The 71,684-nt window shown below is 41.2% G+C and overlaps 4 protein-coding genes across 6 annotated transcripts; 1 reads left to right on the top strand and 3 right to left on the bottom strand.

Annotated features, from left to right (window-relative positions):
- Positions 1-29,465: 29,465 nt before the first annotated feature.
- Positions 29,466-33,212, bottom strand: c7h3orf38 (chromosome 7 C3orf38 homolog). The gene is made up of 4 exons (XM_050048126.1): positions 33,012-33,212; positions 32,231-32,406; positions 30,618-30,829; positions 29,466-30,346 (listed from the first exon to the last, which is right to left on the bottom strand). Exons 1-4 carry the CDS (start codon positions 33,136-33,138, stop codon positions 29,983-29,985), a joined length of 879 nt encoding a protein of 292 aa, XP_049904083.1. The 5' UTR covers positions 33,139-33,212; the 3' UTR covers positions 29,466-29,982.
- On the top strand, positions 32,183-46,896 carry zgc:152951 (uncharacterized protein LOC569013 homolog). Of its 3 annotated transcripts, XM_050048123.1 has the most exons (12): positions 33,520-33,593; positions 33,675-33,744; positions 35,325-35,564; positions 35,717-35,834; positions 37,093-37,245; positions 37,379-37,564; positions 38,761-38,834; positions 39,110-39,307; positions 40,222-40,359; positions 40,472-40,561; positions 40,680-40,823; positions 44,112-46,896. In XM_050048123.1, the coding sequence occupies exons 3-12, from the start codon at positions 35,325-35,327 to the stop codon at positions 44,238-44,240; spliced, it is 1,470 nt and encodes a 489-aa protein (XP_049904080.1). In that variant the 5' UTR covers positions 33,520-33,593; positions 33,675-33,744; the 3' UTR covers positions 44,241-46,896. The 3 variants fall into 3 exon arrangements, with proteins under 3 accessions (XP_049904082.1, XP_049904081.1, XP_049904080.1); XM_050048125.1 differs by lacking the exons at positions 33,520-33,593; positions 33,675-33,744 and adding an exon at positions 32,183-32,317; XM_050048124.1 differs by lacking the exons at positions 33,520-33,593; positions 33,675-33,744 and adding an exon at positions 32,292-32,431.
- On the bottom strand, positions 45,881-61,606 carry LOC126392635 (zinc finger protein 654-like). Its single transcript, XM_050048122.1, has 12 exons — positions 61,472-61,606; positions 59,456-59,601; positions 58,900-58,981; positions 58,008-58,143; positions 57,152-57,354; positions 55,673-55,809; positions 55,271-55,412; positions 54,680-54,964; positions 53,446-54,573; positions 51,263-52,050; positions 49,048-50,117; positions 45,881-48,940 (listed from the first exon to the last, which is right to left on the bottom strand). Exons 1-12 carry the CDS (start codon positions 61,595-61,597, stop codon positions 48,936-48,938), a joined length of 4,248 nt encoding a protein of 1,415 aa, XP_049904079.1. The 5' UTR covers positions 61,598-61,606; the 3' UTR covers positions 45,881-48,935.
- A 2,002-nt stretch (positions 61,607-63,608) lies between these two features.
- htr1fa (5-hydroxytryptamine (serotonin) receptor 1Fa) lies at positions 63,609-66,558 on the bottom strand. The gene has a single exon (XM_050048925.1). The coding sequence runs from the start codon at positions 66,556-66,558 to the stop codon at positions 65,365-65,367; it is 1,194 nt and encodes a 397-aa protein (XP_049904882.1). The 3' UTR covers positions 63,609-65,364.
- Between the last annotated feature and the right edge of the window lie 5,126 nt (positions 66,559-71,684).

Here is a 71,684-nt window from a genome sequence, read left to right as displayed (position 1 = left end):
CATGCATCATCAACTTTCGGAAATGTTTATGTTTTCAAGTCGCCTCATGATCTGAATGGGTTGATTAGGTCAGTCGTATGAGGATTTAACCTCCCTAATGAAAACTGAGCAGGGGGTTGGTAAATGTTAGCTCACTGATCTGCTTAGAAAGCTCAAAAAATTACTCTCTGATGTATTCTGAAAGGAAAACTAATTTTGTACTGCAAAAAAACAGCATTTCTGCAACAGTAACTGAAATCCATTTAATCTAATTCAAAGAAACAAATTGCATTATACTGTACAACAGTTGTTCTGTAGCAGTGGTGTACGCCTCCACCAGTCAAGTTGCACTTACAGTTTACATCCATGTCTGTGAAAACATGGAGGCATCACACACATCTTCCCCCCGGCAGCACAGAAGATCTATACAGTCAGCACAGTTTCAAGGTGGGCACCAAGATTAGAGTCAGCAGTTTAGTATCTGACCAAATGTTTCCCCTTCTGTTCCTGAGATATGATGTTAAATAATGGCCAAAAAAGAGTTTTTGAAGAACATTATGATGTCACAGTGAAGTTGACCTTTGTCTTTTTGAGTATAAAATGTCATTACTTCATCATTTTATCCGATTAGATATTTGTGTGAAATTTTGTCATGATTAGCATATGAATTCTTGTGTTATGGCCAAAACATGTTTTGTGTTGTCACAGTGACCTTGACCTTTGACCACCAAATTCTAATCAGTTCAGGTCTAAGTGAACGTTTGTGCCAAATCTGAAGAAATCCCCTAAAGATATTCTTGAGATATCATGTTCAGGAGAATGAGACAAATGCAAGGTCAAAGTGACCTTGACCTTTGAACTATGACCACCAAAACCTATTCAGTTTGTCGCTGAATCCAACTGGACGTTTGTGCCAATTTGAAACAATTCCTTTAAAATGCTGGAGTTGTCGTGTTCATGAGAATGGTACGGATGGATGGACGGACAGACAACCCAAAAACATAATGCCTCCAGCCACAGCTATCCCTGGCTGGCAGCGTGTTGAAGATAAATAATGCTGTTCAACAAGCAAACTGGCTAGATCCAAAGTATATGCACGTCTCTGTCCAAAATCCAATATAACTCTTTAAATCTAAATGGCATCTGGAATAAATTTGCCATGGTTTCACAACTTTCACTGTTCATTTTGCACAAATCAAGGCCTAAAGCCACCTTTTGCATTGGTACCATATGTCTTGGCACCTGTCATGTTGTTTTGATGCGCCACAGGACAACATCAGTTTGACATGCTGCCTGTAACAATGTAATATATGTAGTGGGAGGGAGGGGCGGTGCATGGAGCCAACAAACCCCGGACTTTCACCCAGGAGGCCGATTTTTGCGTCACATACAAATGTACAGCCACACCATGTGCTTTTGTTGGCGTCCCGGCATTGGGAGCGATGTCCTGGAATGTTAACAAGAGACGCAGGAGGATACCTAGTATGCAATATGTAGACATGAAAATCCACTGACAAAGCAACTTGGAATGAGAACGTGTTGGCTACACAGTGCTATATGTGCAGCTAACTTAACCTATAGCAGACAAAGCTGGCCAGTACTGTTGAAACAACATCCAATTTAGCATCACAGCAGTAATGAAAAAGAGTGATAAGGGGAATAAATGAATGTGATAGGCAAAGGAACATAATATGAAGGAATAAATTCAGTATTTTTAAAGACACAGTTTACCCTAAAATTAAAAATATACATTTTCCTCTTACCTGTAGTATTATTTATTGTTTAATTGTGAGTTGACAAGTGCTGGAGATAACAGCTGTGGAGATGTCTGCCTTCTCTCCAATATAATGGAACTGGATGGCACTCGGCTTGTGGTGCTCAAAGCCTCTCATTCATTGAGTAGATCACGCTTCTTTCTGCATGGTGATACAGTTGGCGAGTGGAGTAGTCATAATTTCTGGAGTTTTTCAAATGCATTTTTTGCACTTTGGGCACCACAAGCCCAGTGCTATCTGGTTCCATTATACTCAAGAGAAGGCAGACATCTCTATGTACGTGAGTATGTCTAACACCAAAACAGTCTAAGCTGTTAAGTAGCACCACAGGTAAGAGAAAAATGTGTTAATTTGGTTTGGGGTGAACTGTCCACTAGAGCAAGCTTCTGAAGAGCAAAACACAGCTGCTAGCGGGCTGCTAACATTCCTACCTAACTACTTGGAATATACACAACAACCTACAACCCCATTCATATATTTAAGTGACTCAAGTATTACTTTTGTACAGAGATACATCAATATGTTAAAGGTCCAGTTTGTAGGATTTAGTGGCATCCAGTGGTGAGGTTGTAGAACTTAAACTTCTCCTATGTTCCAAATGTTTAGGATAGCTATGGTGGCCAGAGTGAAAACGCGAATGGCCTTATCTAGAGTCAGTGTTTGGTTTGTCCATTCAGGGCTACTGTAGAACAATATGGCAGCCCTCATGGAAGAGGATCCACTCTGTATGTGGATATAAATGGCTCATTCTAAGATAATGAAAACACAGTGGTTCTTAGTTTCTTTGAATATTACATACCATTCCTGCCAATAGACCTTTACACAGTCTTAAACATGTAAAAGGTCAACAATACGCTCTTTTGCATGCCCAAAATGAAGTCATTTGTGAGCTTGAAGTTAGTTTGTGGGGAACAAATTAGTTTTCCTCTCCGTGACACCAAGCTGCCTCTCCATACTATTATACAGGTATAAACACCCTTTATTTGATCATCAACCTTCTCCTACCTGACACCTGAGAGTACCATCTGTGCTTGCAGCCCCCATCTGTAGTGCTTAGTCAGCCCCAAACCATATGTTTGGTCATTGCTCTGTGTCTTTTTACCATCATCTGTGTCCACTCCACTGCTTGTCTACTGGTGTATGTCTGATGTAAAAAGGCCAAAAGGCACAAAACCTTATTTTTTTGGGGGAAGTTTTACAGAGAGCCAGGTGCTCTTTTGCAGGCGTGTCCTGTTTACACTGATACAGCACAGGATTACAAGCAGATGAGGCTTTCCTACGTCTGTATTCTCCAGTTAAGTGAAACCTATCAGTATGAATATGAGTGTGTCTTTCTGTCCCTTCTATATTAAATAGCACATCACTGAGTAATTCATCAAAGACTCTGGAGGAAAGTAGTGTGAAGAAATTACATTCCTGATGTGTATAAGTATACATATCAGCTGTATATGCAACTCTTAATATGTGCAATCTTCTGCAGAAGGACTTAAAGTTGCACTCTTTGGTTCCTTTCGGCCATTTCAAAGCAATGTTGCAGGATTTTTGTACACAGTCTTCTATATGCCAACGTCATGGTGTGTCACAGCTGGTCCTTGTAATCATGTGTAGTTGTTGTTTTTTGCATTTTAATGGTTCATTTCTGGTATATATTAACATACCTTTTGGCTTTTCTTTGTAGTGTTCTTATTTTGTGTTTTATTGTGCTTGTTTTAGAGCTTTACAGTTTTATTATGTGTTTTTGCTCTCTGTTGTCTGTAACTTATGTTGCTGCCTGTTTTGGCCAGGACACTCAAAGCCCCTTTTTATACTGTCAGATTTTTGGCGAATGTTGGGCCGTTTTGCCGGCAAGCTGCAAGTATTTAGACACACAGATCCGGATTGACGAGTTGATCCGCCTTGTAGGGTAGTCGTATTGGCGGAGCCCTTTATTTTAAACAGACCGAGGCGCCCTTCTACCATGGGAGGGGCTGTGACTTGTGGGAGGAGCTGTTGATTTTACTGCACTCCCCCGATTTTGTTTTTATACTGCCAATGCTGAATGAGGACTGATTGGGCTTTCCTGCAAATTTGCACAATTCCTAAGGTGTTGTCAGTGTGAACACACTTTTAGGTTTCATTTCAAAGTACAATTTGGAGCATATTTTTTCCCTTGTACAAAGCACAAAACAAAGTAATCCTTTTCCAGATGGATGCAGTCACAAATCTGAGTTTACAGGGAGTTTCAATTAAAGTAATATTATTAGTTTATTGTTTATGTGGATCCCCAGTAGATGTTAACTTTGGCAACAACTGCTTGTCCCGGATAGCTAATGAGTAGGTGATGAGTACCAAGCTTTTGTCTTATTAATATGACCACTGCTTTGCTGCGGTCAGAATCATAAATCAAAAGGCTTTTGTCCACGGTCACATTAATGAGCATAATTCAAACCAGGTCTTATCATTTGCCCCAGTCCAAGCCCAAAGTCTTGTGGGATACGCTGGGGTTATTACCGCAGCTGTGGTGTGTTTTGAAAAGTTTGTCACAGGGTGGATAAGAAGAGCAATGACTCACTGTGTGATATGATTAGGTTTGTGATGTTTATGATACTAATGAATTTAAAATGCACTCATCCCTTTGGGGAGACCTCCCTTTGTCCTTCCCTGCTACATGTCAGCACTGCAGCAGTTGGTGGGGATTTAGTATAAATCACCCTCTGCATGCAAACATTTAACTACTTTAGTTGGTTTACAAGTCATTAAGTCAGACCCCCTGTATTGAGTGAGTCACTTAAAAAGCCCCTGATTTCTAGTTTCCAATTATTTCAAAGCACCAAATCTGAAAAATAACAGGAAGTGTTTTTATGTAAAATGAAAAATAAGAACAAACAGTTGATTTTGATGTAAAATAAACACTGTTTATGTTACTATAAAAAGCCCTTGGTTTTGTCATTCTAAGATTTAGTTTATTTGCAAATTAAACAGAAAGGATATATATAACAAAGATAGACTTGGGAAAATCTGCATCCATTAATATTCATGCATTACAATTCATTAGAATTTACATAATACAGTGATTAGACTCATCAGGCTTCAGGACCAAAAGCTTCAAACTCAGTTGATTCCGCTGACAGCAGACACCATGCACCAACATGACCCATGCATACAAACGCACACACGCACTGGGACGTATGAACACATGCTCACATTGTGTCATCTGCTCTCAGCAGTAATTTAGCAGTCTGTGATGAGATCTGGCAGGCCGACGTGACAGGATAATGACTAGGCTGACAAGTATGAGCAGTACAAGAAACAGAAATGAGAAAAAAAATAAAGAAGAGGATCTTGGCTCTTTGTGCTTGCATGTGTGTGTCTATGTGTGTGTGTGTTTGTACAGGCGGACAGAGGAGGCGGTTAATTACTGTGACAGAGAGACTGAGAAGGTTTGTCGCGTTGGCCCCCAGGTGGCATTGACAATAGCAGGTGATTTACATGATGGATATGATGGAAGGATATGGAGGGCTCATCAGGTAGAACGAGATGATTATGCCCTGAAAAGTTTTGTGTGTGTGTCATTTATACGCACACATTGTCTGTTATTGTCCCTTGATGTTAACCTGTCTTTGTAGCACTTCATTATGAAAACCAAGGACTAAAACTGCCTGCATTTTAATTTGAAATGTTATCAAGCAAAACCATGAAACAAAATTAAAATGTACAGAGAGAGCCGGACCAAGTTCTGAAGAATTCAAATGAGATGAGTATTTCAAACGTTATTTAGTGGAAGTTTTTAAGGTCTGACTGAAAATCTCTATATCGGAAAAAAAAATGGAGATAACACTGAATAAATAATTGGTCCGTAAAAACATTCAAAGCAGTTTCTGTCTGGTTGTAATCTGCATGTCTTTGGGTTTATCTCAGCCCACTGAAAATGATTCCTTTTGTGACTTGTTACCAAAGACGCAGGAGAGGTAATGAAGAGAAAGAATTGATGTAAGAGGAAACACAAGACAAATCAGACAAGACAGATATTATGGGAGAGGAGACAATACAAGATAGAAATAACTAAGATGAGACATTTAGAAAATGATGTGAAATGAGCTGACAACATCAGAAAAAACATGATTGGAATAGATTAAATACGTAACAGAGAGGAAGAATGTAAATAAGACAAAGGAATATATGCTGACAGAAATGAGACGAGCAGATGAGATGAGACGGGATAACATGATAGGCAACATGAATTAAGGTGACATAAGAAGAGATGATGATATGAAACAAGGCAAAATGTGTAGAGATCAGATTACATGAGATGCAATGAAGTGACGAAACAAGAATCAAGATGATATACAATTACAACATGTAGCAAAACAAGATGGGATGACGTGATGAGGTATTTGGAAGTAAGATGATACAAGAACAAATTAAATGTGGAGTCAGCAATTCTAGAGAAAGACTGATAATATTTGAGCTCAGTGCCAAAACAAATAAACCCCTCCCATCAGTACTCCGACAGAGGATCTTTTTAACCGTCACACTTACTCCCACTGCCTATTGCTTAATACATTTATAGCCCATTCCCCTGTCCTGTGCACAAGCACGAATGAATAGTGTTGTCTTGTGGCCTGGCCAGAGCCCCCTAAGCCCATTTTCCACCGCAGGATCTTTTATCATTTACCTGGGATTTTGAAAAACCGTGGCCCGTTTCCACGGAAATTACCCAGGGAAAAATACTTTCCTTCAACCCTAAACTTTCCCTGAAAAAAGTACCTAGTAAGGGGGTAGGACTTTGACTGTGTGCTGAAGAACGCTGATTGGTGGAACACACCCTTGCAGCTTTTCGCACTTCCGTGCCGGTGTGGCTGCAAACTTTATTTCATTACTACAAGCTTCATTACTACAAGATCATTTGGAAAATGGAGCAAAAGAAGAGAAGCTACGAGAAGTGGATGAACGATGAAGTCCAGACTCTTTTGAGCGTATTTGCCGAGGAAGAAATTCAGCAGGACTTCAAGTCTTTGACTAAAAACGACAGAGTCTACGGAAGAATAGCCGACAAGCTGGCGGATCTAAATATAGGGCACACGCCAAAAAAAAATTGTGAAAAGTTGAAGAAACTTAAGCAAGATTATAATATACGTCATCAGTCTGATTTGAATTTTTTTTTTTGAGGTGCGGTGGAAACACAAACCACACAGATTACCAGGAACTCTTTTACCCTGGTAAATAAATTCCTGGAAATAAAAGTTCCTGGAAATTTTGGTGGAGAAGGAGCTTTTGTTTCCCATCTACAGAGCCAGTGCAGTGAACACCAGATTGTTTTTTCCAGCACACACACAGAATGGTCAGCCACAGGACCATGACTAAATATTTGAAATTTGACAAAAAGTGTATTGTATTAGAATTGTTGACTGCACCTTTAAAAAGAGACCAGGCAAAACATGGGGGAGCTAGATGACATGGCATGAGATGGGGCTTCAGGAAGCAAGGTGGGACCAGGAGGAATTCAATGTGAAACAAGGTGAAATGTGTGAGAATGCAATACCATATTACAAGTAGAAGTTAAATAAGATCAGATGACATGACATGAGGCAATAAAGATTGAGTTGAGGCATAAAGTGGTGAGTCAGGCAACATGCAACTAGATCAGAGATGACAGTGAGAAATGTTCAGGCAAGACCATCCATCCATCCATTACCTGTAACCTCTTAACCTTTACAGGGTTAAGGGGGGAGGAGCTTATCCCAGCTGATGTTAGGCAAGAGGCAGGTTACACCCTGGATCAGTCACCAGGTAGTCATAGGGCTGAGGCACAGAGACAGACAGACAGACAACCAGTCACGCTCACATTCACACCTAATGGAAAATTTAGAGTCAGCAGTTAACCTACCTGAATGTCATTGTACATTTCTGCAAACTACAAATACATAGTATATAAGCTGACTTTGTCATCTAGAGGTGGAGAGGACGGTAGATGGTGAGTGTGGTCTAAATCCAAAGTCATCGAAATCCAGCACTTGGGCAGTGACTAGCGGCGTCAGAAACCAACTGTTGTAGTTTAACGGCGCTCAGCAGCATCAGGGGGAAATGCAGTGGGACAGGGATGAAAGATAGGGCAGCAAAAGTCTGAGTGGGGTTGGTGGGAGGGGTGGTGGATGGGTCCAACAAACACTCACTTTCACCCTTTAGAGCGATGTTCGCGTCCCGTAAGATTCTAAAGCCAAACCTTGTTCTTTTTTCCTAAATCCAACCACCTGCTTTTGTTGCCTAAACCAACCATGTGTTTGTTGTTGAAGGAAAATAAAACGTCTATTTGCGGTGTTGAAAAGGCAGAACTTGACACAGTGTCCTAGAACGTCAACAACCAACGTACCCAGGGTACCTTGAACGTCATACGTTGATGTGGAAAGTCCATGACCAAAATGTCAATATGTGACAAGGTCAGAGTGAGAATGTGTTGGGATGGTGGGCACCTAAAGGGGAGCTGCCAAGCTGCAGACCACTGTTCAAGACCAAAAGATGGTTGGGATTTTGCAAGTTTTGCTATGTTACCGGCGGCCTTTTAAGCACCAAACTTGGGTGTCTTGTAGGACCCGTCTCTTTTCTTCCAGCACTTCTTTAGGCCTTAGCTGCTTTTCTGGCCCGAATTGTGGCATGAAAAGGGCACTGCTGAAAACTAGAATTTTAATGTGTCTGCTATATGATAACGAACAAATGTAATGTATCTGTGATTTGCAGAAACATACAATGCCAACCTTTTTTAGTGGTAATTGGGTTGCAGTAAGATATGACACAGGAAACAAATGCCAAACCTGACACAAAAAGATTCCATTAAAAGAAAGGGGGTTAAAATGAGAACAAATGGGATTAGAGGATGGGTGTCTTGGTGGTTTGGTTAGCTAAAGTGCACCTTTAGTGGAACCTTTTTTTTTTTTTTTGGATTAAATTTGAGGAAAAAACTGAAACATGATGAAACAGCAAAAAGACAACTTGTCTATTAGTATGCAGCACTGGTCTTTGTTTTCCTCTGACACTGTATGACTGAAACAAAATTTGAGGACGCAAGGGGTCAAAAAACAAATTAAAGTCAACACAAAAAGAGACAAGATGAAAGGAGACAACTCAAGACCAGATGAAACAGCAGAAGGACATCTGTTAATATGCAGACTCTTGCAAGTTCGCTGATCCTTTAATAAATAAGATGAGACCAGACAAACCAGTGAGACAAAATGAAAAATGACAAAAAATGAAACAAGATTAACCAAGGTGAGATAAAAAGAGACAGATGACACAGCAAGGAGACACCGTTTTGAGACATTTCGGTTTCCTATTAACTGAACAGAGCCTCCAAGAAGCCCACAGATCCTTATCGGAAAACCGCGTCCTGTCCCCCTAATCACCGCAGATGTGATTACTGAATTATCCGTCTCCTCTGATCTTTCCATCTGATAGAAAAACTACACTTCCTCCTCTCCAGGGCACAATTCAACTCCAGTGAACTGCCACCGTTTCCCAGCCTCGCATCTGCACCCCAGCTCTGATCATATCTCTGCAGTTCAGCAGGAGGAACAGGAGAGATCACACAGAGTCAATTGCCTGTCATGATACATTGGTTAAGAGCCAGCCTTGAAGACCGATGGTTGTAATGTATGTCATGGCTCATGAGCAGCACACATTTAGAATCGCAGCATCACAGTGGTAAACGGTCAGAGGAGAGATAAGCGGTGAGCAAGAAGGGCATAAACATTCTTTCATGTATTTTAAGATCGTTCATGTGAGATTTGTACTTGAATAAATAAAACAATAATGCATGAAAACACTGGAAGTATTCATTTGTTTTTTTAACTCTCTTTTTATGCTTTTTTTGCGATGAGGGGCCACTGGCAAAATATCAGAGATTTCAAGAAAAAGGGTGAAAACTTTATGAGAACAAAGTTGAAGACTTAATATTACAAGATAATTCATAGTAAAGAGGTGAGAATAGTCTGTCAGCTTTTATGTGTCAAGTGAGTGTTTGACCTGAGGTTACAGGTTTAATCCAAAACACCTTATTTTCAAAGATTTTAGGAAATGAAATTGATGAAATAAAACCAGTTATGGGTCATAAGTTGTGTTCTGAAGCAGCAGCTGGAACACAGCGGGACTTTGTTTCCTACAGCTGAGCCAAAGAGCAAAGTCATGGCATCATAAAGTGATTAAAGCTCAGTGGGGTTTATGAAAAAGATATGAAATGCAGCCAGAATCTACCTGTGGATGAGGCCAAGTTTAGAGAACTGCTGTTTCCTGCTCTTTATTGGAGAAGTTAATACGATGTTAACTTGCCAAAACAAGAAGTTCTCATTCTCGAGACCTCTTCTCTTGTGAAACCAACACAAACTATTTAAAAACACTTCTAATAAAGCGTGCATGTCGACTTTGTGTGGCTTGTTTATAATGTTCAGAAGGCCAAAAATATTCTTTGTCTGTGTTCTTTATTAGCAGTTTAATCAATGTCTTGTGGGTGTGGTTTGGGCAGGAGGTAGGAGGCAGGGTTAGCACTGATGTCACACTAGGGGGGGTTGGTGGTATTGGCTAAGTAATCGCTATTAGCTGCACCTGGAGGGAGAGCTGGGAAGGCCTTTGAGCTGATGCCATGAGGGAGACGCCGGAAGCAAGACATTCTGAAGACAAAAGGCCCAATCCCAATACCCCCCCTTGACCACTACCCCTTAGCCTTTGGCCCTACCCCTAGCCCTGGCCCACTACCCCTTGACCCTCAAAATGAAGCAACGAGGGGTAGGGGTAGAAATCTTTCACTAGGAATTGGGACACGACTCACTATGTCACCGCGTCGGTTACGTTCACGCATATGTTAACATTACGAGGCAGCATAGTTATACTAGCTGGCGTGTTATTGTAATGTGAAAAATCCAACAATTTTGCAGAACAGGACAGATGACAGACGCCAGATAGTGCGAGCTAGCTAGCTAGCTAGCTAACAAGCAACCAGACGACGGTAACGTTAGCTATGTATGAACTTTTTTCCCAGTCTCTTGCTCGGTGGTAGCCATGGCGACGTCTACCCCTCGCTGGCAAGTCAGCATCTGAAATCCCTCGCTCCGAAGGGCTAGTTTCATACCCACTAACCCTTGCGGGAACGTGCAAATGTAGGGGTAGGGCTAAGGGCGGGTACTGGGACGAGAAAGCTTTTGACATGCCACCACGAATTATCTATGTAAATATCCATTCACTCTGATCAACCACGAAGAAGAGCAAGCTAGCCAATTTGTCTGATGGAACGGCACCCGTGGAGTGTGCAGCACAGTCACCCGGTCTGAGCGAGCTCGTCGCAAGAAGCAAAAATGGTGGCCTGGTTGTAATTCAACCACACACAGCCTCCAGATAGATAAGGTCACACTCACCCAGGGACGTTCTGGCACTTTTGTCACGTCTAATGCAACACGTAGAGAGAGGTGCAAAGTTACGAGCTTGCTAGCCATAGTTGATGAGGTTTCACGAGCCAGGTTTAGCTTAGCAGCGTAACAGTCTAAGACATTCTTATGATTATTATTCAATTTGAAGCCAACATCACCACTGGTAGGGTCCTTTAACCCACATTTTGGTTTGCATTATCTTCCATGACTCAGGGAAAATACCTGAAATATTTTTGGTGTTTTTTTGTTTGTGTGTTTGTTTGTTTTGAAAGGACAGATAATATAAAGACAAATGAAATGTTTTTCTTACCCAGGACAAGTGGGAGTAAAACCCACAGATACGGTCGATTGTATGATTGTGATCCTTATTCAACCTTCTGTTTTCTTTCACTGTGCCCTTTTAAAATCCGTGTTTCTGTGAACAACCAAAGTCTTAAAGAGGCTCTATATGATATTCAGAGTGAATCTATGATTTAGAGCACTGGTTCCTAACTGGTGGGTCATGGTCCAAAGGTGAGTCACAGGTCCATTCTAAATGGACCGCAAGTAACTCACTGTCAAGTTCCATTTCCTGTTGTAGAGTCAGTGACTAACAGACAGCTACTTAACAGAGACAGCAAACTAGCTTGACAACATGGCCAAACACAAGTATGACGCTGGATATATTCAACTGTGTGGAACTTGAACTAACCACTAAGGAGAAATCTGGACCCCGTGGCTGAACCAGTCGGGAACCATTGATTAAGAGCCTGATTTAGGTTGTCTGCACACAGTTCTTAACATGAAGTTGGCTGGTGAGCTAGCAGTTAACTGTGCTAACAGCCCAAACAGTGTTAGTGTAACAACAGCAACAGTGCTAACAGAGCTCACCGGGGTAAAACCAGAGGGTGGGTGCTACACTTCTGTGATGACACTGTCCTGATACCTGGTAGCATTGCAGAGATGGTGATTAGATAGCCAATGGGATGCACACACGGGGACATGCATGCGTAGCATCGTCTACCACAGAAAAGAACAGAGAAGCTCGGATTACAACACACAGAGCTGCTTTATCCTCTGCTCAGGATGCCATTACTCTACTATAACTTTACATAGCAAATAGTGTTTCGCTGCTATATTAATGCTCTGGATGTCGTATACAGAACCTTTAAACTATGAAGCTATATTACTACAATACTGGGGCGGCAGTAGCTCAGTCTACAGGGACTTGGCTTGGAAACCAGAGGGTCACCGCTTCAAGTCCCCGTACAGACCAAGCATGGAGTGTGGACTGGTAGCTGGAGAGGTGCCAGTTCACTTCCCGGTCACTGCTAAGGTGCCCTTGAGCAAGGCACCGAACCCCCAACTGCTCAGGACGCCCATCCAAGGTAGCCCCCTCACGCTCCTCTTTGTGCGTGTGTGTGTTTTGGGCCTGTGTGTATATGACAACAGTGTGAAAAAATGTTTAATTCCCCTCAGGGGTTAATAAAGTATTGCTGCTTCTTCTCTATGTCTATCTAATTAGTTTTCTTTTGCAGTGTTTGACCCATACATATATCAGTCCTTCTCTTTGAATCTCAGAATGATTCTCACCTTGACATCACTGTTGGTTCTTGCTGTTACTTCTGAAGAACTTCTGCAGAGGTTTTTTTCTTTATAAACTTGAGTTACTCTTTAAAGAATAAAACCTGTGCAAAAAGAAGTGCCCTGCCCTGGCACAGCACTTAAGCATTTTGTGGACATAGATCTGTCAGTGTGAGACTTGGTGGTGGTTAGTGTTTTAATTGTTCCCTTACAGCACCATAAAAATTCTGTAGAACTACAGCAAACCTCTAAAGCAGTCCTTTACAGCACCATAAAGAATTGTGAACAATTTTCTGTCATGGTACTGTGATAAAGAGCGTACATCTCTGCCTGACAGGCACCCTTTCAAAATCCCGGGACCCGCCGACCTGCTTTGAGGTCCGTAAAGTTTGCTTTATTGAATCTTATTCTGCTCAGCCTCTTAAAGAAAATGCCAATGTTGTGTTACAGGAAAATTGATTATTGCCACATAGCCCTCCACCTTTCTCATCCTCTTCAAAAGAAAGATGCAAAATGATAACAGATAGCCAGTTAATGAAGCGTGAATGATTAAAGAGCCCCGCAGGGAGAGGTTGTCAAACAGCAGACAGTAAACCCCTGTTTTTTATTTGTGTCATCCTCTGTTCACTTTCAGCTAGGGGCAGGAGGTACACAAAGAGAAGGAAGGAAGGAAGGGAGGGAGGTGTTGTGCCACAGGGTGAACTTGAAGGAGACCAGACAAATTTGCAAGAAAAACAAAATAATAAACTTAAAGAATAAGAGACAGGACAAAAGAAAGTTTTATCTCACCATGAAAGAGCTCTAAAGTAGGAGGTTGGAGCAGAGTTATTAATTGTAGAGGCATATATAAAAGACCCTGACAAGTGACCTGCTCTAATATGAAATCAGAATGGCATGAAAAACCAAAACATTATAATCTTCTCAGTTTAATGCGGGCCATTAGACCACCACATTAAACCCCCACACACACTCACACTATTAACCTCAGCACACACCTCAGACACACACCTACGATGACTCAGCTTCGCAACTCTGCAACTTTCTTTTAACTTTATGTCTGCAACCCTCCATCTCTCCTTCCTCCCTTTGATCAGGAACCCTCAGTAAACAGAGGCAGGATTTACATCAGTGGAGGCAAGCTGCTCTCATCACTTTGCTGTGCCAAGGCTTTTTTTTTCTATCAGCAGAGCATTTGAGGCACCCAACATGGAGGAGAATTACATCAGCTCTTAGGGTGCAGCTTTTCTGTCAGCGAGACTATGACTGTGTCTCAGAGCCAGTAAATAATCCCTAAGTGCTCCTTATTTGACCTCAGATTGATTCGTTGGAAGTAAATCTCGCTGCCGTGCGCACGGAAAGGGAAAGCACCCTAATGAAAGTGTGAAAACAGTCTGTTGTAGCTTAGTAATTTAGTTTACGTCAACAAATCAAACATTAAGAAAACAATAAATCACTAAAACCTGCTTTGTAAATGGGGTTTATAGAAATGAATGCAATCCCCCCTGTGATATGGAGATTTTCAAATACCAGTGGCATTTCTCTCATGCTGTAGATCAAGCTGTTTATACAGCATGTTGTGTGGCTGCGATTTCAAGCCTCTTTAATTTCCTCGCCATATAGGATCTTATTCACTTTGAAAATTCATCAAATATCCAGTTTACAGTTATTCTTCACAGGCCAAGTTTGCGATCTATCTCTGTAAATAAGACAGTTTCTCTTCTTCTCAAAAACATCGTTTTGCTGTAAGTGTTTAATCTTTTATCAGGTTTTGTAAGGCTTTAACTTTTATAATTGAAAATAAATCCTCTGATATTCCATCTTTTCATCTACCCTTCATTCATTCTGTTAAATCTTGTTCAGAGGTCACAGTGCGCAGACACATACAGCATATACCCAGACAAACCTAATGAACCATGATGTATTATAGCTTGTGATGAAGTTTAAAGAAAAAGTTTGAAAAGTTGTTAGCTTTATTGAGAGTCAGATGAGGAGGTCAATGACACTAATGACTGTACAGTGATAATAAAGCTAATGCTATCAGCCATCTAACTTAGCTTAAAATCGGGGGAGAGCAGGGGGGTGGGGTTGCTTCTGGGCCCTAAAGTTTTCTCAGAGGCCCCAAATCTATGCTATTCTCTACAGAAATGTAATACAAATGAGTAAATGTTCTTTTTTATTGAGTTATTTTTGTTGAAGACCATATTTGCTTTGCATTGGTGGGGATCCTGTTTGTCTTTACAGCAGCCAGAATTACTATGGCATGGAATTAAATGCAGCAGATTTGTCAGCTGAACATCCATTCTATGAACTCTACTCCAGCACAGTGTAACACAAAAAGGTTTCAAGATCAATAAAGCTGTTTACACCAAATCCATTCCCTACCTATGTTAATGTCAGAATGTCAGAATGATGAAGACAGTTGCACAACAATTAAATACAAGATAGAATGTAGGCACTAGATGGTGGTTATTTTTCTTGGCAACTCTCATGTGATGTACAGATTTTTAGGCATTCTCTTGGAACAACACATTCTCACTCCGACCTCGTCACATATTGAGGTTTGGTCATGGACTTTCCACGTCCACATACGATGTGCAAGGTATCCTGGGTGCGTTGGTTGTTGACGTTCTTGGACACCGTGTCAAGTTCTGCCTATTACATGCATTGTCTTCTTTCAGGATACACTTCCGTTTTCACAGGAAATTCACTGTTTGCATACAGTATCTTTCAAAATAAACGCACTACGTTGGTACAACACCGCAAATTGATGTTTTTTTCCCTCAACAACAAACGCACGTGTTTGGGTTTAGGCAAAAAAAAAAAAAAAACACGTGGTTAGGTTTAAGGAAAAAAGAACAGGGTTTGGCTTTAGAATCTTATGGAACACGAACTACGCTCTCTCAGGTGAAAGTTCCCCTCCCACTCAGACTTTCGCCACCTAACTTTTGTCCTTGTCTCGCCGCATTTCCCCCTGACCCCACCGAGCACCGTTAAACTATAACGGCCATGGGCTGCATATCCTGCCAACGTTAAGAAATGCCTTTTTTCGTTGGTTCCTGATGCCGCAAGTCACTGCCCGAGCACCAGATTTTGACAACTTCAGAGTTAGACCGGGCTCCTTGGAAAAGTGCATATAGATGCCATAATGGGTAAAAAATCTCACTGGGGGAGCATGCCCCTAGACCACCTTGGGTTTGGGCCAGCCCTTTCTCACTCCCTGCACCTCAAATACCGCAGTTTTGCCAGACACTGATGCACACAGGCACCCAAGCTCCAGCAACTAGTGTAATATAAACAGTGAGAAGGTCTACATGGGGTGGGTGGGAGGTGAGGTAGATGGGTCAAACAAGCCCTGGGCTTTCACCTGAGAGGCCGCTGTTCATTTCCTGTGTGAAACCAAGTCAGTGGACTTATTTTCATAAAAACAAAGTGTGCTTGCATATGTAGCATGCAACACTAATGACATATGTCATTTCTACCGTTTTTTTTCCCCGTTAAAGGGTTTTTTTTGGGGAGTTTTTCCTTATCCACTGCGAGGGTCATAAGGACAGAGGGATGTCGTATGCTGTAAAGCCCTGTGAGGCAAATTGTGATTTGTGATATTGGGCTTTATAAATAAAATTGAATTGAAAATTGAAAATTGAAATATGTCATGTGATGTGTCATGATGTTTGTACCAATCATAAATATTTTAAGACAAACCATGATGTTTTTCTCTAAACCTCACTACATGCTTTTGTTTCCTAAACTTAAGGAAGTCAACCGAAAAAACAAAGTTTTTTACCTACATTTTGAAAAGAATTTATGCATTTCGGGGCGTCGGTGGCTTAGTAGTAGAGCAGGCGCCCCATGCACAAGGCTGTTGCCGCAGCGGCCCGGGTTCGAGTCCAGCCTGTGGCCCTTTGCTGCATGTCATCCCCTTTCTCATTCCCCCCTTCACACTTAACTGTCCTGTCCATTAAAGGCAAAAAATACCCAAAAAATATCTTTTAAAAAAAGAATTTATGCATTTCACGAGCAGAAACTGTACATTACCTGTTAGAATGGAAGTGTATTTTGAAAAGACACAAAGCATGTAATGAGCATAAAATGGTACGCTGTCCCTGAATGTCCAAACTGATGCAGGAGGGTACACATCATAGTTTTATGTGTAGGTCCACTGACAACAGCGGTGTTTGACCAGCTGGGATGAGAATGTGTTGCATGGGCTAAGTCCCAACAACATCTGGCTCCGCCCCTGCTTAGAATCAAGACTGTAAACAGGCAAAACAGTTCATCTGTCTCTGTTCAAAGTCAACATAATCCTACCAGCACCTCTTAAGATCCCATTAACACATTATATCTTGTTTGTTTAAACAGTACAAAAACTGAAGTGTAAAAGTAACAATTTGCCTGAGTGCAGAAACAGATTTCATCTTAAAAATATCTTCTCTGAATTACATTTAGTGTGTGAAAATTATAATTTTGAACGTGCCCGTGCAATCAGTGCTCACTGCAGGGCTTTTAAAATCCTCTTGATGAGAAGTGGTGAATGACAGCAGAGGAGTGAAGAAAATATGCAAATAAAAACGTGATGAAAACTTTGCATAAAAAAAAGAAATCCAAAAACCAGTTATCAGTATCACCTAATCAGCGATCCCCAGCAGTGTATCATCTTGATGATATCCTAAAAACAGGATTTTTGGCTTTTCATCTGCGTCGCTGATCCAAGCGCCTCTAAAACAGATGTGCCCCATTAATGTACGACGTTCAAACAGACTTTCACATAATGGGGGTCTCCTAATATAAATACTGTACGTGAACTACCAGTGCTATATAAAGAATGATCAGAATGTGTTCTTAGCAGAGCAGATGGTTGCAATTCTGCCAGCGCTAACTAGCGCCGAGCGATTATGTGTGATGATAAGTTGCTTCTCAGTTGAAAGCCTATCATTAGGGCTTTAATTAAAGCAGTAGCCAGGGCGGGTGACACTGTCTGCCACAGATTCCTTGTACCCATGGGGAGGGGAGAGGTGGGGAGGGGAGAGGGGGCGTCTCACACTCGCTCTCTTTCTGTCAGAGCCACGTGGTGCACATGTGTGCCACATGAATATCTTTTTCCCTTTCGTGTAAGTGGTTCGGTATACACAGCCTCAGCAGCACGCACGCAGATGGCAGTGTCTTAGACTGGGGGCAACCAGTGTCGCCTTGTGTGGTCGAACGTCTAGACTAAGTGGATGCCCGATGGCATTTATAAAGAGGATGGCTGAGGAGAGGAGGGCGATGGAGTGTCTTATGAATTAAAGCTGCCTTTCACTGTTGTTTGGACTGAAGAGCCTTTCAAACTCACCACAAACTCTTTTCCTCACTACTGTGTCCAAAACTGCAAGTGCATAGTGATACTGATAGAATGCAATCACATATTTTGTGTCTGTAGCCCATTCTTTGCTGCTCTGTGTCCCCCTGATAGGCAGCTCTCATTACAAAAAAATGACTTAAGCACTGCTCTGTGCATTTGACCCGAGTATAAAAACTAAGAAAAACAATAATGGCATCTGCACAAAGGACAAGTGAATAGTCTGGGCTCTGTGTGACTGGCCTAGTTTTTGAGGATGCAGATGGATTAATAAAACATGGCTGAGAATAGATGTTGTACCCCAGACATGATTGGAGAGTCAGAGGAGAACAAAGTCGCCTTTCAACACTGTAAATGTTTGGAGCTCAGGGTTTATAGGTGCCATAGACCCCCCTGCACCATCCAGTGTAAACACATTAAAGTTTTAAGAGCTCAGTGGCTCAAGAGGCACAGTAACAATCATCATTTCAATTATTTCCTCAAATATATAATAGCTATTGTAGTTTTGTGTCGACTCAAGCACATTAGAATTCACATGAAACAATGACTATGAAGGTTAAGTGCTGATTTTCAGCTTTAAGGTTGTTTGAGGTGTTCGTATTCGTATGGGAGCCGTTTGTATTCAGGTCCCTGGGCAGGAATATTCCCGACTGGGCGAATTCATCACAAGGCCTTAGTTTCACTGCATTTTTTCTTTCCGGCAGATGACCAAATTGAAGGCAAAAATTCCTGAACAAGCAAAAAGTAAAGATGAGAAGGCCTGACAGGGAAGTGTTTAATTGGGTATCTGTTGGTTGCAGACTTAAGCAGACTTAACAATGATGCTGTCTTCCAGTTATATCAATTTCATTTGATGTGGATATATCACCCTCAAATTGAATCGGACAGTAAGCACTTTAACCCCATAGGCATTGATTCATTACAAATTTAATGTCTCGGAGAACAGAGCCAAATGATAAAAATATGTCACAGTCCAATCACAGCGTTCACCCAGCCAAGTGAAAAAACAAAAAGCCGGTATCTTAAAATAATTGCTTTAGAGAAAGCGCATCACTTAATTCTGACCTTCTTTGTGTCTCCCTCTCTTTCTCTGCAACTCACTGTCTCTTAAAGAGCACTTTGAAAGCACCAGGCATCTGGCAGCACCCTTATTAAAAGAATATACAGTTAAATTGAATGCCATCAATACCACTAAACTGCAGGAGCTGTATAAAATGTCAATCAGCGTCCTTGAGAGGCCGGCCATCGACTGCCGCTGGAACGAGCTGATTTGAATGCTCCTTCACTTTGTTGGTGTCTTGGGATTTATGGAGGCGGGGAGGACAGTTGACTTTATATCAGACAAATTGAAAGTAAAAAACACTGCGAATAATGGTTCATCTCTTCTACCAACAGAAAGTCATTTATATAAGTGTCACTTTTGCAGAACATCCAGAGCAGGTTGGGGATCTTTTTGCTCAATAACTGCCAGAAACAATCACACTGTTGTGTTTTTTATCTGCAGCTGGCCTCGCTGATGCAGACTGCAAAATCACTCACAACAATAAAGACACAAAATGTTTAAAAAACAAAGTCAGGTAATTTCTTCCATGAAACTTCCATGAATTCTCTGCTCTCCTAAGAATATTAAAGGAATACTTCACCCTCAAAATGATAGTTTGTGTATGAACACATTCATATTCACTCAAACCTTACTATTTACCTGGTACCTGGTCTGAACTCTACTCAGTGAAATGCAAGAGCAGAGTTCAAACACATGAGCTTGCCCAGGTGCATTTCTCATTTACAGAAGTGTTTTAAATGGTGGGGTTTTAGCAAGAATGCATGTGTTTGGGAAGAGCATTCAAGTGGATAAATGAGACTTAGATTATACCGTGTAAGTTGTGTGAGAGTTTGTAAACAGATGTTTTCATATGATTTTTCTGTTGTTAAACACGAACCCCCCCTTTATTCCAATACATCAAGAAATGTATCCGGGTTTTTTTTCCCATGAAGTTGACGTAACATGGGGTGAGTAGCTGATATACTAACTAATAACTGATCATTTTGTTGGTGAAGTGTTCCTGTAAGATGAAGCTAAATGTTGATTTATTAGCCTTGTTAGTTAGTTTCCTCCGGAGTTGCTCCCAATATTTAGATTTGGATGTGAAGTTCCTGCGGGTTAGTGCAGTTCGGAGTTTACTTTACATTTAAACCTATGGACAAAGACAAGTCCTAAAATAAAATAAAATAAAATAAAATAAAATGAAATAAAATGAAATAAAATGAAATAAAATAAAATAAAATAAAATAAAATAAAATAAAGTAAAGTAAAGTAAAGTGAAATTAAACTAAGTTGAATTAAATTAAATTAAATTCAATTAATTAAATTGAATTAAATGAAATTAAATTAAACTGAATTTAATAATAATGAAATAAAAATAAAGTCAAATTAAATTCAGTTAAATTAAATTAAATTGAATTAAGTAAAAATAATAAGATTAAATTAAATCAAATTAAATTAAATTAAATAATAAAATAAAATGGAATGCAGGAAAATGTATGAACATTGTAAGATAGCATTATGAAAAAAATATGTATAGGAACTTAATTCCTTTTTTCATGCCAAAATACCTGTTGACTTTAGTAAAAAATATGGACACACTCTGGAGTCGACCCTGAAAATCCTGTTTCCATACGTATATGTAGCTGAAAAAAGCTACAGTAAGGTATAACACAAAGTTAACCCGATCCTTTACTGAAACAAAGTCTGATTGATGGATGTCATTTCAGACACTTTGGGTGTGTTAAGTCCGATGGAGCAAGCTATCCAAACACCTCGAGCTGTTTGAATTAATGTCGTACAACACAGTAACCACCGGGAGAAAATGAAGATGGATGACCCGGCTATGAAAAACACTCCACGGTCAAAGGTCACACATCACCTCAGCATATGACTCTTTCAACCCATAATCCAGTGTGCCAGACTCAATGCAAACACAATCTCTTTTGAAGTGTTCAAACATGCACATATTCAGTACACATTCAAAGCTTCTTGTCTGCCCCAAAGCCAGAGGAATATTTACTGACATCTCAGCAGAGGCAAACAAAATATTTTACATCTTTTAAATCCAATTGCAGGTAATGCAGTCATGATGATCATCTCTGCCATTACCGCTGCTGCTCCTGAAATGAAATCTCAAACTCATCTCGTCCCCTATTAGCTGTGCATTACATTACAGTCTAGGGAACGTCAAGGCAACATGTGTAGACTCGATCCGCTCTCCTCCTTGACACGCAGAATTAATTTGTGGCAATAGCTACAAAGTTGCAATTTCCTGTAATTTGCTAGGAAGGGACATTCTGCCGGGGACTCTGCGGGGAGAAGTCAGCCTTCACTTGTTCTCCCTCTGCCCTCTCCTCTTTCTTTATTTGTCCCTTTTTTCCCCCCGTCACTTTCTCCGTGACCCTCGCTAAATGCAGTATAGACAATTACCGTCTTGAGCCTGGTGATATGAAGCCCACTGAGTATGATTCTGTTCTCCAAATGGCCGTGATATTGTGGTGATTTCCTGGCTTTTAGCAGAGTGCTTCATATTTACAGTGCACTTTCTGAGCTCAATGAATAAATATTGTTAAATTCTGCCTTATGATACTGTTGTGGACTATTATTGCAAACTGCAGTAGCTTGCTACAGAGGATGGATGGTGACTTTGTTACAGTAAGCACAGTCAGAGCATAGTTCAAAGGCACACTTGTTTCCATTTCAAAGTGTATGTGCAAGATGCTTCAGTACTTCCATACATGCTTTGCTCAAAGCTTTTTTATGAACACCGTCCTTTCTATAGCAAAGAGGAGACTTATAAGGTATTTCTTTATAGCCAAAGCTTCACATTTTTCCCTTGTAGCTCGGCACACAAAGATGAAACTAAATAATTCATGTGCTACATTTGTACTGAAGGTGTATCATCCTATGAAACGCTCGGTTTGTTCTCCAAACTGGCTGAAATTGTGTTGTCAGCACAGCCAGATTGGACCATAAGTGCTTACGTCTGCTTACTGTGTACGGCTCCACCCAGCTAAAAGAGTCCCCCTCTTCCACAAAACAAACACTCCCCCATGTGTCCGTTCATCATCACGAATACCCCTCCGTCACAGGAATGGGAAGCACATCATGGGCCGCTTGAGTTATGGCCCTTCCTGTGAAAACAGAGTAGAAGTGTGTGTCCTGCAATGGATATTCAGTGAAAAGAAATAATAATAAAATGGTCGTGTTTTGCTGACACATCTGCAACGGGTTGCTACGCTGCCAACTGGCAGCTATGACGATGATGACATATTGACAGAGGCTCCACGGGGACACTCCCAACTCCATCGCTTTGTTGGGCTCGGGGCAAGAGATTTCTGCTTTGGGGTTTCGTCGGGGGAAATCTAGACGAGGTTGATGACGCCTGCGGGCCTCTTGGATGAGGATGGATGAGGACATTTGGCTGTCAGCAGTGAGGAGGCCTATCTGGCTCTGTCAGGAGCCCACAAGGGAGAGAGAAGACACAAGGGGCCTGGTCTCAATAGGCAAATGTAGCTTTCCTCACAAGCATCCCTCGTCATCCTCGTCTTTCACTGGAATTTGTGGTATTTTTGTCTCTATGTTGCTTCATAATGCCAAGATGTCTTTATTTCTGAGAGAAATGAATCTTTTTTTTCAGTCATCGATTGCTTTAGAGCAGAGGGTGCTTGCTGTTTCTCCCTGAACTCTAGTGTCTTTAACAAATCGTGCTATTTTTTCAGAGGTGGTAGGAACAAGTAGAGGTGCCGAGGGAGCCACTTTAGATGATTTGGAAGAACGTATAAGAGCCCTGTGTGAGACGGTCATTGATTTAACTGTCTTTCTCTGCCTGTCTGTGTTGTTCAGGGCCTTCAGGGCAGCAGTCTGGTATCCCACAACAAACACACTATGGGGGGTGAGCAATCCACAGCCCAGTCCACAGGGTGCTTTATCAATCAATATGACCTTCTGCTGGAGCACTGATTTTTCTCATCGTCTTTGCCTTCACCCTCCAGCATCTTTAGCCTCACTGACTACACTGTGGGGTAACGTCGGCTCTCAGCACCCACAGAGCTGAGGTGATCTCATTATCTGGGTACACTTTAAGAAGATGGCAGTGGGTTAACATAATGATGATGTGAGGTACTCCAGCTTGTCTGTAGGATTCAGCGCAGCCGGGAGTATAGTATATTTGCAGTGCACTGGCATGACATTGAATTGTTGAGTCACTCCTTGGTGGACCATTAAAATCAGTCCTAGAAAATCTCAGGAAGAGGGTGAAACAAGAAATGGATTTAATAAATGACTACAGCCGCCTTGGGAATTGGAGTCCGGAATGTTTTCATTTTCTCCGACTGAGGACTGGTTCACTAATTGGGTTACGTGGGCTCAGCAAGGAAGTTGTCAAGCTTCAGGGGTTTTTATTTGTGCCTGGCCGTCAAATCAGAGCCCAGGGCAGTGACCCTCGGGGTGACGCCCCCACGAGGGCCTTTAAGGTACAGCTGTCTGATGAGTCAGTCCAGAAGCCCAGCTTTCCCAGAAAATCCCAGGTTCTGAGGTGATAGGGTGACAGAAGGCAAGAGGCCACACAGCTTGGTATTATGGGAGGGTTTTACTGCCCCTTAGGTCGGCTTAGCGGCTGCTGAGGAGGAGTAGCAGCCACACTCTGTACGTCACTCTCAACTTTAGAGTTCAGAAAAGCCACAAGCTGATGATAGCACTGTGGACGATGCACACTGTGGACATCAGTGTGTAAAGAAACACACCTGCACCCATGCTTGGGCGTAGATTTACTTAAAAAGCACAGTTTTGCACCATAAATTGATGCAGAAAAAGGCAGGAAAGAAGTGTTTGATGCAAAAGATTTCCTGTGTTAAAGTCCCAGTGATCCTCTTTTAAATATTTAAATTGCCTGATATTTTTGTGCATTTAAAATAAACACACACACAGTTTCATGTTTGTTCATTAAGCACAGCTTTTGTGTCATCAGCACTGCCACTAAGCTGCTGCACTTTAGCTGATTATGCCACATTTGCTCCGAGGGAAGTGTTTGCGTATGAGCTTGAAAATTTAATGAGTCAAAGGTAATAATATGCTTTGACATTGATTTTTCCGAGCAATTTTGAGTAAAGACTGCAGCGTTGCTATAATTACGAGGCCACCATGCCGGCCCAGATGTTTGGAGTTTACCAGATGTGGTCCACCTGCTGGGACAGGGACAATGACTTATGACCAACAGGTCAGAGCGACTTTCTTCTTGTCCCCCAGTCTTAGAGAGCGAGACCAGCCGAGGTAGACAGCAGACACAGCTCACAGCTGCTAATGACGTACAAATGGCCAGTGATGACACACAGGGTGTGCTTGCATCTGTGCGTATGATCACAGGAAACGGGCTACATGAAACTAATGATTGTCAACAGATGTACATGTAATTATTCTCTTGCACAGACACATTATGCACATTTGACCGGAAAATTCCACTGCAGCTAATGATAGAAATCAGAATGTATTAATAATCTAGCATTAGTAAGTGAAGCTACTACATTAAAAAAGATTTAAGATGATAGATATGGAGTGTAATATTTCCTTTCCCACCCACCCAAATGTAATTATTCCATAGCTGCCTCCCCCTAATTATGAACCATAATTGCAGTATTTTGTGGGGGCGCCAAATGAGGAGAACATGCCGAGACAAAGAAATCAATTTAAAGAATGTTAAATATTTCACACCAAACATGAAATGCAAGGTTGAGTCCATACAAATATGCATTTATGCCTGTCCATGCATGTGCAGTATGTGGGGAGCGAGCGCACGTCTGTATGTGTGTGTGCGAGCGCCCGTCTAAAGGCAGCTACGGTGGTGGTGGCTTCCTGGGGAATTGAAATTAATGAGTGTAATCAGAAGCAAACAGCGAGCCAGGCAAGGGCAATTAATACAAGCAAGGCGAGCAGAGCTGCTGGTTTGCTCGGCCAGGCATGGCTGCAGCCGAAGAGATGGAGGATTAAGATGCAACCACAGACAAACTGCGCAGCTTTTCCACACACAGCAGATGTCCACGGAGGGAAGGCGCTGGGAGCCTGGCATCGACACGCATCCGCCGACCGGCCACTCGGTCAGCCCGGACCAATACAGGCTGACAACCTCCTGGCAGCGTTGTGATAACACCATCTTCTCTGTTTAGTTGGAGAGCCAAGGGAAGGCCCTCATCGGGGGCCCCTGCACTGCATACGAAAGGGACTCAGTGCAGAGCTGCACAGTGGAGCCACTATGTGTGAGAGAGACAGAGAAACATAGAGATAAAGAGAGAGAGAAGGCATTGTGTGCGAGCTCAACTCAAGTACATCTCAATGTGAGGGACACGTTTTGTTCCCCCTCCATGTTTTCCTGATTGAAACATCCTTGTCTGCATGCATTCCTTCAAACATACATATTTGCCTCAGTATAAATAAACACATTGGACCCAGCTGCCTTCAGAAAGAGCTCTGCTTGTTGTTTTCTTTAATTGACGCTAAACGAGAGTGTCACCGCCCAGGATCTTTTCACTCAGCCCCTCGCTTTTGTTGCCTTGAATGGCGTCTGTTCCCCCAGCGGTCTCGCATTTCCACTGTTTACGTGAGATAATGATGCATGTGTAAGGATACACCGCCAGGCCAGGAGAAGGGCTGATACGAACTGTAACGGCTGCCTCGTCGGTCCAAACCAATTTGTGTTGAAACGGAACAATGATGTCAGCTCAGACATCAGGGGAATGTAATGAAGAGTGATGCTATGGGGGCGATCTGTAAGCAGAAAGTAAAGTGCACTCCCAGCAAGGGCTTTAAGGTCGCATGAGGTCGAGCAAACATGAGGCTAAACCTGATTCTAGAGATGCTACGATGCTGTTGAACTTGTCCCCTCTTTGTGTAATGTCCTTAAAATGTAAATGTGATTACTTTGCCTGCATCTTGCGTCTAACTAGACCTTTTCAGGAAAGGACCAGGAAGCACAAGATGTTAAGATCAACATAAAATGTAAGGATGGAAGTAAAACACTTTGACCCTTAGCAGAAACCTCACAATCGGCCACAGCAGTTTGTCAACCCCATAACCCAAACAAGAAGTAAAAACATAACACCTCCTCAGAAAACAATAAAGTGTTAGGTTGGAGAATTGTGGATTGTGGCTTTAACACCAACGCCAAACACTGTTGACCTCATTCTCTCCTCCCCGAGTTATGTGGTTGTTTCTGTGCAGCTTTTAGTGTGTGTACCGGTTTATGAAACACCGCTGGGTTGGAGGGCAAGTCCAACAAAATGACAAAACAACTCAGTCAAAACTCTGATTGAAATCTCCTCCAAAATGTTTTGTCAGCAGGAGAAATATCATGGCCTATTGATCAAGCCCCCTCCTATTCATAAATCCCGTTCTTTATTGTCCGCAGAGTGCAGGCTGCAGAGAGCATTGTGTTAAAATTGTCTCTGACACCTTCCGCGGGTACCGATAAATTACTGACACTTCAATAACTCGTGAAATACGTGCTCTTGTGCCTATGAAAGGCAACAGTTTAACGTGTCTCTCTTTTAGAAGCCCATTACTTTAATGGAGGACAATTCAAACTGGAAGAATTTACAGTTTTCCTCATGGCAGTGGCCGGATAGAAATTGCCTGGTAACATCAGCTCACTCAGATTGCTCGGAGGAATTGATGAGTTTCCTCACGTAATAGTGTTAAAAGGATCCCCCCCACCACCACCACCTCCAACTCCTCTCTTGGCCAGGGATCAAAGTCTTTCCTCTGTCTGGTGTAGCTTGTCTGCCCTCTTCTGGCCTCATGTTGTCATGAGGTCAAGTCATATTGACGCATCAGTGAGCAGCAGAGAGGAAATATCAACTTATATTTTTTGTTTCAGTCACATAAGGACATTATGTGGCTAAAACAAACCCATATGAGTAAATGTCTATTTAAAAAGGTGGAAGTTAATAGTGAAAGTGACACTATAGGTCTTATTGTAGACAATCATTTGGTGTATTTGGGATCATTTCTACTTAATCAACACTATCAATAAGAGGCTTATTCCATTTCAAGGACTCCTTGAAGTCCCTGAGAAAACCTGGGTGTCCCTGGGCCCTGCTTTAAGAATTACTGCTGCAGACATTAAAAAAAATACACTTTGGCATTAATGGCTCTGTAAAGCCATCAGCTTGTCAGAGAGTGAAAAATGGCTGCAGCATGAAGCGTTTAATAAAGTAATCTTTGAGAAGCTAATAAGGCTGTTTCTAAGAGCAAACCTAACGTCCAATCAAAGTAAAAGATGGGGGGGGGGGAAATGGATGGACAATTAAAGCAGCAGTCCATGGTTCACCACCCGTTAGCTATTTCAAAGAGCCATAGATCTAAGTTTTAGCATGTTTCTTTATGAGAAACACACTTCCCTATTACAGGAGGGGAGCAAAAAAAAAAAAAAAGTCAAAACCCTCACCAGACGCCACTGCCGCGGTATTTTTGAACCCGTGCGTCAGAGCTGCGCCCGTGGCCAAACCGCTTATTAAACAGCAGAGAAGCCAAGTGCCATAAAGACAGAAGGCGAGCAGCTTGTTATTATTCTTTCTGAGAGGTGAACAGGCTGAGATCAATGGCTGCAGCGGTTTCCCCTCGACCACAACTATGGCCCAGTAAAGCACAAAGGGCCATGCGGCTCCGACCCATACAGTCACAGATATTAACTATTCCAGGGGCCTTTGAAAGCAGCTGCCAAGAATAATTTCCCACATGTAACATTTCCCACCAAAGCCACAGAGTCATAGTGGCGTAGTCTGTGCCCCACCAGGCCCTGTGCGCCCTGACGAGGATGACGGAGTAGAATCGCTGGAAAAGGAGTCAATTTGGAGCATGTGAAGTGCATTTTAGCTTAATTATTTTGTTTTGTGCAATTAACAGGGCTTATATTGTTTACTATATCAATGAAAATGCTGTATTGTTCAGCTGAATCGGGCTAAAAATACCAGGAAACGCTGCTATGGTGATAAATCCTGTATTTTCAAAGATGATGAAGTCTCCCAAGGCCTCCCATCTGTTGTTGCTCGGCTGTTTTACAGTACACTGAGGTCCTTTGTTAATGACGAAGACGCTGTATCCTCTCCTGGCCCTTACTCTCATCACCCTGATCTTTCTGATTTCAGTCCTGTATGAGGCAGTGAAGACAGACCTGCTGTGTTTCTTCCCTTCCTACAGCAATATGCAAAATTGTAGCTGTGGCAAGAAAGGCTGACCCATACATCTGCATGTCATATGTCATGTTGGCCAGTAAAGAATAAAATGTCATATATGATGGAGGTTTCCTTCCTGACCACAGCTAGTGAATGTGTTTATTTTTATATCAGATGTCTGACCACCCAGAGAAACCATTCCAGTGTGGTGTGGGAGGCTTTCAGGCTGTCATGACATCTGCAATCACGGCTGCCGAAGGAAAGTACGGGGATTGAATACTTGCATATAATATCCGCCCATTCCCACATTTTGGGACAGAGCTGCCAGGTTAAGGTATATTCACAATGTACACATGCTGCTGGTGTATGAGGTGTGGAAGTCACAGTAAAATACTGTGATGAACACCGAGCATCACATCTGTCTGAAAAGCTTGGACTTTCTAAGACAAAGGGATCCATTCATCCTGACAATACTTCCATGAATGAAGCGATCACACCGATTTTCCGGGGGCCAGTTGACACTTAGCTCTGAGCCTCGGGGCTGCGCAGCATCTGGCCTCCGTATGAACAAGCAAAGTAATTCGAAGTAATCCTCTGTTCTGTTTTGGTTGAGGCCGAATGAGACTTACATCCATCAGGCAAATTTTGTGCCAAATTACGCTGCGCCCCAGGATAAATAGAACACACAGAAAACAAACAAGCACTTAACAACTAGGCTGCCGTTCTCCCCACATCTGTGCACTATGCTATCGAAATGCAAAATGTTGTAAGAATTATACGCTATCCTGTACTGCTGGGAGTCACAGGATAACTCACTGTACATGGGTTGCTCACAAGTGATTTGGCACAATGTGTATACTGCATCGCACGGTTTCAACGCAGGTACATGTTTATCCCCAGCATTTAAATGTATGATGTGCTATAAAATAAAAATGAGATTTCAAATACTGCTGTACATATTTTGATATACAGCCACCAGCACCACGCCATGGAGGTAGGCCAGCACCCCGAGGCCATGGGGCCAGCCAGTTCAGCACCCAGGGAACTCCTCCATCTGTTTGCTGCTCAGATATTAGACATTGAGATACACCCATATTAGACCTGTGCATGATTACGCTCGCTTTATGAGCTTGGTTGACATAATACTAATTTGTAACATGTGTACACATTAAGGGCTGACCTTTACTCCTCACATAAAAGCACCGCCATCTTAGATAGCATTCAAAATCAATTTTAATTGACTTAGTATTATCATGTGAATAAAACACAATATCTTTATGTTCGCAAGTAGTGACCTAGTTGTCATTGTAGAGCACAGCAATATAATCATTATATCTGATATGATACACATTTACAAGAGCACATCCATATCTGTATTTACATGTTATCTAAAATAAGGCACAGGATGCAAAAGCAAAACTTGCCTTGCATCAAGGTACAGTATGTCTGAAGCAAAATGTTCCCACAACAAGAAGCAGCAGAGAAAACAATACGAGAGCTTTTTCCAAAGCTTTGTCCTGTTTAGATGTTACATCAGTGACGTACCGAGATGCAACAGTGTCCACCACCAGTACAGTCCTGACATGACTGATTTACATAACTTAAGAAAGGGGTTTGTGCCAGTTATGTCACCAGTCCTGATCTCAGGTTGTTTGGGCAAGTTAGATGAGTAACAAGAGGGCATGCACAGTCAAGCATTCCCTGGGGAAATAATATGAAATAAGGAGTGGCATCAACTGCAGAGAAGCTGCAATTCAGTGGAGTTATAATTCAAGGCAGGTGCCACCACCTCTGTCCCACCCAAAGCATCCTGCCCTCTGATCTTCAGGTTGACAAACTTAATCTTCCAGCTGTTGTTCTCCAGCGGGGAGTGGATGAGGCCAAATATTTTCTCAAAGATGCCCAGACAGGCTCCGTCTCTGTGGATGGTCCCGGCTACCGCCACCAGAACCAGGCCATGGGGGGAGGCCAGCGTCCTGAGACCATGAGACTCCAGGTTGGGGCTGAGAAAGAGGCGCTCTTCCCTGGTCAAGGCCAGGAGACGAAGGTTAACCAGTTCAGCGCCCAGGAACTCCTCCATCTGCTCATTGCCAGCTCTGAGAAAGACAGACACAGCTCTGTCAGCACAGTTTAGTTTTGGGCTATTTTTCCCAAATTAGCTGTAACTGTAACTGTTTTTACTGTGTAAAATACAGGTCTAGTTTAAGCTCCTACTGTACATGTACAATTTTTTGGTGCTTATCACATTATCAAATTGTTATGATGACACTTGGTTTGTAGAAAAAATAGACAATTGGTGTTACAAAGTCCTGCCCAAAACTACCAGTAGCTTAATTCAAATTAATGTTCTGTTAATGGCATTCTTACTTAGAGAGGAGGCGTAGTTTTGCATCTGGCCAGAAGTGTTGTGGTCCCCAGTCCTGAGGCGGCTGGCCCAGCGAGGGGTTCTGACTGTTTAAGAGTTGGAAGAACCACTGGCAGAACTGCTGGCCAAGGACCATGGGGTCAAAGTCCACCCCAGTCTTCTCGTCTGTGGATACTGTCTGTGTGGGCGGTCTCTGTCTGGTCTCATCCACGGCCTTAAAGAAACGAGACATTATTGGTATATTCAAACACATGGTCAAGTTGTGTCTGGATTACTTTTCAGTACACATTTCAATAATACAAGCTGTCAACAGCTAATTATTGACAACTTAACTCAGTGTCACAATCCGGTCGGAACCTGAACTCTGAGTTGATGAAATCTGATACTGGTTCCAGTACAGCTGAACACAATTTGTCCAATCAGTTCTGAGTATGTTCACCCTGAGTTGAGAATGTGTGCAGTGAATGAAAAAAGCCATCATCAATAGAGGTCTGATACTATGATTCACCATGGCAACAGGTAAATAAAAGGCAGACACTCCACTTTAATCCAGTGGATGTAGAAATATTATTAATTGTCCTGTATACGAACTGTGCACATGTATTTATTGTTTTAAGAACCTGAGTCGGAGCAGGGCAAAGGGTTGATAAATTAGCACATAAAGTGGTGTTCAATAACTCATCATTTAGGTTGCAGTCTACATTACAATTTAAAAATCAGTTTGGTCAGCTTTGATGTGACAGGGATAAAAACAAAACAAATTGAAGGTATAAAAATAAAAATCAAGGACACAGGCCTAGAGACGTGATTGTAATCGGATCCAGAATTAACGTGGTTGGTGATTTGCACTTGAGTAAAAGGTTACAGTGGAGCATTCAGTGGCTTTATTTCAGCTACATGGCAACAAAGGCAGTAAATTTAAACATTGTAAGTGAGATGCTGACGAAACATGTTCAGACTCTACACTGTCTATTAAAAAAAAAAAAAATCATGTTCACATTGCTCAGCAGCACCACGATCCTGCTCACTCTAAATATTAACATTTAACCTCAAAGATTTTAGGAATTATGTCCCATCAATGCCAGCAATCGCATCATAAGTTATGGGGATGATTATTTATTGATCCTACGTGTCTAAAGCTTCATAGCGACTTTTACAATTTAAACTGAAATGACACATTATGTGCAATAAATATTTTAGTGGGAATGCTATAACAAACTGACAGCTGTCCTCAGTGTAATAAAAAAAGGACATACAGAGGTTTGTATCTGAGCTGAGGACAACCTGATGCTGCGTACGACTGGCAGCGTACACAACCAGGAAGTTAAGATAGTCCTGAGTAACAAGCTAATATCAAACCAGGTTTTTGATTGTGACAGATAGTAAATCTCGGCTAATTAATGCGCTTTGATGCAGACTGAATCACAGGAGGAAATGAAACAGCGTGTCTGCCTCTGTCAGGGGGAGGAGACGGAGAGGAACTCAGCGTTTTTTAAAGGAAACCTGGATAGCGAGCAGGTTAGTCATTAACTGACCCAGAGTTTAATTTACCTCTCTCCCTGGAACTGAAACACGGAGTTTCCCTCACCCCTGACCTCCTGTCTCCTGTCCCTACCTTCCCAGACGACCAAAGCTGCAGTGTCCTTTTCACCAGCTGGTGTTTGTCGGTGCTCGGAGGCATCGCCACACCTTCTTTGGCCAGGTACTTGAATATGAGGTCACGATGAACTTTCTTCCTTTTCAGGAGCTCCTCAGCATTTTTAGAGAAGGAAAGAATTGTTTCCATCGCCTCTGTGGAAACAAATGAGCATAAGGGGTAAGAGAATTGGATTGTTTTATTATCTGAACATGCCTCCAGGCAAAAGTGAAATAGCATCAGCAATCCCTATTGTCAGCTCATGCCAATATCCTTATTTAAAAGGCAATTCACTCTTATGTAGTATCTTAGTTCATTACTAAGGTATTGTCTATATGAAGCCTAACGGTAGCTTACTTTACAGTTTCGTTTTCCTAAAACCTCCGGGAATTAGTTCACGCCCACTAAGTTACGTGTTTTGGTGGAACAAAATGAAGTGAATATTTTAACAACCGCTCGTACAAACTTTCAATTTATGCTACATGAAATGCATGTTTGACATTGGCTTGCTAAGTCTGTTGAAATATAGGAAAATGTGCTACACTGAATTCTGTCAGAGTCCGTGACACCGCCCTTAACACCTTAACACCTTAACGTTAACCACTAAATAACGTAACGGTTTTTAGTGAGTATGGTAATGGGTCAGAAAACATAGTAGGTCAAAAATGTCGGTTACAAAACAGAATGTATTTAACGCTTAACGCTTACTGATATCCTAGCTTACTTGCTCCTTGCTATCTGGTAAACATTGAAAACATACCTGTAACATTCTCCACAACTATCATTTTATTCGTGACCGTGTCACTTAGTGACAATAAGTCCTCTTTCGATATTAACTTCAATAATTTTGTACAGCCAGCGCGTTCTGTAACTGATAGTCCTGACATCTTCGACACTCCCAAACAGGAAAATCTGCTCCTCTTCGTCCATTCGTGTCCTACTGGAGATTTCTCCGTACAGGAACATGAGTTAGTTGTGAATGGTTCCGCGCGAAGCAACGGTTGCCGCCACGGTATGACAGTACATCCAGTAGCTGCCTTTAATGCTGTGGGAATTATTGGAGTCTCAGGTTGAAATACATACAAACAACCCCAAGTAGCTACTCAGTCACGTACTGTCTGTCCCATTTTTTAAAGGTCTGTCCCAAAGGGCAGAATGGAGTTGACAGATAAAATCATCGTCTGTCATGTCAAACCGTGAAATTATATGATTTCTAGTCAAGCGCTCTTTAGTTTTAAGTTTACGAGGAGCACCTGAACGTCTCAGAAGACAAGATAGCTAGCTTAACTAAAGCAGCTAATATGGGCTAGCCTGCGCAATGATGTCCTGCCAGTGCAGCTGGGTAATTTACCTGCAAGATCAGCGACCTCTCAGCTGGCGTTATACTTAACATACGTATTAACTAATATGTTTTAATTAACAGGACTAAAGGGAGCAGTTGTGCGATTTTAAATTGTACAGCCGAATTAAGCGAGGGAGTCAAACGCTGAAAGGTAACGCAGTTATTATCATTTGCTAATATATCCACATTAGCTTGTTAACGTCATTCTCTAGTCATTAACGTTATACGGTTAAAGCTATATCCAGCGGTGAAAAGTGTTACACACATGTCACTAAACGAGTTGTGTAATTATTTATTCACTCTTGATAGATATGTCGGTTATAATGCTTTTTAGTTATTGAAACAAACATGCATTACATTACCCGTGCCGAACTCCATTAAAAACTTTTGGGATTTAAGATAAGGTTAGCCTAGCTTGTTGGTAATGGTCTAAACCCCTTAAATTTTTACTTTTCCTAAGACAGTAAATGTCACTCTACAATTCGGGTTAACAATCTCTAGGTTTAGTACATTGTTTATCTGCAGTCATCTCCCATCAACATTTGGAAGAAGTTATTACTATTCAGTATCTGAGTTAGAGAGTTGCATGTGGAAAATAGTGCTAAACCAATTCTCAAATTTAAAAATTGAACTGCTTTATTACTTCAGAAAGGAAGGCAAATAAGTTGTGAAACTGGTGTATAAACTACCTTGACCTATTTATAAGCATCAGCATGAGGTGTGGTTTGATCCAGCACTGATAAGCCCAGACTAATATTGACTGACTGCTGGCTTAAAGCCTTGTCACAAAGAATGAGGAACACTGTCATTGCTAAACTTCATGCAAAGTCAGTTACTAACATTTCACACAGTTGAAATACACATTGCATTGGCCTGCTTTCAACACAAGGAAATGTTTAGAAATTAGCTGAGAGGAAATTGTGCCAAGAGAGGGGGGGAAAAAGTTCCTCAATTCCTCATAATCACCTCTCTTGAATTATCCGGGACTGTGAGACTGCTGGTTTAAATCCCTTCACTGGCCAGAAGACCACCACTGTAAACTGCAATTTGATATCATTCAGTGTACAGAAAGTTGAGGACAAGAACTTGATTCCTTCAGTATTGTGCAAAAGCATTTGGAGAACTGCCACCTTCATTGGCGACACACAAAACACGAGCCCTAAAGTAAACACCCAAAACTGGAACCAGTTCATCTGAATTAAACTATCAGTGTCACCACTGTGTGTGTAGCAAAGAGAAAACAATTCCTTTTTCAGGTAGTATAAAGACCAGAAATGCTTGCATGTGCAATATCTCATCTAAGGTAGAAAAATAGAGGTGTTTTTCATGACTGTTTATATGTACACAAAAGTAGTCTCACATGTTTGCTCCCAAACTTTTGTGCATGTATGATTATATGAACTCTCTCAGTGAACATGTGAAACCACCTGCTGACCCATAGAAGGGCAGGAGTTTAAAGCTTCATTTAGGCCAAAAGGTGCATTCAATGATTCATGTAAAATAGGAACTGAACATAGTTATAATGTGTCGGATGAAGCACCTATTGTGTAGTTCACACTCACTCAGTAGCCAAGCGCAGAAAAAGGAACATAAGGTAAGAACAGTTTTTAGGTAAATTTGCATACATGTAAAACTTGATGTTGGTGAGAAAAACATGGAGCTCAGCCAACTTTTTCTGGAAGGCTTCAACTTAAAACTCTTTGCCCTCTTGTCTTTCCATCATTGCTGCAGATGGAGGAGGTTGAGGGCAGCGCTCTGGGCCGGGTAACAGTGTACTCCATCCAGGGGTGCCCGCACTGTGTGCAGGCTAAAGCCACCCTGGGGCGTCTGGGAGTACCGGTATGTGACGTGGATGTGGGGAGGCATCCAGAGCTACGAGCCAGGGTGAAGGAGCTGACAGGACGCACCTCAGTCCCTCAGATCTTCTTTAACAACATTCACGTTGGGGGCAACGACGACCTACAGAAATTGGTGAGAAGGAATAAAAACGCCTAAAGATACTACTTCCCTAAGTGACTAATTAACTTAATGTAATGTGTCGAAAAAAATCCTAATTGCATCTATTATTATTTTAAATTGTGTCGAGACTTGTATGCATGTGTCAATCTGTGTCACGCCTCCAGGCTCCTGAGGAGCTGCAGAGGTTGGTGAATCTGGTCAAGAAAGAGCCTCTTCCAGCAGATGCTCCACCACTACCAGAGGAGAACCAGCAAGAGGAGACAGCTGGGGAGACTGATGGAGGTGAGGAATTTAATGGTCTGGAAGAAAGTAAAGGGTTTTTGCTTCTTCCAGATCACTTTGTTGCCTTCACGTGTTGGTGCAGAAAAATTTAATCCCAATGTCCTGTCCTTAACCTGTTCTTAATGCACAGTTCATAGTGTGTCTAACTATTATTGTATAGTCCCTTTTTTTCGAGGATCGGGGTGGATAAATTGCTTAATTTTGCACGATTAGTTTCAGATGTGGTTTAGAGTGCTTAAAAATAGGTTATGAAATGGTGACATTAATCACCCCACTGGGGGAAAACCTCCCTAATGTGAGGCATTGACTCAGATGAACTATAGTTAGAATTATAGTGTAAAACTAGTGCTGGCATGTACGGATATGGTGTGCCCACGCTCATCTCCTGCCCCTATCGCCAACACTGACAGTTGATACAGGAAACTTGATACTCTGGATGAGCCCTGCAGCACCAGGCTGCCTCATTATATGTGATTATTAAACTCCCTACTGTGTCAACAAAGTCTATCCAAAGGGGTGCTTACACAGCCTTTTGTGGAGAAATGTTTAATTCAGTTTTGCCTCCAAATAAGGAATTATGTCCCTCATATTTCTATCATTATGCTAAAGTGTTTATTTAATTAGTCCCTGCCCCCTCAACAGTCTTTATGATATCTTATTTGATACTACACTGGATGTTGTTTTAGCAATACTGGCCAGCTTTGGGCTGCTACGGGGTGCATATAGGCCACTGTGCAGCCCAGTGTTAATGTAGTGCTAAACAAACACTCAGTTGTTGTCAGTCTAAACAACCCACATAGATTCAATTCTGTTTTGTCTGGATTTTAGATGAAAATAAATGGACATACTTGAGGATTTTGCCTGTTGACAACATGTGTATTAGCTCTGACATCCCTTAAACATTTAATATGTAAAAATGGCAACAAAATTAATGTTATTTTTTTTTAATCTGTGTTTATGGATTTTTATGGACTTTAAAAAATGATTTCTAACAGACATGCCATATTTTTATCCAAGTTAAACTGTCCTTACATATACAGTGAGTAATTTGTTGCTTTGGTGTCTGGCCTCTTTCTGAGAAATGTAAATCAACCATACTGAATAATAAGCATTGACCCAGGTGCTACGTTTCCCAGCAACCAGATACATTTTTTACACACAAGCCGGACTGCAGATATTCCTTCATAATTGCGGGTATGAACATGTGTGTATTTGTGTGTTTGTCCATGTGTGGCTTGGCATATTCCTGCTCTCGCAGAGTTTATGTGTGAGAGGGATGAGTTGGCAGACCTGGTAGAGGACCTCAAACATGGCAATGTGATTGGCAGTCATAGGAGGGGACTGACAGTGTACAAAAAGAGCTTCTCGGGTGATCAGCTGGTTGACTGGCTGCAGAAAGAGAAGGGCATGGGTAAGTAAGGCTGTAGACCTGCAGTGAAACAGGCACCCAGTGTTGTGTCAGCTTTTGTACAAATTAAAGGAACAAATCTGGAAGGTCATTGACTTCACCTGTGAACTCCTCACTGTGGCCATGTGTGTGCTAGCCAGGGCTGAGGCCTCTAGTACCGGCCAAGCATTGTTGCAGAAGAAGTACATGGTCATTGTGCGCAGCTGTGGGCAGCAGGATGGCAGTTTTGGAGAAGGGAAAGACACACTGTACAGGCTGCTGGAGGATGACCCTCACTCAGCTCTCAACGCAGGACAGACGGCAGCCTGCAGTCCCATCCAGGGTAGGTCAGGACTGGATCGGGCTTTGGGGCATTCGCACGTCGCATTCCAGGTTCACGCTGACTGGTGTCCTTCAGTGCTCTCTAGCACCTGTCGTTTCCTCTGCTGCTGGCTTGGGTTTGCTTGGGTTTGGATATTAGGTTAGTGAGCTCTGTAGTGGGATACACTGAAGTAGGGCTTAATGATATATCTGATATATGGCCTTTTTATAAAAATATATATCATTCCATCAGTGACTTCCACCTCCTGTATGATTAGGGTGCAGCATGAGCGTGGAAGTCTATGTTTGACCTTGGAAATACCTTGGGAAAACAGACTGCAGTGTATTTGATAACATGTATTATATAAGATATCTTAATTCTGTTATTATACGATCCCTGCACTGAGGAAACACAGGCCTGAAAATATATATCATTGAAGCCCTATTTTAAGTCCTTGTTGGCTTGTCTGCAGGTTTGGTGTCATCTTGTGACACATCAATACTTGTTCATTTCTTTTCAAAAGTTTCTTGGTGGTGGTGGTGGTGGTGGTAAGACATACCGCCCGGCTCTGTGCTGTATTTTCTACCTGAATGCTGCACACCTCTAGAGGCTAACTAACAAGCTAATCTGTGCTGCACAACACAGAGGTGATTATAATCACCGCTGTTGTAAGTGTTGGTGTTATTATGCTTGGCTGTGTTTCTCCTGGGTTTATCTGCGATGCTCTCTTTTCCCACAGGTAATGTTTCCTAATAATAATCTCATTTGTACAACACCAAGGTTACCCTGATCTTTTTGCAGTTCATTATTTTTTCCCTGGGGTTATGTCACAGCTACTTTAAACACACTTTATGATTATGTTATAGGCTGGTCATGGCTGTTTTGTTGTTAGACCAACAGCTTTGGCCCCTGTTTACTCCCTGACAGCTACTGCATTAACAAACACTCCAACAGGAAATACACCTAGACCCATTTACAATATTTATGTTGTTAGATTGAAAGGCCCACCTCAGTGTTAATGTTTTGAAATCTGGCTATGAGCTATGTAGTCGAGGTTGCATTGCAACAGATCCAGTAATTGCCAAGGTACTGAGGCTATGCTAACACAGTTGCTCTTGCCATTCAGATATTGATTCGGTTCATCTCACCAGAGAACGCTATTGAAGTTGTCAAACATTAACCATCTCTCTCTCTCTCTCTCTCTGTATTGCTCTCAGCTGCTGAGCTCTCTTTGCTTGTACGGGAGTTGATTCTGAAACTGTTTTCTGAGCATCTCTCTGCTGATGGCAAGGTAATGTCCTTGTTTACTCTGAGCTTCTGACTCAGAGTGTATTCCTCAGTCTGTTTGGTTGTTTTTAATTTCAGTGTCAGTATTACTTGGCTTACACTGATTCACAGGTTTACCTTGTGTGCTTTAGTCTTGAGGCCTTTTATGAGACTTGTTTGTTTTTCTTTCAGTATTTTACTACATGTTCTGACTGTACATTGATGTGACGAATGATAAAATGGCTCATATGCATGTGGTTCTTTCGTTACTTTACCACTGCACTTTCCTTGCTCCCACAGACTGTGGACTACAAGGGCATGTCAGTAAACCCCGCCTTTGAGCGTTACTGTGAGCTGGCCATTCAGCTGCAGAGGGTGGAGCTGCTTTCGCTGAGCCGGGAGGAGAAGCTGGCCTTCTTCATCAACATCTACAATGCCTTGGTCATCCATGGGTACCTACGCCTGGGGGCCCCCACCAACATGTGGCAAAGATACAGAGTAGGACCACACAGAGTACTTCTAGAGTTTCCTTAAGCCCAGTTCAGACCAAAGATTTGCGACAAGACCAGCTTAAATCTGCAACTACCTGCAGTGCACCAGTCTGCCGCAATCTGAAACCTACCAGTTTACACCACTGCAAAGAGACAAAAGTCTCAGATGAACTGTATTTATAATAAATATGCCACAATGAGAGTAATCAATAAGCATGTGTGTACGACATGCACACATAAAGCAAGCAGCAGCAGCGATCCACAGTCTGACACTGACACACTGTGAGGACAGGGGCCGACATCCGTGCCAACAGCTCCAGGGATGTAAATGAGATAGACTATGGCTTGGCGGGGACAGAGTGCTGTCAGGGAATAGTACAGCAAGAAAACATGCAGTCTGCTGACCTTGTCATCGGACTTTGCTACAAGTCGATTGTTGATACAGGTGACATGCCTTACATTCTAAAACTAGCCGCTGGCCAACTTGACAAACTGAGTCACAGGCGACACTATTACCGGCTTGAGCGGAGTTGAGACCCGCCAGTTCACACCGCTACAAGTTTGCCTGCAATGTTCTAAAATGGTTACGTCTCGTCACGAATCTTTGGTCTGATCTGAGTTTCAGAGGTGTTCCTGGAACCCCTAAGCCTATCAAGAGCATTTCCTGCTACCTTTATGTATAGATGTTGGGCTTGTATTTATATATTGAGTTTTATGGCAGCCATTTTTGGTGCAGCATACATTATTTTACATCCAGACTAGAATATAAAGATATAACATGCATATTAAGTGGCATGAACGGTCCTGTTGTCTTAACGTTTTGTTGTTTTTAAGATGGTCTTAATATTTAATTCAATTCACATGTACCTGAGCAACAACAGTTGACATTACATGACATATTTTTTCCTGTCTCATTTATAGTTCTTCAACTATGTGAGCTACCTGATTGGAGGAGAAGTGTTCACATTACAGGACATTGAGAATGGCGTTCTGAGAGGGAACAGAAAAGGTGTCGCACAGCTTCTGAAGCCCTTCTCCAAAACAGACCCGCGACTACAAGTATTGAGACACTCTGTTAAATCACAGCTGCACATTTTACTGATTAAGCAGTGACACTTTTATGTGGAATAACTAATGTGATTTAAATTCTGTTTCCCATGTCGTCCACTAGGTGGCCCTTCCAGATGCAGAGCCCCTCATTCACTTTGCCTTGAACTGTGGTGCAAAGGGCTGCCCACCAATTAAAACATACACGCCACAGGTAAGATGGCTTCACAAATATGTATGGAGTGTGTAGATTGTATACATCATGTTGTGTCTGGTAAATACTTAGAGCTTGAATGGTCTGAAATCAACTCCGATCCCCGCACCTCTATCAGGACATTGACAGCCAGCTCCGCACAGCAGCTGAAGCCTTTCTGGAGAATGACGACGCCTGTATGGTGGATTCTGGGAAAAGAGAAGTTCGACTCAGCCAGATATTCAAGTGGTACAAAGCTGACTTTGGAGGAACGGATGAAAAGGTAGTTTTGACTCCCAACTGCCAATCCTGCAGTCTTATTATTAGACATAATAGCAGTGGCAGAAGCAGTAATCAGGTATTTGCTTTATTAAATGTAACAGTTCTATAGTACGAAAATACTCAGTTACAGTTAAGTCCTGCATTCAAACTCATTTATACTCATACATTTACTAGTACCAAATGTAAAAGTACTCAATATGCAGAATCACCCATTTCAGAATCCAAAGGTCAATCTCAAAGGTGTTCTGGTGTCTGCCTGTAGTCCAAGTAGTACCAAAATACAAATTGGAACCCATTGATTATCGTCTGGTGAAGATTTAATTCAACTGCATTCATATGCAGATATCTGTTTCTTAGGGGTGGGAATCGCCAGAGGACTTACGATATGGTATTATCACGATACCTAGGTTACGATAAAATACATTGCGATTTATTGCCTCTTTTTCCAACTGCGAATTATTCCCCAAAGGAAAACTTTGCCAACATCAATTTTACCTCAGAGGATAAGTTTTCAATCTGTTCATCAGACTTCAATCGTTTTTATTGGAGCAAAATGTGATGCAAAGCAGACAGACCAACATCGTCATATAACCTGTCAGAATTGCTGCATACACCTGACAAACTGAACTGCTGGCAGATATAACGCCCTCTGTGAGGCCAGATTAAGCATGTGTGCAAAACACTTCACATGCAGGTATATGACTAACTGAATGGCAACACCCATATTAAAGTGTTGTTTTTTTCAACCAACCACAATCCCAGGTCAGCAATGTTTGCTGCAGTGTGACTTTCGTGTACTGCTCTAGTTTGGAGAACGTGAGACAGCAGTTGTCAGTCCCCTGTGAGATAATGTGCTGTTATAGTCACATGTGAATCCACTGACCTTTAAGTTCAGGCGTAACAAGTTAATGTCACCCTTCCTGCTGTATCCAAAGATTCCTCAACTTCATGCTTCACTTCTCTGTAGAGCTTAAGTACGGCTGTGTCGATGAAAAAACGTCAGGAAGATAGCATGTAACAAAAGCCTTCATTTTCAGCAACACTGTATGGATGCAGATCTTTGCACATTAAGTATATGATGGACTGTCATTTTCTTAGCTCTCTCAGAGTTGGATGGTAGTTTTGTCAAGCTAAATGTGTCCAGTGTTGGTTGTTTTTTCAGCGGACTTGGTCTAGCGCTAGCTTGGTTGTCAGAAGCTAATGCTATCTCTGGATGGTGGAGTGTGAGGTGAGCCCTCATGTTCGTAGTATTCCTGGAGTATTCTCATGTGACACTGCTTGCGAATCACATGGGTCGTAATCAAGTCCTTCTTTCCATCTGTGATAAAAAAAAATCCCAAATAAGTCCAGATGTTTTAATGCCAACAGCTCACTGAGACCTCTGCTGACCTCATGAGGACAAAAACACAACAGCACCATCTAGTGGACCAAAAAAAGCAATTGATTTTATTATTCTAGTACCAAAAGTTGTATCAAAATGTATATTTGCAAAGATTGCTGTATTGATTTTTTTCCCCCACCCCTACTGTTTCTAGAGATTAGCTAGAATGACAGGTCCATTAAAAAGAAGAAGACTTGGCTCGGATATATACTGGCTACACCTAGGGCTGGGCAATATATCAATATTATTTTGATATCATGATATGAAACTGGATATTAGCTTAGATTTGGGATATCTTAATATTGTAAGTGTGGTCTTTTCCTCGTTTGTCAGCAGATGATAGCTGATGGGTTCCAAATTTGTTCAGTATACTGATGGGTTGCTTAACCTATGATAATATATCATATTTGTAGATTTAGATTTTGTATGAATAATCTTCAAAGTAACTACTTACTAAAGCTGTCAAATAAAAGTTGTGGAGTAAAAAATGCCTCCAAAATGTAAAAGCAGAAAGTATCATATAATGGTAATACTTAATTTTAAAGCACTTGCACTTTACTTAACCCTATGGGCCCGAATGACGCATAGTGCGTCCAAATTCACCCCTGTTCTTCTCTATTGATTTTCTCCGCGACCGTGTGTCATAGCAAGAAGCCACGCATATCACGTGAAACAGCAGAATCACAGCTTTCCGACAAGTCCAAGCACTTGTCGGTAGTCCAATGTTTTCACAGCGAAAAAAAATGATAAATTTACACTAAAATCATGAATAACAGAGCTTTCGTGCAGCTCTGCACACACATTACTCTTGGATGGATTACTCGCGAACGCAGGCTCGCACAGAAATGCCACGCATATCACATGAAAGAGCAGGAGCAGAGCTTTCCAGAGATACCACACACACCATTGTACTGTCATCCCATCATTTCTTTACGATCCATTATACAGATCTTGTTATCAGTCACTTCATATAGTGAGGAATATCGTATCTTACCATGTCTTAGGCTTGCGTGTGTTTCTCCCTGTCTATCCACATTTGTAGTCTGGCTTTCAAGATGCAAATATCTCCATATTGTCCAGTTGACACTCCATCAAACTTTGTATGACAAGACCAGCGCACTTCACCTTTGCGCACCCAGACAAGTGCAGCCTAATTATGCATGCTGACAGGGCCGTAGTCACCATATACATTGAGGGGGACACGTGCCCCCCCACCAATGCCCAAAATGTCTCCCCAATATATAACTGAAACTGAAAAACAAATATTATCTTGGAGGACATCATTGCACTTGGTTGACTATTTTTCTATTATCTTAGATGTAAATATTGCATGTTTCTTTCAGATAAAACACATTTTTGACTTGTGAATGAGTCAATGGAATTTCTTGCAATAATGAAAAAATACTGGCAATCATGTCCGCCTGGCACAAACCACATGTTTTGGACAACTGTGAAGTGACAGAATGTCCCACCATCATGGTTCTTATATTGCCAGAGTCTCCCCTCTTCATATATCGTAGAATATGTCTTTTTACAACTTGCTATGCTGAGATACATGTAAAAATGTAATAATTTAGTCACACGGATTTGTTTTTTTCATTGATATAAAAATTAATATAAAATACAGGCACATAGTAGGACATGAAATGATGGCAAATCTGGTTAGCCCAGATTGTCCTGAAAAAAACAAGATATAGCATGTGTATGTAGCCTTTATAATGACTGTGATATGAGCTTAAAAGTAATATCAAGTACTGGACTTAACCCTATGGGCCTAGGGCCCATAGGGTTAAGTCCAGTACTTGAGTAACTAACTACAAATCATTTCATAGTTTAAAATACAGAATCAACCCAACCGCGAACCTCACCCTGTGATTTTTTTTTTCCCCCACCTTGTCTCTCTTGTAGCTGCTGAAGTGGGTGGTGGAGCACATGGGTGACTCTCCAAAGAAGACCAGCCTGCAGGGTGTTCTCTCTGCTGGGAAGACCAAAATCATCTTCCTCCCTTACGACTGGAGCACCAACAGTTCCCATTGAGCATGCACGCACAAACGCATTCACGTCAAGTTATGTGTCTCTTTGCATCTGTCCACTTTCTACTGAGTTGCATCTGCCTAAAAAAAACAGAAGGTTGGTGATGATGACTTTTTTGCCGAATGCAATCCACTTCTCCTGAACCATGCAAATGGTTTTTATGCAAAACAAACTGTAAATCAGAGTGGTGAGATGGGTGTGTTTGCATTGTGCCACTGAATAATACTGCTCTTTGCAAGCTTATTCTAGCTTTAAGGTCGTACTGTAATTCCTACACCCTATGTTTGGTTTTGGTATATACTGTATATGAGTTGTACATTTTTAGATTTTTGTTTGGTTTGAAGAAACAACAGATACTTTGATTTCCTATTTTGGAAATCAAGTTGCGCACAGAAACTTTTAATAGGACGAGATGCACGTTAAGCCTTTTCTCGAGTTTAGTTATTACTGTCCTGTGTAAAACGTCAAAGCCTGAAAATTGCCCAACATTTCCCAAATATTTTTTATGTAAAGTAACACAGCGAAAGCTAACTAAAAGCATACTGTAAAATAATAATCACAACAATCATCAATATGGCTTCGATGCTCTCCAGCCAAAGTCTTTAAACACCATGTCAGCAACTCAGGAGTCATTGATTATCACAATCGTCTCAGTCCAACACAACACTGGGCTGTTTATCTGGAGCATTTAATCAAAGCAGATGGGGATGACACAAACACACTGCCTTGACAAGCCATATGAAACCCTTTGAACTTACAAACCTACTCATTCATGTTTAGCAGGCTACGGAATCTCCACATCTGGTCCAAAATTTTAACCTGTAGATGTGAACAAGCTAATGTTTTCTACACTTGATAAAATGGAACGTTAGAGTATCATCCTATGCCATGGACTTTAAGTACTAAAATATAACACTGTAAAATACCAGATGTTAGCCCTCAAAGAAATGTATAATTTATTCCCTTTTTTCTTATATCTATGATCCAGGTGTCAAGCTCTTTGTCATCGGACAGACAAAATCTGGTTAGGTGCTGCTACTGTCACTTATCTTTCCAGTCGATTAGCACAGGTTGGACTGGAACTGTATCCTCTGAAGTCCCCGTCGTTGTGGTTCACATCCTTTGTAGGATCCAGTCCCTGAATTAAAAATAACTTCCATGTTTGGAGCACATAGTAGGCGGATGCAGTGCTTGGACTTTTGCATGTTGTGCTATTTTTTCCCCTAACCCCTGGTAATATTTTGTTTCTTCCTTCTGTCATGTGACTCTATATGGTTGTTCACCCCTCTATTTGATCCAGGTCTTCCATTTGAAATCGGGGAAGTGCTACAGCTGTGTTTTTTGGCACAGTTATTTGGTAAAAGATGTAGTAATATTTTGGATTATAGAAATATTTATCAAAACCACACCCTTTGGGATGCACTCTGACACTTTGCATGTTTATCACCAACCTGTCGAGACATATTTGTACTTTTTTCAATAAGGAAAATGTTCACTGTTGGTCAGCGTGAGCGTAATGGGCTGTTTTCAGAATGTCTGTGGGAACTGAAAAAATATATATAAAATATTTTTAATTGCTCAGTAGTCATGGATACAGTGAGATGTAGCAGATTTAAGTGTTGATTAGAGTTTGCAGGGTTTTGGTGTGTTGAGTTGCTGCCTATAAAACTGTACAGGATCCCTTTGATTCCTTTTTCCAACATTGAAATTTAGCTCCATTAGTTTACCATTATACCTGGCCTTAAAGTTTGTACGACATTTTTATTTTTAACATATATCTTCCAGTGTGATAACTACACATTAGGTTAATATAATTACTGTATACGATTACAAGGAGTGTGTGGCTCAGAACAACCTCTATTTAAAGGGCCTTTCTCTGTTTCCATTTTCTTATCTCAGGTCAAAGGAAAATGTGAGTGGAAACTACTGAGTTGTCATCTTGTACGATGCATGTTGTGTATAACAATTTCAGCTCATTCTGCACAATCCATATCCCTTAAAAAAGACATCGTCATACATTACTGTAACTGTCAGTTTCTTTGTCGTTAAGATACAAGCAGCACCAAAGCATATGGTTAAATTAGCATGTGTTAAAATTGGAATGCATTTGCTGCATGAGATAGTGGAAAACTCCAATTTTGAATGCTGGCCTGTAACAGGACTGCCTCTCACTCATGCTTTGTTTCTAGCCTATTACTAGCTCAGCTATAAGAAATAGTTGGACCTAAACACTTACCCCAATTAGACATATAGCGTGTCAGTTAGATGATATTGGAATACAGTATGTGCAATAGATTTACAACACCACTCAGTCTTAATAGACTGCACTTTTTCTGCGACTACATGCCTTCAGTGAGAGGTGCACCCTTGGCTTTACAACACTTAACTCCACTACTGAGTGAGAGTAAAGCATAAGGGAAGACACTTTGTGGGCTAAATTGGACTGAAGAAAAAGTTTTATTTATGTATATCAGTGATCCCTGTACTTTTTCAAAATTACCTCATGTATCAGGAAAATTTGATGCAAAAAGTTTTTTAAACAAGCAATTCTAATATAAGACGTTGTATTTTCCTCTTTCCTGGGGTTAACAATAAAGCAATATGTTTATGAATAGTGAATATGCAATGCCGAAGTGAAAAATAAACTATTTAAAGAGTTTGTCTGCTGTCTATTTGACTGTATAATCTCATTGCATGTAACATATCTACTCTAAATGTCTTTGGTTGTTCATGTGAGTAATGTGCTACAAAAAATAATGTAAACTAATAACAATTAGCAACCACGAAAAAGACTTTTAGTCGCATTTGTTTATTCAAACAAATTTAATCACTTTTCTTTAAGAAAAATAGATGGGGAATTGTCATTACCTTTACAAATCCAATCTATTAACATTTTTACATATAAATAAGCAGGTTTAAGTGCAGTCCCATAAAAACATTACATTAAAAGTTATTAAACAGATCCTCTCAAAAGTATATACATAACAAATGACCAATGTGAAATATTCGACATAATGAAAGACTTGAGTAAAAGTAAAAAAAAAACTTAAAAGCAATCTGGTACTGTATTATTGATCTTAAAGGGAAACTTAACCGATTTTCAGAGCATGCTGAAATCAGCAAAGTTTCCTTTTAATATGCATGTACAGTAATACTGTGATTCATTCTTGGCACTAACATAATTGTGAATAATCTGTATACTGTACAGAATAGTAGTGTGACAGTATGAAGGCAGATGTACATGGATTCAGAGAGTTTGGTCACGGCTTTAATGGACAAGTGAATCTTGTCATACCATGACCAGAAGACCAGTTAACAAAGGCAAACCCAATCCTGCTTAGTGACAAAAACAGCTGCCCACACAAATTATGCTGGAAACACCTCCTCCTACAGTTTGAAAATGTGCTGTATGTGACAAGGGTTCAGAGCATTTATTTAGAGATAGAGATCTGAAGGGGGACACAACCACCACATATCCGTTGTCATTTCTATTGAGGCTTTTTATACATCAGCTCTACAGAGACCAAAGCTCAGAGAGGTGTGCGATTCATTTGGAAGACTAGAATAATTAACAATCATGCTGAACAGCATTGGGCTCATCTTTCCACCAATTAACATGACTTTTTTTAACAATATTTCATACAGTTGCAAACACTGCTTATGATACACTGCATGTAAATTCATACTCTGAGGACAAAATGGGGATAGGACTTTAAAATCATAATCTGACGCCATGATTGGCATCATTTGAACACTTCAGGTGGGAAACATGAAGTCCCATTGAGTATGATGGCACACCCTCTGTGAGCAAGTCTGTGAGCAAATCTTGATGCCAAGCCATTTTTTCTTATATAGATTATTAGATGGTTAAATAAATTATCGTTCATAGTTGGAGAACGTGTCTATAATCTTTGTAAAAAATCACAGGCTTACAATAGATGTAAAATGACTTATATCCACTTGATCCAAAAAGGCTTAGTGAAGCCGAAAATAAATCCTGATTACATTCAAATTAACTGTCAATTTTAAAAAAAAAAGTGATTAAAAATTAAGTTAATTGGGGCTCTCTTTACCTCACTGTTAAAAGATATACTGTTGAGTATATGACCCAAATGTACATGTACACTTGGTTGTCAAATGGTTGTCATTAAAATTCTGCCATTCTGTGATTACCAGTTATTTTAAGGCGTAACTGAGACTTTGTGCATGGACAACTATGTGTGTTCTAAGGAGGTTGTCTTGGGCAATATTTGGTTTGTCAGTTCCCAGGCATTTTTCAGCATTACTTTAAGATTTGCTTAGAAAATATTAGTTTTTATAACCAATGTTTGAAAAGGCAAGTAAATATCAACTTATCATAGATAAGAGAGAGAGAATACATATTTATCACATTAATGTTTGTTTGACCTACTTGACAAAGCACACGTGGATGACGTTTTGAGGAATAACAATGTGTTCAAAACTATTTTTAGCTGTCAAAATTATTGCTTCGAAAAGGCTCTATTATTAAAAAAAAAAAAAAAATCCAATTCACCATTATGGCACACATTTCCTCAGTGTTTAGAAATTGGTATTCAGGAGTTAAATAAGTACTGTATCTGAGTAACAGGGAAGGTTTCCAGTGTTCCTTTATCTTGAATGGTTGCCCTGAGCCAGGTGGCAGAGTACAGTGGTCACCCCAGTTACAGCTGCTTGTCACTAACCTAAAAAATAAACATAACACAAATTGATAATTCAGTAGTTCAAGCTAATTCGAAATATCAATACAACAATGGCTCGATATGCTTTGTAATCAGTGAATCATACTCACTTTCATCGTCAGAATCGAAGCCAAAGAGTGCAGAGCAGGTGTTCAGGGCTTGGTGTTTCTCTAATTCTTCTAGGCTGCTGAAGGAGGAAAGACATTTGTCACAGCGATGCCTGATCTTCTGTGCAGAAGCCGCATTATCCACCTGCTGCTTTTCTGGTGATGGCTCATTCTTTTTCTTGTTGCTCCAGTAAGCATTTTTCTTTGGAGGAGCAGCCTCATCAGTGGTCCTCCTTTTATGCATCGAGAGGCGAGATTCGTCCAGGTAGGTGGAGGGTGGTGGCCGAATGAAGGGGGCTTTGACGAAAGTTGCGTAGGCTGGATCTTCAGGTTTGAAGGTTTTGTGCTCGGTGATGTGTGGCTCTCCCAGTTTCTGCTGGACTCCCTCAGACAAAGTGGACAAATCCTCAAGGTCTCGGACATTAAGGGGGTCCCACTCGACGGGCTTCCTTTTTCGACAGCTCTTACTTGGTTTTGCAGCATCAGTTTGGGAAGTGGAGATTTTTCTCTCTGACAGTTGGTTTCTTGTCTCATCCTCATGTCCATTAATGGTGGCTTTGCTGTCGTCCATAGGCTCATGACTGACAGTGTTTACTGGTTTAGACAGGTCTTGATTAGTGTCTGGGGCGTTCACTTCACATGGCTGATCTTCAGTATTGATCATTTCTCTAAACTCCTCAAGATTAGAGGCCTCAACATGATCAAGGGCGGGACTCCCACTCGGCAACTTTTTATTTTGCAGCCATATCTCCTCAACCTTCACTCTCTGCTTCCATGGAGCTTCATCACTTTGCATCTTCTGTCTGCTGAGTCCCGACTCTAGCTCCTCTCTTTGAGGCGCTGGGATGTAGTGTCTCCATTCATGGTCATACAGACCTTGAAGGGTTGAGAAGAGCTTATCACACTCTGTGAATGGACACTGAGGTCTAAAGGGCTGGTGGGTACTGACGTGGTCCTTTAGTTCCTGCTGTGTCGAGAAGCGCTGGTCACATTCCACGTGGTAGCAGAAGTGCTGGAGAGTAGTATTGTGGCGCTTCATGTGGTCCTTATAATGCTGGAGGAACTGTATCTGCCTGTTGGAAGGAAGCAAAGTCAGGACAATCAGCTCTCCTAAAAAACTTAGTCTGCAGTAAAGAAGAAAACTGTATCAATATGACCAGGTATACCAATCATTAATACAATGAATGCCTTTTTTAACAAACCAAATAAATGTGTGTAGATGATCTTGTTAAATTCTAAGTAAGGAAAAGGCTTGGGCAGCATCAAGGTATTACGGTATACCAGGCTATTTAGAAATCTCAAAGGTATGATTTTTAATACAAATAAGATGCTCCTCTTTCTATTAAATTGATCCTAAGATGCTGTATTGAGGCCATGTACTGTAGTGCACAGCATGCGCCACCAGAGGTCAGTCTCGAATGGCTGAATGGGCAGCTCAGCTGAGAAAGATGCCAGTTGCGAGTGGTGGGGATAAAATTACACAACTACTAAAACAAAAAATGCCTCTGCCCCTTTTTGAGAGTATTGCCATGTATAGGCCTAACTTTATCTTGATATGACGTCTTCCAATTACAAAAGCAGTTTTCGAGCCACGAGTGTCAAAAATATTGATTTATTGATACATATTAATTCTGAATATTGAATCATCTCCAATGCTCATTTTTCAGTTTTGATACACTTGTACCAGCTGCCCAGTCGTCATGTTATAGCCTTGTTATATTTATCTTTTAATAACATTTTTAAATTCAATGCCCTCAAACTCAATGTTCCCCATGGCATTGGATATTGATGCTTTTCAAGGTATTGTATTAACATCAGAACTTCCAGTATTGTGATGACACTATTAGCTGCATGATTTTATTCAGCACATCATTAGCCCGCTGCTCAGCCCGCTGATGTATCTGTATTCACCGCAGTGTCAAGTGTCATCAGGTCCTCCAGCAAGTAGAGCGCTTATTTTCTATCTATTCATTATTCTATGGGCCCTACATTTTTAAACCTAGCAGGACTTGTCTGAGTAGGCTAATTGTGTATTAGAACACAGCATTTTAGGCTAGACAAAAACATACATGCTACAGTGACTTCTATCACTAGTAGCTCCTTTTTCTTTTTACGTCTTTCTTGTGCCCCGGTGAAATGTTAGGAAGGTATGAAAAAATAGATACTGCCCAAGCCTAATAAAGAAGTCTGTGATGCCTGATTAAACTGGATGGCTTACCTGAGGCATAGGGTGCATTTGTGTTTGGCCCACACAAAGGTCTTCTCCAGCACACTCTCTTCACTTATATGGCATTTGATTGCATGCTTTGTTAGTGTGGTGCTGATCCTCAAGAAAACTCTGTCACAAGACTCTGAGGGACACAAGTGATATGCGATATCCATGCCATAGCCATTTTCTCCTGCTGGCTTCTCCACCTCTCCTTCTCCCTCCCTCTTGATCACAGATGGATCTCTTACGATAACCTGGCCGTCTGAAATGACTACCTGCTCATCCTTGAAGTCCACCTGCTTGAATATATTTGAATTAGGGTTCTTGCACTTTTTGTGAAGCACGGATGTCTTTTTGATGAGGGTGCGAAGGTTCCTGATGATTCGATCTTCCCTCTTGAGGCTTGACACTTTAGTTTTGCCTGTGGGTTTCTGTTTAAGAGGTTCCTCGCTGGGAATGGAAGTCTGATTTTCAACCTGAGGCTGACTCTGATTTTCCACATTATCTACTATTCCATTTGCAGCTGCAGTGTCCTCAGCGCATGGCTCCTTATCAGAGGGTTTCTCCTTGCACATTTCATCGATGTGATCCAAAACATGCTTTTTGGCAAAAGGGAGCTGTTTAAAGCGTTTTCCACAGAGTATACATCTCAGTTTCCTACTCTTTAGGTGTGACAGAGCATGCCTCATGACATTCAGGCCCTTATAGTCTTTGCGGCAGAAGTTGCAGTGGTACATCAAGTGGGCATATTTTTGAGTTCGGAGTACTCTGTCCTTCCACGTTCTCTTGCCTTTCACCTAGAGGAAAGACAACAAACCACAGGAATAAGTGCTACAAGTTCAACAGAAAAAGTCAGAGGAACATCAAATCATATTCCAAACAAAAGTTGGACTGGAACCCCCGTCGTGTTTTTCTATTTTTCTTATTTATATGCACTTTCAGTGCATGCCAAAGCATTCTTCCTGAATAAATGTTTTCTCAAAGTGTAAACACATGAATTCTACTGCAGTATAGTTTATTCTAAGCAAAATGTGCTAATGCATCATTCAACAAGTAAGTAAGTAAGTAATTTTGAATACATGTGCCCAGTGATTATGAACCTCAATTCAGAGCTCTAACATAAGGATGTCTTGCTGTGCTGAGACAGAAAAAAAATTGATCAGGGATGATAAAAAATACAATTTGGGACAGTCACGGGACAGAGGGTTAAAAAAAAAGAAAGTATATACTGTAAACCATTAAACCATAACATTAATCTCCGTTGAAGTTCTCTAAATTAAACAGCAAGAGTACAAAATTCAAGAGTGAGAAGTGTGTCACACAAGCACACAGAGCAAGAAGCTGAACTGCATCAGCATCATCCAAAGCAGCGTAGGCTATCTGTCCCGGCTTTTAGGCAGCCATTCTTATAATTAGAACAGGCAGCATTTTCTTCGGGATGGTTTGGGATGGTGATGAAAAAAGTTAAGTTAGAGCCCTGCCTATATCGTGAAATTCCTGGAGGGATAATTACAAGCCCCTTTTACACTGCCTGTTTGAGGCAGGTATTTTACGTTGTTACTCAACCTTGCTGTTCTTAATATAAAGGTCTGATCGCTGAATGATGGGACAGAGTTGTCTCACCTTTAGGCTAGCAGCAAAGGTAGAAACAACACTAAACTGACATCTTTGTAAAAGAGAAAGCCAGCGGGACAGGACCAAAGACAGGATGGGTGTAACATTTTCCAAATGTTGTGTGTGCAACCCACTACCAGGGGATTTATAAAGCAGGTAAGCAGCAGTTAGCAGCTAGCTTTAAGTAGAGGAACAGCGGCCAAAAATGTCTGCAAATTGGGAAAAGAATTACGTCTGGGAGCTTTTTATTCTCGGCACAGAGGACAGGATTAGCCGCCATATAACAGGTATGGTAAATAATTGTTATTGCAATGTTATGCCATTGTTATTGTTTATAAAGAGCTGCCGATGCATATGCTATATGTCACCCTAGAGGCCATAGCCGGCGTATCATATGTCACGCCTGTCACACCTCTTTTGTTTATGGAACGTCTACATCCTATCAAAAATCACACACTAGGGCAGCATTATGCTGCTGCTGTTTGGTTCTGTATAAAAAAGCAAAGGCATTGTAATGAAGGGACTTCTTGAATGACTACACATCTCTGTGTAAAAAGGTGTACAGACAAACAACTGACCTCAGTGTTTGACACTTCTGTTTCCACTGTGTTGACTGGTTGGGGTTCCTGTTCTGCGTCGCCATTAACCTCATCTGGTGCAGAAGATTCTGGAGGTTGCAGTTTCTCACCATCAAGCCTTTTGGAGTAGCTGTGTAACGATGTTGGACAATCCAATAAATCCAAGGGTGGGCCATCAAGCTCAGGATCAGCTTCAACAGCTGCTTGAGGCTCACTGGGAAGACCTTCAGAAAACTGTGTTTTAGATTCCTCTTGGGTTTGTTCATTAAGACTGCTATCACAGATCAAGTCAGGATGTGTCTCGAGTCCATTTTCTTTTTCAAGCTCATCCATCTGCTCGAGTTCATTCTCTTGATGTTCTCTGTTTAGTTCAAGTTCATTCTCTAGGTGAGGCATATCCAGCTCTTTGTCTTCTGCGTCTGTTATCTCTTCAAAACCAGACTCCTCCTCTGTAAGGGATATTTCATTATCAGGGTAGGAGAGTTCCAGTTTCTGTGAAGGCTTCCGTCCTCGTTTTTTCCCTTTAACTTTGACCTTCTTCTCTTTATCTGTCTGCATCGGCTCCAGCCTTGGAAGACCCTGCAACCATCTTTTCTTCTTACCCTTCCTTTTCAAAATTTGGCTCTTCACACATCTAGACAAGTACTCTCTATTGCGTTTTAGAGAGGGTTTAACAGAAGCAGAATTTTCCATGTTAGTGTGATTACGTCTTAGTGAATACACAGGCGTTTTGCCTGAAGAGGTGGATTTGAGATTGTATTTGAACTCTGGATCATCACCAAGGTCAGCCTCGTCAGACAATTTGTTTCTCCTTCGTAGGCTTTTCCTCCATTTTCTCCTCGTCAGAAGAGCGTCATTAGATGGGGCAACACACTTTTCTGTCTCTCCACCCAAAGTATGCTCCTCTGGAAGGTTCACAAATGCAGCTCCAGTGCACTGGCAGGAATCAAAACCTTGATTGCATGCGTCATTTACACACTTGTTTATTAGCAGCTCTTCCTCCTCCTCCTCCATCTCGCTGAGAACAGCGGCCTTCATGACCTTGTCACTCATCAACTCCAAGCAATGCTCCCTGAGAGTCAGGAGGTTCCAAAACTCTGGGTCAAAACACAGGCGCTGCTTGAGCATCTGGGAAACAGAAATGTAAAAATCTTCAGCACAATTCATAATGATTAAATATCTGATAAATATATTTTATTTCATATAATATATTCCCCTCTTCACTCCCTCTGACCTGCAGAATATGGAAGCGAACGCTGGTCCGGACAGGGCTATTGTGGGGATGCGGCTCCTGGTCAGGATGCGTGTAAAGCAGGCAGACAGTTCGGTAGGCTTCCAGACTGCGTTCCTGGCAGAAGACCAGCAGGGCACAAGCTCGACAGATCTCCAAGTCATGAGGTAGCAGGAAGGCAATGGTCTTGCAGACAAGGGACTGGCCGACACTGTCGTCCTGCATGTCACCCAGCTGCAAGGCCCGAGCACAAAGCTCCACACAGACCTGGACTCCTTCAACCCCGAGCTGTCCAAAAACAAACACACCGGTGATTAACACAAAGTAAAATGGTAGATGGGAGAACCAAATGACCAAAACCAAGATGATTAAAAACAAACATGTCTATTCTGACTAAGTGACACAAAACTGAAGCTGTGTGCTTCCAACATTGTAGAGGATGTTTTGATCTGACAACAATCTTCCTCAGGTATGAGGCACAAGTAAGTCGACGCAATTTTAATATGCCAGCTTAACAATGTATAAAATATTTTCTAATCATTTGTGATGAAAAGCACAACATGGAAAAAGATGATGCTGTGATGTCTGACGTACCTCTGTTTTGACCAGTTTGATGAAGGGGAAGATGGCTCTGACGTTAGTAGCAGAAGAAGCCAACTGCAAGCACTCAGCCAGGAAGCCATGTCTGGAGGGATGGGCCCTTAGATACAACCTGCTCCAAATGAACACCAGGTCCCTGCAGGAGGCAGAAGATTATAAGTCCAACACAATAGTTACATGTTAATTAAGCAACTGTCCTAGTACCCAAGTCAGTAAATAGACAAGGTACTGAACCAATCAAAAATATCAAAATGTGCATCCCTAAAACAGCTCCCCTTCGTACAAGATTTATCATACACATATTTAGCAAACACTGGGTAAACTATAAAACTTGAAATTAACATAAGCTATGACCACTGAGAAGGATCGTCCAATCTACTTTTAGGTCATTCTTACCAGATGTAGTACATGTCTCCATTGTGTAGCTGCTGGGTAAGGAAAGCTTTACACAGCGACAACAGAAGCTCATCTTTTTCAACACTCTCTGTGTTGCAGATGATCTCCACTGCGTCACGGCCGTCTATCTCTGCCATCTGAGGAGGAGGATATGTAGAAGCACATACAACCATAAAAAAATGCACCAAGTAAAAAATAAGATAAAATGCATTACAATCAACGAGGGACACCAGGAATACAAGAGCTATTGCAAATTATTCATAATCACACAATCCTTCCACCTCAATCATACAGCTTTGACGAATTTCCTTTGTATTTTAGTACAGCATCATGACGAGTTGAGTTTTAATCATTTATTAGATTATTCCTGGTTGATTTATTTGATTATTTAATGATATAGTCCAACTATAAAGAGAGAATATGCAATGCAATTTGTTCTGTTTCCCATTTTGACTAGTATAACTATTCTGATCATCCTTACTTTCTACTAACACCATCTCTGCCATCTAACGGGGCAAATAAAGTGGGGGAAAGTATTTAACAGCATTTTTTTCATACAACATATTTCCAAAGTAGCTATTCACATGAAGTTTACGCCAGACATTGATATTATCTCAATAAAACTATACAGATAAAGAAATAACATTTCTATCCATGACAAAAGTTATGTGAAATGAAGAGGAAAAACAGGAAAATAAAAACGTATTGCACATGCTGACTGAGATGTACTTAATAAGTAGAGGAGAAGCCTGTGTTTGCAATGCCAGCTTTTAAAATGCTTCCAATATGCAGAAATGAGTCTTTCACTGTGTTCAGATGGTCAATTTGGTCCATTCCTCCACACAGACAGTCTTTAAATTTAGAAGATTCTGGAGGGCCAGATGGTGAATCTTGAGTTTCAACTTCGTCCACAAATGTATTACATTTAAGTCTGGTGATTGACTGGGCCATTCCAACACCTTTATTTTCTTCCTCTGGAACCATTTGACTGTCTCCTTTGCAGCATGTTGTGTATTGTTGTCCTGCTCGAAGGTCCACCTGCATCCAGTCCTCACCTTCCTTGTGGTGGCAACATATTCTTAAGAAATTCATAGTACATGGCTCTGTTGATCTTCCCTTAAATAATGTGGATTCTGCTGGTTCCACAAAAGAGTAACAGCCCCATACAATGATGCTTAAAACTAAAAACTACACTGTAGGTGTGGCATTTCTAAGGTCATATGCAGAGCCATTTCTCCTCCAAACATGACAGGTCTTACTGTTGCAGAAAAGTTTGATTTCTGTCTCGTCTGACCACACTATGTTGTATGTTAGTTTCATTGAGTTAATATCATTGTCTGATGTAAATGTCAAATAAATAGCTGCATTAGAAATATGTTTAAAGAAATAAATGTTGACACATTGAATACCTTTTTCCCCCACTGCATATTTATCTACAATGTCTCACATCCTTTGCCTTAACCACTCTTTGTCTCTTACCTCCTTGTAAAGGTGTTCATGCAGTGAGGCCTTGTGGAGGCAGGTCAGGTAGGCCTGATGGAAGTACAAGTGTTTTCCAGCCTCGCGATTTTCCAGGCAGCTTTTAGCCAGCGCCATGGCCTCTTGCATTCGTTCACAGGCCTGCAGATAGCGAATCCGCAGCTCAAAGAATACCGGCAACTCTGAGCTCAAGTAGTCCTCAACTGCACGGGAGGGAATTACATGGGTTAATGTATATGATATAGGGGTATTTACATACAAGTGTTGACTAGAGTAATGTCAAATAGAGTTACACTGATGTTGGTGTCATTAGAACTCTATACTGGCCCTTGAGTTCTGTTGATCTCTGATATGATGCCGAAGGAAGCAGGAAGGAAACAGCTTACAATCAGCCACTAGTTTTGCTAAAAACATTTTGTCAGCTGACGTGAGGTCAATACATTTCTAGCAGGAACTGAACTTAGCATCTGAACAATACTGTAGAGTTCACCAAACACTGTAAATGACACTTAAATTTTAGCCATGACAGCCTAGACAGCCTCCAAGCAAAATACTGTTGAACAAATCCAAAGAAATCAGCAGCACCTGAACTCCATTTGACAGTGTGGACTGGCGATGTGATAGTGCAGCAGAGACTATAACACAACCTGTCACACTCCCTATCAATCAGCACTGCTGGTCCACAGAGCTGTGTGCTCACCTTCCCTCTTCTACCTGCACCACTCTGCAGAACTGATAACAACTTCAGTGAATGTTTCAATACCTAGTCTGGTCACAGGAGTGGGGTGCCCACTTGACAACACAGTGTCCTCTGTGTATATGCTATGTCAGCTATTAAATACAGTCATGAGCCTACCCTCTTTTGGTGACAAGTCTGCCTCCTTCAAGATTCCTTGTAGCACTGGATTTTCCCAGGGGCCTCCTGCTTTGATGATCAGCTTCACATGCTGAAGGTACATGTTCCTGTGCCTCAGGAGCTGAGAGTGGCACTCCTGCGAGGAGTAATAAAAATGTTGATCATTCAAAATTTCCTTAAGAACACCCAACTTTTTTTTAATGAAATGCCTAATCACAACAATGGCTGTTAAGATTAGTTACCCACTATACCACATTTCCACTGTATGGTACAGCACAGCTCTACCAAACTCAAATTGCTCTTAAGTTATTTTCTATTAGTAAACGTTGTAAATAGTACCTGGTAATTTTTTGGCATGTCTTTTTATTCACTCTACCCACAGTTTTAATAATGGCAGCCCGCAAAACTACACCACACACTACATACACACGGCTGTACAACTGATGAAGGAAGTGCAAACATTCCTCTGTTTGAATGCTGCTGAAAGGATTCAGTGAGTGTTGAGCTGAAAATGATGTCTCAGCAGTTTCACGCAGCATTGCTATGGTGATAAGTTGAGAATCCCACATACACTGAGAGGGTAGTAGGACTGGTCCACTACTATCTGCAGTGGAAAACAAAATAGAGGAAAGGACCTGGTACCAAAAGGAAGTTCAGACCAGCCAAACCATGCAGTGGAAATGAGGTGTAAAATAACTAAAGTTACAATGGACAGAATAGTAGTATCAAACACTCAAGTAGTTGTTACTCTGACTATAAAACATTGGGGTAAGACTGGCTGTCGGCTAGGTGCTGGTAACTTTTACCAGCTACTTGCCAGTATGGCAGCTGGGTCTTATGAAAGTGTGTTGTGTGGATAAGAAATCTGAGACACTAGGTAAGTTTTTGTCACCTGAAAGGAATCCAGAATGTCCTTTAAAGGCTCTTCCACAAATTCTTCTTTGCTGAAAAACAGCATCAGTTCAAAAAAGCTCCTGCAAGACAGTGAAAGGAACATTAGCTCGCCAAAAACCATCTCACAGTAAGTGAGACAATACCTTCTTGATGCATAAATTCAGCTCATCAGACCCCTTTTCCCAGTAACACCTCTTTTTTGCTACTGTCAAAAAGTAAATAATGACCATATTGCTGTACCACTACTGAACAGCTGATCGAAGCAAAAAGCTTTTTAGCTCTAGTTCTACTGGTTTGCAAAATGGGTAGAAACATAACATTGGTATGCTATTGCTGCGGGTCAATGTACCTTGAAGGATAAGCTCCAGCATTTCCCTTAACAACAAGCAAACAAGGCTGCTATTTTCACTACAGTATATGGTGTTGTTTAAGAATACAAGTGTGCATATTCAAAGCACAGGCTAAGAATTCATCAGTACATTTTATACATTAAGGTTTATTTGCAACTTGAACTTTAACACACTACTAAGTGTACACTGTGCCAAACTACTTACAAGGCCATACTGCTGAGAACATAGTGGATGTGCTGACAGTCATCTGGGAAGGCAGCAGTGGCTTTGGTGAAACTGCAGAGTGCAGTCCGCAGCACCTTCAGCTGAGGGAGAGGAACTTGCCATTGGCCTGTGTACTCCTCAACCAACTGTGCAGGAAGAACACAGAAATTCAAATAAACTAGCTAAAATTAATTATCACAATTTCTTTTTAGATTTACAAATTAAACATCTTATCCAAAAAAAAAACTCAACACAGTCAGATTTGGTAGGTACAGAGAGGTAGGGGAAAGGGAATTAGAATTAAAAGCTAACCATGGGGTCACTCTCATTTGGCAATTCTCCTTGCTATACTTGAGTTTTTTCAACACTGTGTCTCTTGGGTGCATGATGCTTCTGGCCTGGCACCTGACTGCTACCTTTTTATAAAGCGCGACCTTATTTGTGCACTGTGGGGGTACCTTAATATCATATCATGTGCCTACAATTGATTCTAGTCTATTGTAGCTTCAGTTGCCAGAGGCATTATTGCTCGAGTGCATGGTAGATTGGCGGGCATTCTAGCATTTGATAAGTAGGAAAAATGTAAATACTGTTACTGTTGCAATCTGAAGTAACAGTCAAACATTACCTACTACTAACCCTATGCTCCTTTAGCGGTGAGGTAACTGATTAGAGGACTGGACTATTCAGTTTGGATTGTATTTATTACAGATATGACAGGTGGCTCTAGTTGGGGAAATTATTCTTTCATCACTCTAAATTATATATTTTGAAACAATGGCATTCCTAATATGCCAATCACGTAGGCACTATTTGTGCTGAGTGCTATTTGTGCTGATGATAACAGTCGTGTCAGTCTAATTTGGTCACTGTCAGTGCCATGACTATGGAAACTGAACACTAACCCATCCAACCATCCATCCATCCATTTTGTAACACTTTAGCACACCTCATAAACAGCTGCCTTTTAAATTAATGCAAGTTAAAGAATTGTTAAGGAACATTAGTATCGCTTGGCCACAACAATTGTACAAAACTACATCTAATCACTTGGATTTGAGTGTTACATCAGCAGTACCTGCCTCATAACATTACAACGTTAGAAATTTCAGGCTAAATCTACAGAATGAATCATGGCAATAGAAAAGGTATCCATTACTGTGTCCACACTAAATTATTGTCTGGTTTCTGTAAGTATAGAGCTTTCTGTATGTGATATCTGGTAATATTACACTTCAGTTGTCATGCTATAACCCTGATATCTCAATGGCTACAGAACCCCTAGGAAAGGTTAGACCAGCCACAATGATTGTGGGTAGTGTAGTCATTTAATTTGAAGAGTGGAATTGGCGTGTATAGTTAAGGTTAGGGTGAATTCAGGATAATGCATGATTTCAACAGGGGCGCACACACACTGATTTCACAGTCTTGTGGTTTAACCTTAAATTGTGTTAGCCTTGTAAATAGTTAGTGTTTAAACTAACTAACTAACTAACTAAATAACTAACTCACTGCTGATAACAGACTGCTAATATCAAGTTTCCCATTCGTGACTTTGTAGTTAAAACCTGGCATTTCATGTCTAAACTATTGGCATTTGAGAACAAGATATTTTGCGTTTTCTTCCTCATTTAACAAAGTTTGTAATAACAATCTATAGTTAGCAAAGCACAGATTGCTAGACGACCAATGGTATGTTAACCTCAGACCGTTAATAAGCTTAGCTTACCTAACTAGCAATACAGCTAGGCGCTGACAAATGTCAAGCAGATATCTCGGGAAACACAACACTACATAAAGTTACCTAGCCAGGAGCACAGTTTGTTATCTATCTGCATTTTGTTAACCATTTCTGTTCTGTTTCTGACGGGCTATGCCACAGCCTTAGCTACACGACTTGGCTACACAATAAATAGAGCTAGTCTGGAGGCTAACGTTAGCTAGCAATGCTAGTAGCGTTAGCGATAAACAGACACCGACTAGTGAGAGCACCGAACAAAATGGACTCTAACGTACCTCACAAAACCCAGAGCAATAGCCTTTGCTCTTTAGAGACGACTCGTCGCTGCAGTGTCTCTCACACAATGTGTCCAGAGCTATTTCAAGCCCATCTGTATCCAAATCACTTTCGCTGTCCGCCATACTGTCTGCTGTATCCAGCGCATAGTCAAAGTTGCCAGGTTTGTACGGTAGCATCCTCCTATCCGCCATGACAAAACCAGACAAAACACTACCAACCTGGCAACCGCGCAATTACAAAGAACTAATAAAGTTTTTAAAGGTTATTAACAATACACAGCAAACAATCATTTCCAACCATTTTAAATGCGTCTTATCACATTAATTAAAAACACTGATTAAAAAACTTAATGAATATTATTACACAAATTGAAAAAATACTTGTGGCTTGTTGGTACTTGTGTAATGTTAAATTGTTGCATGATGCCATTTGATTAGAGGCAGAATTATGGGCGTAATCTTGAGTGAAAATCTTAACTTTCCATTGTCAAGAAAATATTCATACCAATTTATTGATTGACTACCCCCCAGGCAGTATTTGAGCTGTTGGTTCCCAATGCAAATCAACTTGTGCATATCAAACTTGCTTGAGATAATTATTCCATCACAGTGAGCAGAGAATGTACCATTGTACACTCTCTTGCTTTTCTTAGGGTATTCATTTATTTAGAATTCTGTTATAACACGACAAATATGACATCAAGACTGATGAGACTATTACGCAAACTTCAATTCATTTTTATTTATGGGATGGTGGTTCAAATTTCAGAACAAATGGTTGACATTTCGCCGACTAGTCATCTAACACATTCTGTCTGTGAAAGTATTTTCACAGTGATGAGATTAGCATTGTGTTGTCAGTTATTATAATTGGGAAACTGTTCATTTTTGAGTGTTAGGCTACAAGCTGATTTTTTAGAACTATTATGTCTAAGTAGAAGGTGTAGGCTACAGCAAAACTTGAACACACTTATATAAAAGAGATGGAAGTTTGACGTAGTTTAACAGATTATTCTTTTGTGAAAGAGGCCTTTTGCCTCATGTTTTCAAAACCCTCACAAATGAGTAAAAGCCAAATGTCTCTTAATGCTCTCAGTTAAAATACTAGTGGTAACATCAACATCAGTAAAGACCACGATTGTCCAGTGCTCAGTATCCCTCTACCTAGTCATTGTTTACTATGGTGAGGAGGGATTTGGAGCAAATACCCTTTACTCCTGAGAACATCAGTTGCTTTTTTAGGACCTGGATGATTCAGCGAGAGGCATCCTGTTCTCCTGTTGGAAAAAGAAACACGACCTTGCTTTGTTTGTGCCTGATGTCTCAATCCTGCACCAGTGTTCCCTGGGAAGTGTACAGCGTTGCTGTGTTTGTGTGCTATGGAGACTGGACACCTCCTCTCATAACACATGTGGGCTCAGTGGGGTCGTGAAAGCAATCTACAAGCCAGTGTGTACATGTAAGTAGATATAAAAGTTTAGAATATAAAATTTATAGTCTATAATGGCAGACTATTAGAGCTTAAAGGGTTTTTATATTTCAAACTTGTGAGAAATGTTGTATACAAATGTGGTATTTTTCTTCCGTCATTTTTAAAATTGACAATACAATTTGAATAATAAGTTTGATAAGACAGAATGTTTTTTAAAAAATGTATTACTTTAATTCTCACTTATATCTATTTGATTGATAAGGCCAAATGAACAATACCATATTTCCAGATTCATTAATCTCTAGAAGCTGTAAAAGAGTGATGCAGTTTGTAGCAGCCCACTGGAAAGTCTGCAGTCTTACTGCCAGCCACAAAGGGGCGCCATCACATCAGTATACGGAAAAAATCGGCTGTTCACATTAACAGCAGGCAGACTGAAATATGGGGTTGCAGTAGGCTAAATCATCAACATTCATTTACACATAAAGATTATCAGTGAGTTATTATTTATGTTATTCCTGCTATCACTCTCTCCATACACATACTGCACTTACGTCACACATACCAAATCTTCACTCAGAAAAGTATGATTAACACAGGAAAAAAACAACAACAAAAAAAACAGGAGAGCATCATTCATATGTGGACTGTTTATTATTGATTATTGAGACAGTGAGAGACAAAGAAAGAAACAATATACAAATACCGGTCATACTGTCAGAGATGTATGTGCGTGTATGACACACTTTGTATTATCTCTCTGGCATACAGTACACCCTCACACATGACTCATCCACAATATTTCCATCAACATATCGTGTGCCCTCTTGGAGGCAGTAAAGAAATAGTAGTTCTATTCCAAGTACTTGAGTGGGATTAATGTAATGAGGATTTCTGCACTGGTGGCTCTCACATTCATTGACCTATGGCTGTGTGGTGGGGGAGTCAGATGGGATGGGGTGTGCAATGGCTCCAGGATAGATGAATAAATAATAAATAAATAAATACCCCACAAAATAACTTAAAGCAGTGATACTCAACTTACGGCCCACCAGATGGTCCATCAACTGTTTTCTTATTCACAATAAAAATAAATGGATTCACACAAGGAATGTTATTTTTTTTCTTTGTACTTTGAATGCTAATAAGGTGCCAGAGTGCATTAAAAAAGCATCCAAATAGAGCTTGTTAATAAAAAAAGTGCCAGGACCCGGGGGTGCTCCCCTGGCAAAGATCTGGGCTGAGCTCCGAATGTCCTCAAATCCTTGAAACGTCCCTGCGTACACCCGACCTGCTGAGACTGGATTCGCCTCTTGGCAAAGATAAGTCAGGACAACAAACGTTGAAAAATTGGAAACAGGCAGTTCATTGATTATACTGATTAATGTGATTCATTCCCATCATTTTGCAAACGTGGCCCCCTTGGCAGAACAAGTTGAGTATCCCCGACTTAAAGAAACATAACATGTTGTGCAATACATCAATTAAAGTGGCAGTGTCCTATAGAACCTGTAACCCCAATATCTCAAGCCCTCTCCACAAGATAACCTTCTGAAGTGAAAGTGGAGACAAGCTAAGTTTTTATATTGGTCCCCAAGTATTTCTTTTTTAAATATAATTCATAATGTTTTATTAATGGTATGATTTGGTCCTAGATCATAAAACATTTTATTCATATTCTTAGCTGCTCATCCTAAACATTTAAAAGATGGCATGTTATGTTCAGCGTCGAGACGTTGACAAAAGGCAGGTAACAACTTTTCGCTTTCAGATGGACAGATGATTTAAGCCAGTGTCATTACCATTACCTGACAAGACACTTCAACAATCTGCAAATTTTTATTTCATATTTGTTGAAGTGTTTTGCTGAATACATATCACATTCAACAACAATGTTTGTTAACAATCACTGTGACAGTCAATCAGGTAAAAGTGACCCTTTATAACATCATGACCATGGGAAATCACAACTTGGTATGCTGTGGTATATTACACATGTTCTGTATTTCAGCCAGCAGCTTGGACTAGATAGACAGGAGGTCATTAGATGGGAAAGCCATAATGGTCAGTTATTTTAAGGCCCTTTAATGGGGACTAATGCTCAAAACCCAGACCTCAGAAAGGTCAGCGATGGCCCATTTTCTAAAAACCAACATGTCAATGTCCTTTCAAACATACCAGTTAACATCAAGGAAATCTCAGGCTGTTCTATTAATAGCAAGACGTGTACTTCAATGTGGAACTTTGCTGCAAACCTCATCGCTGAGCTGGTGCCACTGAGGCTGTTGGAGTGCCTGGTGGAGCATCTGGGAATGGGTGTCAAACCTGATTGTTTCTCAGGCACATTGAGTCAGTATTCAGTCAGTATTCTCTGACGGCCATCTTTTAGTCTGTCCCCACCTGGTTACATGTGTACATGTGGTGGCATAATGGGTATGATCATGCACAATTGTAACCATCAGAGGTAATGGCTGCACCTAACAAGTCTTTGAAACGCTTTTTTGAAGTCTTCATTAAAGATGGTGTAGATAAGGGGGTTGATTAGCGAGTTGATGTAGCCCAGCCATGTCAGAAAATCAGCCATCTCCATTGAGGTACTGCAAGCATCGCAGGTGTTGACGATCACCTCCTTGACAAAAAATGGCAACCAACAGATGACAAAGGCCCCTATTATCAATCCCAGCGTTGATGCAGCTTTGCGCTCCCGGGAGCCTGAGATCCGTGGTCCTTGGTAAAACTGGCTCCGTCGTGACTCACTACGTGACTCATGCCGGCGCGTCTTGCTCCGGAAGGCCTTCACTGATGCACGCACCCGTTCACGTGGGGGCTCCTCATTTGAGGGTTCTGAGACAGACTTTTCTGGTGGGCTTATGGGCACCGGACTTCTCGGTCCCCCATCGTCGTCGCCTTCTCCAGCAGGGTAGGACGGGATCATGCTCCCATTGGTCATGCATGAGTGACGGCTTGCCCGGCTGGCCTCCCTGCGCATATACAGGGTCTGAGCAGCCCGGTAGATTTTGTAGTAGAGGATGAGGATGAGCATCAGGGGGATGTAGAATGCTCCAAGGGTGGAGTACAAGGTGAAGGCAATGTGATGGTGCATCATGATGCACTGGTCTACCTGCTCTGCATCCCCGCTGTAGTGCCGCCAGATTAGAGGAGGAAGTGAAATGAGTATAGACAAGAGCCACACCACTGCCACCATCGCCCCAGCCCTCGCCCCTGTGCGTTTGCGAGAGTACTCCACTGCATCAGTAATGGCCCTGTAACGGTCGATGGCGATTGCAGCGAGGTGCAGGATGGAGCAGGTGCAACAGGTGATATCCACACTTAACCAGATGGTACACACCACCTGACCCATGCCCCAGTATTCTTTCTGGATGTACATTATACTGAAGGGCATGACCAGCACAGCCACCAGCAGGTCAGTCACTGCTAAGGAGCAGATGAGGTAGTTGGCTGGGTGGTGCAACTTGCGCGTGACTCCGATAGCTGTGATCACCAGGCAGTTGAAGAATGTCGTCAGGATAGCCAGTACAGACAGGGTCAGCGTAAGCAGGATCTTACTGGGAGGGGGTTTAGTGGTCTCCAGTGTGTCATTACCACTGCTGTTTGTGGCAAACACCCCTTCAGTGAAATTGGGAAAATCCATTCTGCAAGCAGAATGGAAAGGGAGTTGTGCATTAGACATAAAAGGAGCTTAGGGAGACTGTATTTTCAAAAAATCCTTTTCAGAAGACATCATTTCTTTTTTCTGACAGCTGTGTATATTGTTGTTATTCAATCTGGTCATAATCTGGTATGGAATTTAGTCAATCAGTCAGCATTTTAGCACTATAAAATAATTGCATGTATTGTACTGTTCCACTCTCTCTAATTCTTCCAAACACTGACAGCTGATGATTTTGCTTTTTTTGCACTTCATACATAAAACATGCCAAAGTGGATGAAAAGAATTCTTTCATTCCAAATGTGCTTCTACAGATAATGGACTCTAAAGACTGTCTCCAAGGTCCTGAAACATTAAATTGCTGGCAATGCTTTAAAAATCTTTATTCTACCTTTGCACACAAAAGTTTGCTGAACCTTAAAGGTAAAAATCTAGCAATCCTGTCCTACCTGTCTAGGCTCTAACGTGTTGCATCCAGATGGTTCAGTGTGCAGCAGGCAGTCTGCTCGGATCTGTCCTGCCTGCTAGCTGTGCCATCACATCCCCTCAGTCACTCAGCAACACCTGGGAGAGAGAGAGAGGAAACAAAAGGAAGAAATTGTGAGAAAGATATAGAGAGAGAAAGAAATCAGGAGGGGAGTTTTAAGAGAGAGAAAATGCATACTTAGAGGCATCAAAGTAGAGATACAGCCAAGGATGAGTACACCTACACAACAGTAGGAATCACTGCAGATGTAGTGAATGGTCTCTCAGAGGTTAATGTTTGCACGCCTGGTCGAATTCAAATTCTCTGAATTCTTTTTGGGTCTTGATCTGTGGCTCTTATTGGTCAATTTAGCATTCACCAGTGGGATTTCTGCTCCTTAAGTTAGGGCCAGTCTAGCATATCCCACTGGCTTGCTTATTAATTTGATTACCATGAGTTCTTTCTATCGTAACGTCACAGTCTAAATGCTGGTTTTTGAGGCTTTTCAAACTCAGTACAATTCAAATTTGGTAGACAACCTTTTTTTGTTGTAATTATTTCCATGAATAAACTTACATTTAAAGTAATATTTTGGCTGCTTCAATCTTCAATCCAAAAATATCGCTCTTCGTATATCGGGAGCATAATATATTGGTTAACCCTTACTTCACCAACAGCCACTACGATTAAATCAAAATGCTCAGGTATGACTGTCATTGCAGTCTCCTTCACTCTCCGCATTGCACAGTATCCTGAAGACATGAGTGGGAACTGTTGCTATAGAAACAACAAGAAGTACAGTAGTTTTACTTAATGTGGCGATGGAGCAGAGGCAGCCAAACTCTGACTGATCAGGTCTCTACTGAGACTGCTGGATTCCCAGAGTGGGGCCAGGGTTAGGTAGGTGGGTGAGCCAGGTGGCGAGGCTACATGACAACTGAATCAGATAAGAGATTTCAGCTCACTTAACCCCAACAGATGGCAAAGTGGCAGCTAATATAATTTACCATGGAACCCTTCTTGACAAGTCGGGTTCTATATGGAGTCAAAAATGCATTTTTATAGTTGGACCATCGCTAACACCCACTGGTACAATGTCATAACCTTTTATAAAAAGCCCCAGGTTGCATCAGATGCGAAATCCTGTGGAAATCATGGTCTTATCATCACTACAATATTGAGCACCTAATACAGTATAAATGTGTAGTAGCAGTGCAGAGGCACATGATGACTATTGTTTCACTACTCCATTCAAGGTGTGGGCACTGGCCACCCCGTAACCAGACTGAGTCACATAGGTGCTCTTTGCCTGGTGTGATGGTTGCATTGTATAAAAAAATGACTATTTATAAAGCACACTGACACAAAGAGCCCTTTAGATTATTGAAAAACACTGTGTTTATAAGTTTTATTTCTTCAACTGCAAATTATGTTTACTTAGTGTTTTTCTTGCACACAATTTGCAGGAGGCAAAGCTTTTGTTTGCGTTCCCAGCTCACTGTTAACAGTGCCAGAGTTAGTGTTAAAAACAGCATCTCTGGCCTGTTAGCAAAGGTTTTCAAATTGATTTTCAGGGTCGGTGCAGGAAAATTACTTCCTAAAGTGAAGTTTACCCAACACTTCAATAAAGCTCTTTGCTGAGAAGAGTCAGGCACAGTTCATTATGCGACACTGGCTGCAAAATAAATTCCAAATACAAATGGTTTCACAGCTATTCCAGAACAAATTGCTTCGCCGTGGACCAATGATGAGTGTTTGCTTCCTACCTGTTTGCTTCATACCTGTGATTTGAGTCTTTCGAGACAATAAAATTGTCTTCCTCTGCGTTATGATGCAATTATACACTCTTTCCCATTTACCCGTGAATTAATTTGGAAGGAAAACCTGACAGTACTTGAAATGCAGATTACTTTGCTCAGATAGATAGATGATAATTAGAGCTGCACTTCTGTTGCGCTCTATGTCACAGCACTGATGTATTCTCAGTTGTGCATCTGATTTTTTTTTTAGTGCTTGTGTGCATAAACGTATATTTGGATATGCATCATAAGCATAGTGGGGCATGTTTTTAGGAGTTGTGTCTGAGCATGCATGTATATGTTTATGCGGTGATTGTCAGTATGCGCTAACAGTGTGAGTCTGTCATTACGCGCGACAAAGAAATCATCTGCTTTTGTCCCGAAATGTTCTAAAACACAGGCTTTCTGTTCAAGGCCATCTGAAGATAAGCTCCAGTGAGCCGGAGTGAATCTGCTCTCTGCTTTATTCAGAACAAAACCCAGTGCCCTTGCATGAATTCAGCAAACAGTGAAAACAGCTTCATTCGCTGACTGATGGCCACATTGTTTTAAAATTATACAGTACATTTCAAGTTTGTTTTTATAATGTTGCCACAGCACATTATTCTCTTCATTAATGATCTACTCATTATGGATAGGGTGATGAGAGATAAGAACCAGCACATCCTGATACTGTTCGGTAACTTTTAATAGGCTCTGCCAGATTTATTCAGCACTCAAATAACTGTCAACATTTTCAAAATCCATAAACTGGAGTTGGTTATTATGTGACTGTAATATCAAGCTACGGAAACACCATACGATGATGCTTCTGCAGTCTACAAGTAACAGATTCAGGTTGAGCAGATAACGAGGAGGCTGACAAAGCAGAAACATGTTAAGAATATTTCCTCCACATTCAGAGATGAAGATGCGGAGATTAGCCTCATCCATCCTCGACCAGTGTCTCTCACTCACAGCTCAAACACATCCCCAAGCACTCTTAGATCGGCACATGTACACACACACATATAAACACCGACTTCCCTCTAATTTCAAAAGGTTTGCAGCCACTGAAAAGAGCGTCAACCCTCCGACATTCAATCTCTTTCTCTCTCCTCTTACAAGAAGAGGGAAGCTGCATCCGTCACGTGGAGTACAATCTCTGAAACACAAACAGTTTGGCCGAGGCTGGACAGCGAGCTGCCAAGTGTTGTTGTGAAGGAGGAGAGTTGTGAAAAAGCTGACTGACAGCTCTGGAAAGATGCAAAATAGATGACTAACTGCAGTAGCATAAGACGGCACGGCAACTCTCATTTATTTGCCCGTCTATCTGTCGCTTCATCTATTTTCATCTGCTGTATTTATTTAATTTGTCGGTGCTGAAGGTAAATGACAAAGTTGGCAAGGAGTAATACCGCAAGGGGCTCCCCGTTAGGAGATGAAACACTGTTTTTGTTTTCTCTGGAAATTGAAGTTGGAAGAAATGTCACACGTCAGTGAATGTAGAAAGGACTTCCACAGAAAAGCCCCCTAATACGATCATGATAAAGTAAAATAATAAACTGTGTTTTTATTGAATGGTGTGGGATGATATGAAAAAGTAAAGGGCTCAGTATGGTGCTCGCTACCTGTATTAAATTCCCTTAATATTCCAATATTCTTTTTTCCTGTCAGCTGTTATTAATTTTTAATCACATTTTGACAGATGAGACCACAAGCAAGATAATGTAGCTCCACATCAAGGATTAATACAAAAAAGTGCCTAGTATTTGGAATTATGAGTGACTAAAAGACAATATATATATTCATGATGTGTGTCTAATTATTAGTGACTCATACTCACTGACCTGCATTTCTCAAAAGGGCTGATATTCCCATTACCCTGAGTGGGCTAAACTGCTGTCATGTCCACTTTGCAACAGTCACTCTTCTCACACGTTGACCCGTGTCCTCGTTTCAAGCCTGACTGGATCACTTCATGCGTGTCACAGTTGGGGTTTTACTGCACCAGCGGATGCACACCGTGTCATCGTCAAACATCTCTACCTGCTTCATTCAGATAGAAGTATTAGCTGGTGAGATGCACCCCCCTGACTCCAGTACTGAACTGTTTCAAGTGCTCAACAGCTCCAAATGGGGCAGAGGTCGTGCATCTTTTGTTTGTTTTTCCACTCTATGAGCTTAACTACATGTTGGGCACAGTTAAACTGGATTATTTTGATTTGTCGGTGTTGTGTTTGAGTTGTGTTGACCCGCTTTAATTGCTGTAGATGCTATTTACACTGCACACATCTGGATGTTTTCATATTTACCTGGTTTGTAAACAGCATCTCTTTTAGTGATAGTGTTGAATGATACAGCTTTAGGACACATCAATGCATTAAATCAAATGGCAATTTTTACTTGATGGTTTGCATTTGTTGGTGTGCAAATATGTGGTATTTAAACTGGTTCTTAAAATCATCACCATCGTCAGTATATGTGCGCTGTAGGCTTCTAGTTACATACTGGATAGTGATTGGCCAAACTAGTTGTGATGTTATGAAACCAAACTTGTGGTCACAGCGCAACACACAACTGAAACTGCTACACTGACCACGGAAGCCGCGCTTGCCTGCGATGCTCAATGTTATTTTTACACGACTGTTCTATTTTTCCTTCTAAACCTACATAGAAATGTGTTAACAAAAAACAAGAAGAATGTGACCGTGCCCCATGTACTTTGGCCATTAGACTCATATTAGCAGAGGCATCATGAAGGATTTTGGGCCTCATGAAAAGTTATCACATTGGGCCCCACCACCTCAGGCCAAGCGAATCCTGCGCAAATGCTGTAACCACACCTCCAGAACAAAATCGAC

The sequence above is a fragment of the Epinephelus moara genome, chromosome 7 (assembly GCF_006386435.1).
Source record: "Epinephelus moara isolate mb chromosome 7, YSFRI_EMoa_1.0, whole genome shotgun sequence".
NCBI lineage: Eukaryota > Metazoa > Chordata > Actinopteri > Perciformes > Serranidae > Epinephelus > Epinephelus moara.
The sequence above is the reverse complement of the archived record's forward strand: the minus strand, read 5'-3'. Positions and strand labels throughout refer to the sequence as shown.

Excerpts from the sequence above, each read along its gene's own strand:
- c7h3orf38 (XM_050048126.1), bottom strand. The coding sequence starts at position 33,138 with ATGTCAGGACTATCAGTTACAGAACGCGCTGGCTGTACAAAATTATTG. Across the intron at positions 32,407-33,011 it reads AGTTGTGGAGAATGTTACAG|AGGCGATGGAAACAATTCTT; the intron begins GTATGTTTTCAA and ends TTGTTTCCACAG. Across the intron at positions 30,830-32,230 it reads AGCTTTGGTCGTCTGGGAAG|GCCGTGGATGAGACCAGACA; the intron begins GTAGGGACAGGA and ends CGTTTCTTTAAG.
- htr1fa (XM_050048925.1), bottom strand. The coding sequence starts at position 66,558 with ATGGATTTTCCCAATTTCACTGAAGGGGTGTTTGCCACAAACAGCAGT.
- LOC126392635 (XM_050048122.1), bottom strand. The coding sequence starts at position 61,597 with ATGGCGGACAGCGAAAGTGATTTGGATACAGATGGGCTTGAAATAGCT. Across the intron at positions 58,982-59,455 it reads GTTCTCAGCAGTATGGCCTT|GAGCTTTTTTGAACTGATGC; the intron begins GTAAGTAGTTTG and ends ACTGTCTTGCAG. Across the intron at positions 55,810-57,151 it reads ATGAACACCTTTACAAGGAG|ATGGCAGAGATAGACGGCCG; the intron begins GTAAGAGACAAA and ends CCTCCTCCTCAG.
- zgc:152951 (XM_050048125.1), top strand. The coding sequence starts at position 35,325 with ATGGAGGAGGTTGAGGGCAGCGCTCTGGGCCGGGTAACAGTGTACTCC. Across the intron at positions 40,360-40,471 it reads AAACAGACCCGCGACTACAA|GTGGCCCTTCCAGATGCAGA; the intron begins GTATTGAGACAC and ends GTCGTCCACTAG. Across the intron at positions 40,824-44,111 it reads TTGGAGGAACGGATGAAAAG|CTGCTGAAGTGGGTGGTGGA; the intron begins GTAGTTTTGACT and ends TCTCTCTTGTAG.